This window comes from Crotalus tigris, unplaced genomic scaffold (assembly GCF_016545835.1).
Source record: "Crotalus tigris isolate CLP2741 ecotype Arizona unplaced genomic scaffold, ASM1654583v1 scf7180000017666.379230911805:20528666, whole genome shotgun sequence".
Taxonomy (NCBI): Eukaryota; Metazoa; Chordata; class Lepidosauria; order Squamata; family Viperidae; genus Crotalus; species Crotalus tigris.
Genome location: NW_024096552.1, coordinates 9,333,502 through 9,405,590, shown reverse-complemented (window position 1 = coordinate 9,405,590; position 72,089 = coordinate 9,333,502). Strand labels below are relative to the sequence as shown.

The 72,089-nt window shown below is 38.8% G+C and overlaps 2 protein-coding genes across 3 annotated transcripts in view; both read left to right on the top strand.

Annotated features, from left to right (window-relative positions):
• Positions 1 to 14,582, top strand: part of LOC120305059 (cytochrome P450 2J5-like) — a 14,982-nt gene extending 400 nt beyond the window's left edge. Inside the window, exons 2-9 of one of the 2 annotated variants that reach the window (XM_039336364.1) lie at positions 930 to 1,092; positions 2,161 to 2,310; positions 2,773 to 2,933; positions 7,552 to 7,728; positions 10,990 to 11,131; positions 11,826 to 12,013; positions 12,526 to 12,667; positions 14,173 to 14,582. In XM_039336364.1, the coding sequence (XP_039192298.1) occupies positions 930 to 1,092; positions 2,161 to 2,310; positions 2,773 to 2,933; positions 7,552 to 7,728; positions 10,990 to 11,131; positions 11,826 to 12,013; positions 12,526 to 12,667; positions 14,173 to 14,357 (1,308 nt within the window). In that variant the 3' untranslated portion in view covers positions 14,358 to 14,582. The remainder of the gene's footprint in view (positions 1 to 929; positions 1,093 to 2,160; positions 2,311 to 2,772; positions 2,934 to 7,551; positions 7,729 to 10,989; positions 11,132 to 11,825; positions 12,014 to 12,525; positions 12,668 to 14,172) is intronic. The other variant, XM_039336365.1, reaches the window with a different exon arrangement.
• A 17,798-nt stretch (positions 14,583 to 32,380) lies between these two features.
• Positions 32,381 to 65,629, top strand: LOC120305211 (galanin receptor type 1-like). Its single transcript, XM_039336669.1, has 3 exons — positions 32,381 to 33,608; positions 57,716 to 57,781; positions 62,412 to 65,629. The coding sequence occupies exons 1-3, from the start codon at positions 32,892 to 32,894 to the stop codon at positions 62,727 to 62,729; spliced, it is 1,101 nt and encodes a 366-aa protein (XP_039192603.1). The 5' UTR covers positions 32,381 to 32,891; the 3' UTR covers positions 62,730 to 65,629.
• Positions 65,630 to 72,089: the final 6,460 nt, after the last annotated feature.

Here is a 72,089-nt window from a genome sequence, read left to right as displayed (position 1 = left end):
ATTATGCCATAATATTCAAGCGGAGACCTGCTCACCAGCATTTCACAGAGCAGGATATGAAGTAATAGGGCTGAAGTTTTAGAACTTTGAACTGTAAGATTATTTTGGGATCCTAGAATAACAGATGAACATCAAGATTGTATCCTTGGAAGGAAGTACTATTAGGCTTTTACTTAAACTAATGCAATTCCAAGCAACAATTACACAGAACAGAACAAAAAGAGGGGGGAGGAGAGAACACTTTATGACTTGGGAATGTTGTTCATGACTGTCTTCCAAGAAACACAAGTACATTTTTTTACTTCAGATTTTCTATCTTTCTCTGGAACCAGAAAAATTGGCTCTGTCACACTTTCTGACTCCTTGTGAGCAAATTGTAAATGGTAGCAACAAGAGTAATGCACATTCACAGGGTACATTTGTCCTCTATTGAATATGGCCTCTTTCTCCAGATAATATTGTAAGGCTCCCTATAGTCTGAAAGGGGGTTACTAGATTCTTTTTTATTTTGGGCAACTATTGACTTAACAGTTTTCCTTCATGATACTTGCATAAGTCATCTTTCTTAAGGAAGTTGGTCATTTTTTAAAAAAAAAACTACTTTCGCAATAGTATATATGGAGATACTGCTGTTCTTGTACTCAATCTTAATTCAGGTTGTAACCCATCAGATGAAGGGAACAAACAGACTGCAGATGGTGGATTTCAAGCAGGAATGTAGGAAAAGAAATATCCCAGGAAAATAAAGAAAAGAATATAAGACGTTCTTGGCAGGAATCTTAGAAAAAATCAGTTTCTAAAGAGTTGAGAATTAGCTATAGTGAAACATGCTAAAATTTAGGTTTTAGGAAAGACTGTAGGTGTCAAATCATCTGTAAATAATCTGTTTATTTGATTGTAATGTAGCTCATCTTTGATTCACTTGGTAGCATGTAAAACGATATGGAAATGTACACTCCATGTGGCTTGGACCTTACCTTATAGTTGTCCTGTCTGGATTCAAAACTGTGAAAGAAGGAATGACAAGCTTCCAAGAAGAATTCGCTGATCGACCAAATGATCCTTTTTCTGATATTTTAGGGAAAGAAAAGGGTAAGTGCAAATAGTGAGAAACTGAACCTAAGTTATCATCAAACTCTTCCAATTTCGGGTAACATGATGCATAGAATTGTTGTAATCAACTTCATCATATTTTGGTTTTCAAGACCAAGTGCTGAAATATGTGTGTGTGTGTGTTTGTGTGTGTTTGCCAAAGACATAGCCCAACTTTTTCTAGCCCATGTCTTTCATTAACATGGCATGCTCTCAGCACTCGTGTCAGACAGAGGCACACAATTCCAATCTAGATTTTGGAAATCACTTTTCCACCTACTAAATGTCAAAGGCAACTTCTCCTCACCTCACCATCCTGCCACAAATGGGGAAGCTGAAAAAACTAATCAGCTCCTACACCCATACTTGAGGTGCTCCTGTATCTACCGCCGAGAAAACTGGCCAGTGTCACTGCTACTCACTAGCTCCTTCAGAAGAGGGGGAGGAGGATTCCTTTGAGACTGCCTCCCTCCCACCCTTGCCAAGTTCCCATGAGAATAGACTGTGCAGGACAATGCATGAAGAGGAAAACAGCATAGAAAATACACGGAAGAGGAGGGGGCAAGATGGAGGGATGGGTAATGTAGGAGATGACCAAGCTGAGCCCAAGGGAGGGGTCAAACATGTGAGTCCCTTCATGAGTCTCTTCATGCTCAGAAGAGATCTAAGTCCAGCCCACCTTGAATTCTTTCTACTCCTATCTCCCACTAATTTTCTTTGGCCATTAGAAGTTCAGATTCATGTAGAGAACTCAAGCTTACAATAAATGTTTATACCAATCTGGATCTCCTGATTTTCCTGGCACTCAACAATTATTTTAGAAGCTTTTGATTTCCATCATATAAGATATAGGTTGGCAAACACTGTCCCCATGCCACATATATCTCCCAGTGTCCATATGAATTCCAAAATGAATAAATATTTTTAAAGAAAAAAATAATATGGACAGAAACTTACAAATTGGCCGCATGTTACAAATGTTTGGTATTTCCAGCCAAGAGATGTTTGGCATAACTAAACCTAATCCTTTTTAAAGAATCATTTATCACTTTCTGCTGATGCCCTCAGGAATTCTTATTTCTAATGGCCACACCTGGAAACAGCAGCGACACATCGCCATCATTTCTCTGCGGAAGCTGGGGCTGGGGAAGAAAAGCATTGAGTATCAAATAGAAGGCGCAGCTCAGACATTGGTGGAGTTCTTTAGACAAAAAAAAGGTCTGTAACTTGGAGTAATATTATGGCTCAAGTCCCTGAGTGCAGAAATACTTTTCATTCTGATTATTTCAAATAAGAACATATTTATTTGATTTGATTTTTAAAAACTGATAAAGTTCCCAATTCTCTTCCTTCATCAGTGTCCCAAGTTTATTACACAGGGGACATAACAAGATGAACTGACTCTACTTCTACGTTAGCAGACTCTTGGAAGTTTGAAAGTACAAATCTCCCACAGTTTCTTTTTACTGCCTGATAAGTTGATGGGATCCTTTCAAAGTTTCTTTCTCTGCCTGTTATTCAGTTGTGGCCTCCTGAACATTCCCTAGGCAGTACTTCTTCCCCCACCAGTCTTCCAAGGTCATTCTCACAATCTATTACATCACCTTAAAAATCCTGTTCTTTACTATTAACAGGTTAACATGAGAATCTGAATTCACTATAAAATACCTTCATTTGCAGGACAGCCATTTGACCCATCACTTCTGGTACTAAATGCAGTTTGTAATGTCATATGTGCTTTGAGTTGTGGACATCAATTTGCTCCTGAAGATGAAAACTTCCAGAAACTAACTCAAGCCCTTAACATTTTTTTTAATTTCACTGGTGGCTTTTATCATGTGGTGAGTCATATTTTCTACTAAAGAGACAATGCCTCCCAAACAAATTATGTTTTCACTATGGAAATATAGTTCATGGAATCATAAAATGGCATGGAGGAAGCCTGGGAAATCATCTAATATGTTCTCCTCCCCATTTATATGTGTGTGTGCTCATGAATCACTCAAGACCCCTTGTGATTGCCTAGACCACGGAAGAGGTCTAGACCACGGAGGAGGCTGGGAGCCTTCTCCTGTGGCTCCCAGCCTCCTCTGCCATTTGGAGAGAGAGAGAGAGAGAGAGAGAGAGAGAGAGAGAGAGAGAGAGAGAGAGGCACTTGCGCTTCCCTTCTCTCTCTCTCTCTCTCTCTCTTTGTGTGTGTGTGTGTGTAAAAAACAGAGTGATCTCACACTGGTCTCGGACAAGCTGACAAGCTTATTGGGTGGGGCTCCTGCCTTTGCTGCGTCTCAGAAGGAAGCAGGAAGCAGCAGCTCTCTCTCTCTCTCTCTCTCTCTCTCTTTCTCTCTCTCTCTCTCTCTCTCTCTGAGTGGGGGAAGAGGGCTGGCACACCAAGGGCAGGAGAGAGCCAGCCCAATAAGAATGTGTTTTCAGCTTGTTGGAGAACAGGGTGAATCCAGCTTGCCAGGTGAGCACAAGATCAGAGAGAGGGAGAGAGAGGAGAGAGAGAGAGAGAGAGAGAGAGAGAGAGAGAGAGAGAGAGAGAGAGAGAGAGAGAGAGAGAGAGAGAAGGGAAGCGCAAGTGCCTCTCTCTCTCTCTCTCTCTTTCTCTTAGGTCTTTGGTTGTTCGGGTTTTCTCCCACGTAAAATTGGAAGTATACAAATGGGACAAAGTCCCATTTGTCATCTTCAGGCTGGTGTTTTCAGCTTCATGCTTCGAGCAGCAATGTGTGGTCTTAGCTGTTTCTTCCTTTTAACTGCCAGTCGGAGTATGAACTGATTGGGTGGGAGCTTGGCTGTGCTTTGATTGGCTGGGGGGTTGGCTGTCCTCTGATTGGCTGGGGGGGTTGGCTGTGCTCTGATTGACTGGGGGAGTGTTCTGTTTGGTTTTGCTCAGGTTAGTCTGAGTTGCAGGGGGGTTTAAGATTTTGGGCTGCCTTGCTATTTTTTGGCTTCGCGTTCGTGGTCGTGCCTCATCTTCATGGTGGGTGTCAGTTTGCTTCATGTATGGATTGGAGGGGTTTAAAGTGGCTAATGATGCAGCTGTGGTCTGGCTTCTGGTTTGTGGTCGTGCCTCATCATCGGTGTGGCTTTGGGTTTGCTTTTTGCGTGGATGTGTGGTGGTGACATCCTGTGTGGTTTTTGTGAGTGTGGGTCTGGTGTCATTTTTTGTGTTAGGGAGTCATTTGTCAATCAGGGCGGGTTTCCAAATGGCTGGTAGGCGGGAGGTATCATCTCGTTTGTTCATGCTGTGTGGGCGTTTTTCTATCTCGATAGCTTCTCTGATTATTCTGTTATTAAAATGTTCAGTTTTGGCGATAGTTCTGGTCTTTTTAAAGTCAATTGTATGTCCTGTGATTTTTAGGTGTTGGACCAGGGAAGAAGTTGGTTCCTCTTTTTTGACTGAGTTCTTATGTTCTTCAATGCATGCACTTATTCTTCTGTTGGTTTGTCCGATGTATGTGGTGGGACAAGTGGTGCATGGGATTTTGTATACTCCTTGATTTTCTATTTCAATTAGAAAATTTTAAAATCCCCGGCAACTCAGACTAACCTGAGCACAACAAAGCCCCCAAAATACAGTTCACCATGGAAACAGAAGCTAACAACCAACTTCCCTTCCTGGATGTCTTAGTCTACAAGAAATCCAATGGCTCCCTAGGACACACCATCTACCAGAAGAAAACACACACAAACCGCTATCTGCACGCTCTCTCACACCACCACCCAGCACAGATCAACTCTGTAGCCAAGACACTCATCTCCAGAACAAAACGCTTAGCTGACGAACAACACCTAAAACCCGAACTACACACTCTCACCAATGTACTAACATCCAATGGATTCCATAGAAATAAGATTACAAACCTAATCCAAAAAGAAACCCCCACCAAAATCCAAGACAAAGAACAAGAAAACGGCAAAGCCCTCCTCCCATACATAAAAGGCACCACAGACAGAATCAGTAAGATCCTTCATAAACACAACATCAAAACAGCATTCTGCACAAACAGAAAAATATCCACCATCCTTAGAAACCCCAAAGATAAATTGAATTAGAAAATCAAGGAGTATACGAAATCCCATGCACCACTTGTCCCACCATATACATCGGACAAACCAACAGAAGAATAAGTGCACGCATTGAAGAACATAAGAACTCAGTCAAAAAAGAGGAACCAACATCTTCCCTGGTCCAACACCTTAAAGCCACAGGACACGAAATTGACTTTAAAAATACCAGAACCATTGCCAAAAGTGAACATTTTAATAACAGAATAATCAGAGAAGCCATCGAGATAGAAAAACGCCCACACAGCATGAACAAGCGAGATGATACCTCCCGCCTACCAGCCATTTGGAAAACCTGCCCTTATTGACAAACGACTCCCTAACCCCAAAATCTTAAACCCCTCTGCAACTCAGACTAACCTGAGCACAACCAAACAGAACACTCCCCCAGCCAATCAGAGCACAGCCAAGCCCCTAACCATTCAGAACACACCTCCACCCAATCAGAACACAGCCAAGCTCCCATCCAATCAGTTCATACCCTCACTGGCAGTTAAAAGGAAGAAACAGCTAAACCACACATTGCTGCTCAAAGCAAGAAGCTAAAAACACCAGCCTGAAGATGACGAATGTGACTTCGTCGAAACGTTGCCAAGACACTTCCAATTTTACGCGGGAGAAAACCCGAACAACCAAAGACCTATATATATATATATATATATATATATATATATATATATATATATATATATATATATATATACACATATATATAATTACTTCCCGAAGTAATTAAATTGTCGCTTTTCTTTTCCTGAGGGAGTGGGGCAGAAATTCCCTTTCCCTCTCTCATCGAGGGGAGTGCTTTGAACAGTTTTTCAGGAAGAGATCTTCAAATCATAAAGAGAAGATCAGGTCTCACCCAGTTTCATCCACATTGCTGTAATGTTGCTTGTTGGTGCTTCCATTATCAGCAGCTTAGGACTGGCTATGTCAATGGAACCAGTCTTTCCCCCACCAGTTTGGAGGGCTTCCTCAGATAAAACGAGGGGGCTGCCACCCCCCCCATGATCAACAAGGCTCCCCTCCTTGTCCCCTCTATGGAGCGACTTTCGACTGTTTCCAGGGTGCCCCAGTGGGGCAAAATCGAACATGAAAGATGGAGCCCCATCTTCCTGTGTCTGCATCACCACAACATCAAAACTGGTAGCCAAATATGCTGCATCTTTGAATTGTTGTTAAGCAACCAGTTGTAAGTCGAGCATTACCTGTTTCAGGGAGTTGTATTGGCTTATGGTAACGTAATGATCCAACAAGAGCGATCCTTTTCATATATAATACATGCAGTACAGGGAATACTGAGCTGCCTCAGACAGGCTTAGTTCCCAGTAATAATTGTATCATCTTGAAGAGGTGGAAGGTTTGGAAGAAGAAAGGAAAGCATACTTGGATTTTACTGTGAAATAGAGAATTGTGCTTTTATTTAATTGGCCAAGAGTTTGATCCTGCTACCTGTCCAGTCATACCTGGAGCAGGAGAATCAGCTCCACTCTCAAACAAATCAGTTTATTTAGTCATTGATGATTTATATAGCCATCCATCTCACACAGGTGGCTCAGGGGTTTACAGGACTATAACAAATTAACCAGAAATAACCCCCCAAAACCGAAGGAGAAACAGTAACCACCTTCACCATCAATAATTACAGAGTTCATTTACCCACCTGATCTAAATGTCTTTGGGAACAGTCGGGATTTCAATGCTTTATGAAAAACTACCAGAGTTGGGGAGATCTGAATCTCTTTGATTAGGGATAGTCATTTTTGATCCAAAACACTATCTTGTAGTGCTAAGTCAATGATACTAGATCACAAACTAGTACACTTGGAAATCAGAGTTAGATGATGCTGGAGCGAGGAATGAGCATGAGAGTTTAGCTAAACATAACCATATTGGACCTGGTGTGTGAACCAAGGTTATTGAAATAAGAGATGATAAGAATTGGTGGGCTGGAGAACTGGAGAGAAAGCATTGGAGAATTGGATTTATGACTGCACTGGAGAATGTGATTTATGACAGTTAATTGGAGGAGGGAATTGTGTTTTGATACTATGTACTCAGGAAAGGGGAATTCAGTTTTTGGCTTTGATTATGTTAGTACTGACGCTATGCTTCTCTAATAAAAATTCTTTAAGGTAAACAATGCCTTGAAGTTCTTTGAAGAAAAGTTTCATCTGTCGGAACCATGGCACACAAGTTGTTTGTCGCAGATAAACACATTTAAAAAGGCTCCACTAAAAAAATAAAACAACTCTGTAATAGCTTTATAATAATCTACCTGCCTCTAATATTACCTGCTATTTAGAAGTTGGGATTTTTAGGAGGGGGGCTTTGGGGATCTGATACCATGTTTCAAAGTGTTTGTAATATTTTTCCTCCTCTTTCTTTTAGATATATGATTTGCTCCCATGGTTAATGAACTACCTCCCAGGCCCTCACAAGAAGGCCCTGGCTTCTGTGGATTTGATCCTTACCTTTGCAAAGCAGGAAATAGAGAAACACAAGGAATCTCACTGTCTGCACGAGCCACAGGATTTCATTGATTACTATCTTCTTCAGATGGAAAAGGTATGGTTTTATTGTAGCTCAATACATGAGAAAGGAATCATCATATTCCTTGCTATAAGTACATAGAAGGAGATATTGATTCTGTCTTCCTTCTTCCTAGATTTTTTTTCTTTTTCATTCAACTTCCATTCTGAATATAGCTCATGGTAAATTCAGGTTGCTTCTCTTGGAGATTAAATCCGGTCCGCGTCTTATTCCAAGCCAGTAGAGAAATCCAAGAAAAGGAAAGAAATTGAGGCAGGCTGCAGTTCGAAAGGAGATTTATTGGCCCAGTAACAGCAGTGACAACAGCAAACATTTCTGGGGCAGCTAGGAAATTGGGGTTATGAGTTAGCTAGGTTTTATATGTTTCTGAATGTTTTGGGATTTGTGTAAAAATGTGTTCTTTCTATGTTTTTTAGGCTGGATATAATATTTTAATTGCCATTGCAAGATTTTCTATTGTGGCATGTGGGATCATGACTCACCTTAAGGGCAAAGGGAAAATGTAAAACAAGTGTTTTGTTTTCCTGATGTCCCCAATTTGAGTCTGAGCCTGTGCCGAATCCTATGAAGAACACCAGAGATGAAGTGCAGGTATTGTTTCCGTGTATTGAAGCGCTCCAAAAAAAAGGGTCCTGACCAGAAAATGTCAAGCAACTTTGAACAATAGAATTAAGAAAGCTTTATAAATTTTCACTAAAGCAGAAGGTGGAATAAGGTAGGATGTATAAAACTAATCATGTAATAAACATTTTAGTAATGATCTAACCATCATCCTATTGGTCTCTAGCCATCCCTATTCCTAAATCTTGACTAATGAATTACCAAGGAGTTATATCATACACATTGTATTTGCTACAGGACATCCCTATTCCTAACTTCTACCTGAGCTATGCAGGATGTCTAATTCTTTGTTATTGTCCTCTAACCAGACAGCCTATCACTGATTTAATCTCGTTTCCATAGTTAATTTGAACTCCAGGTCTATTCTGCCATCTATTTGGAGATCGCTTTAGCCAAGTCCGATTTTACAATGTATACATTGTTTTATGAATAGAACTTAGTTTCCTTAAGCTTTGTCTGCAGGTTATTTTATGGGAGGAAAAACTGAGGCTCTTTCTTCCTTTGTTAAGGAGATTTTTCTGTTCTTATCCTTTAGGGCAGGGCTTTTCAACCTTTCTACCAATTGTACCACTTTTAGGATATGGCAATATTCCAGTACCACCTAGGAAGGTGTCAAAAACTTGATGACCAAAAAAATCCTGTTTAAAGTTGCAATTGCACTGAAATGACTTATGACTATTTTTCACACTTATGACCATTGCAGCATGCCCAGGGTCATGTGATTTATATTTGGATGCTTGGCAATTGCTTCATATTTCTGATGGTCACAGTGTTCCAGGGTTAGGTGATCCCCTTCTGCAATCCTTTGACAAGCAAAGTCAATGGCAGAGCTGCTGGTGGTCAAGTGCTAAGGCGGGACTTCCTTTCCTTCCTCCCTTCCCTGCCTCCCTTTTTCTCATTCCCATCTCCTTCTGAAGGAAGAATTTAAACTCCCCCCCCCATATTTTCCCTCTTTCATATATTGATCAAACAAGGAAAGGCTTCCAGAGACAGAAAAGACAAGCTGCTGAGTGAACTAGCTTAAAAAGGCACATTCCCCTTTAAGAACTAGCTACTGGCTAGAAAGGAAAATAAGGAACACAGCCGGCACTTAAGGAAGAAAAAAAAATGTAAGTACTGGCTGCCGGCTAAGGCAACCTCCCCCAATGGCTCCATTCATAAATAAAGGAATGCTACAGGCAAAATCCATTCAGGAGAAAAATACTTCAAAATCCCTTCCTTCAGTAAGGCATTTGATAAAGTAGATCACAACCTACTACTTGATAAAATAGAAAAATGTGGGTTAGATAGCATCATCACAAGATGGATCCATAGCTGGCTGACCGGCTGTACTCAGCTTGTGGTCCTCAATGGAACCGAATCTACATGGAGGGAAGTGTATAGTTGGGTGCCCCAAGGCTCTGTTCTGGGCCCAGTGCTCTTCAACATCTTCATCAACGATATGGACGAGGGGATAGATGGGGAACTCATCAAATTTGCAGACGACACCAAGCTGGCAGGAATAGCCAACACTCCAGAAGACAGGCTTAAGATACAGGAGGATCTGGACAGACTTGAACACTGAGAGCTATCTAACAAAATGAAATTCAGTGGTGAAAAAAGTAAGCTTCTACATTTAGGCAAGAAAAACCAAATGTACAGGTATAGTAAAGCGGGTACCTTGCTCAATAGCAGTAACTGTGAGAGGAACCTCAGAGTCCTAGTGGACAGTCACTTAAATACAAGCCAGCACTGTGCTGTAGCTGCCAAAAAGGCCAACACAGTGCTGGGCTGCATTAACAGAGGGATAGAATCAAGATCACATGAAGTATTAATACCACTTTACAATGCCTTGGGGAGGCCACACTTGGAATACTGCATCCAGTTTTGGTCACCATGATGTAAAAAAGATGTTGAGACTCTAGAAAGAGTACAGAGAAGAGCAACAAAGATGATTAGGCGACTGGAGGCTAAAGCATATAAGGAAAGGCTCCTGGAATTGGGTATGTCTAGTTTAATGAAGAGAAGGATGAGGGGGGACATGATAGCAGTATTCCAGTATCTCAGGGGCTGCCCCAAAGGAGAGGGAGTCAAGCTATTTTCCAAGGCGCCTGAAGGCAGGACAAGAAGCAACGGATGGAAACTAATCAAGGAGAGAAGCAACCTAGAACTAAGGACAAACTTCCTGACAATTAGAACAATTAACCAGTGGAACAATCTGCCTCCAGAAGTGGTGAATGCTCCAACACTGGAAGTTTTTAAGAAGAGACTGGCCAGCCATTTGTTTGAAATGGTATAGGGTTTCATGCCTGAGCAGGGGATTGGACTCAATGACCTCCAAGATCCCTTCCAGCTTTATTATTATTATTATTATTATTATTATTATTATTATTATTATTATTATTGTTGTTGTTGTTGTTGTTGTTGTTGTTGTTGTTGTATTTCATAAACATGGTTAAAAGCTCTAAGACTTCCAAAGAAGAGAAAAGAAAAAGGCCCACAAAGTGATTCAAAGAAAAATAGTGCCCACAATTTTTTTCCAGATGGCACATCTTTCCATTAGAATGCACGGGCAATCTTGTTTGTGAATTTTTCTGACCCAGAACGGAAGCAAAAATGACCCAAGAAAGCTGCGTAGAATTCATTGTAATTTTCATTTTCCATTTTAAACATCAGAGCAGGAATGACCCCAAGTCTACCTACAATGAAGAGAACCTGGCTCAGTGTATTTTTGATTTTTTTGCTGCTGGGACAGAGACAAGCTTTGCTACTCTGAAGTGGGCACTGCTCCTCTTGACCAATCATCCCGACATCCAAGGTGAGCGAAATCTGGGCTGTGGGAACAAAGGGCCAATCTCAGGTTCTAAAACCCAGAGAAATTATTTGAAGGTATTGAAATATTAAGGGCTATTGAATGATGAACTGAATCTATTCTTCATAATAATTTTGCTATGTGGATTCCTGAACCAAAAATTATGAACACGAGTTTAGTGGGATGAAAAGAAAGCAGAGAATCTACATAAGGAGAGCCTTCTTTGATATCCTTAATAAAATATTGAGTGAGGAACTAAAAACTAAAGATCAATACAAATCTGAAACATTTAACCCAATGTAAATGCAGAAATCTACCAAGGTTTTTAGTTTTGGTGCTTAGTTTCAGTCTAAACTGCGTACAAAAGACCCAATTAGAGTAGAGAATAAAAACTTAGGAGAGTTGTACAACAATTGGATCCATATTATTTTCCAGACAATGGTGGAACATCTTTTTAATGGAATCAGATTTCCAAATAGATTGGGATTGAATTCTGGAGACTGACTTGACTGAAGGAGAGTCAGATATTTTACATATGCATTCCTTCATGATTCTCAAAAGAAGGATGGCTATTCCACCTCTTAAAGTATCACCAAGGATTGAAACTGGAAAATGATGATGATGATGATGATGATGAAGAAGAAGAAGAAGACGAAGAAAATGAAACCCAACTTTGATTTCCATCATTTTTTTTCTCTAGAGAAAGTCCAGAAGGAGATTGAAGATGTGTTTGGCTTATCGGGGTCAATTTCCTATCAGGATCGGAAGAAGCTGCCCTACACCAATGCTGTGATTCATGAAATGCAGCGTGTAAAGTATATCTTGCTATTTGGGCTTCCCAGGCAAAGCACAAAGGATGTGAAGATGAGGGGTTACCATATCCCAAAGGTGAGAAATGTGTTCAGGCTGCATTCCAGTAGCCCAACATGGAAGGAAAAGCAAAATATGGCACTTGGATAAAAGCTTTCTATTCAGGAACTACCAATGTAGTCATGCAAAAAGGAATGGGCAAGAATAGCAAACTTTTTTGAGCATAAATTATGGGTTTAAATCCAAACACCTCTCAGAGTTTAAAGTTAGAACCTTAAATGTTTTCTATTTATCCTAGGAAGATGGTAAGAGATTAAGGCTGAACTTAAGTTCCAAATTGTATTCATGCCTGACCATGTTTCTTTGTCCATTTCTTGATGTGATAAATATGCACCCAGATCTTTGTTTTAATGGAAGGGAGGGGAGAAAGGAAGCTAAACAATTGAGAATCTACTGTTCGCAGAATCTGCTTTGGAAATGAACAAATAGGGGTCCATAAAGGCAAGCTAAAACCAAATGCTTCATTTATTGAATTATTTTGGCTGTTTCCCTTATGAAACTCCTCTGTTTAGTCATCTCTATTTTTACAGGGAAGCTTTATTATCCCAGACCTGCGCTCTGTTCTTCTTGACCCTGGACAATGGGAGACACCTGAGGAATTCAACCCAAATCACTTTTTAGATAAGGATCGGAGGTTCATGGAACGGGAAGAGTTTCTGCCCTTTGGAATAGGTACGTCCATGAGCCCAAAGTAGCTTATAACAAATAAATTTCCACCAGCACTACTCCTGAGTTTTTTTGGCAACTAACTCCCACAATTCAACTTACTCTTTATGGTGCCAGTTAGTTTCCACAGTTTGCTCACCTGCCCCAGCCTCAGTGATCTAATCATATAGTAATCTATGAGGATATCTACCTGGATATACTCTTCTGGGTATATTCCAATACGGAAGGTTGTAATCACTGGGCCTTGAAAGCCCAACTCCAACTGATGGCCCAGAAACATACATGGTCAATAAACTGAAAATAACTGAGGAAGGAGAATTAGGTCTCCCAAATTCAAGTTTCTGGCATAGCTCATTTGCCCAGAGAACCAAAATAGATTGAGTGTCATAGGCCGATAAAGCCCCAGGTGGAATGGTCAGTTTTATCCAAATCCATCTTGGGTTGTAAGATCATAGCTTCTTTGATTACCTGCAATATTTGAGGATAACTCTATAATCATACAGTTAGATGATGTTGGGAGGGGGAATGTGAATGAGAATCCAGGTAGACATAACAACACCAAAACTAGCATGAAAAACAATGTTATTGTAAACACAGCTGATAAGGAATTGGCAGGCTGGAGAACTGGAGATGAAGCCAACGCTTCAAGCTAATTGGGGAATGTGATTTATAACTTTTAATTGGAGGAAGGAATTGTGCTTTGATACTATCTGCTCAGGGAAGGGGAATTCAGTTTTTTGTTTCGCTTATGCAATGTCGATGTTATGTTACTCAAAATAAAGATTCTTTAAGGTAAACAATGTCTTGGAGTGCTTTTGAAGAGTTTCATCTGTCGGAATCATGACATCTACTAGTAAAAGAAATTTATAGTTTTGTTAAAACTGACCATCTCCGTATTTCACAAATCAGAGAGGACTTCACAGTAAATGAGACATAACATTCATTTGATGTATTCTTTCCAGATTTATAAGGTACCTTGACCACAGTATTTTGGTGTCCTTTCATCCCTGCAGAATGTGATCTGCAGAAGGTCCTCTCCAATTTCTGGAGCAGTTGATTTCCACCCCTTCAGAACTGCCTCCATATCTGTCCACAGCAATAAGAGTTATGCAAAGCTGGTTCTTCTTCAGAGACAAACAAAATATCAAAGCCCAATAGTAGCTGGGACAGATCGATGGCAATCACGGCCAAACTGACCTCCTGGACCATTCCTGAATTGACTATCTGCCCATAAATATGAAAATTTCTGAGGAAAAGAAGTCAAAGATAGTCTAATGCCACAGTGGCAATTACTCTGATGGGACCAAATTGAAAGGTGTCCCCGCTGAAGACTGTCAACAAACAGAAGAAAGGGGAAGAAAGCAGCTCTGGGAATTGAATCTGTTAGAAGATTCTAGGATTCAACATGGAAATCTGCTTTGGCTGTTCCAAATCTTTTCAGATTTCCTTGCTGGTGGGGATATATATGCAGAACAGATTATTATTCCCTTTATGCTTTGTCTCATCTTCAGGTCAGCGTGCATGTGTGGGAGAGCAGCTGGCAAGAGTTGAGATCTTCATCTTTCTGACCAGCCTGTTGAGGGCCTTCAGCTTCCGGTTGCCTGAAGGAGTGAAAGAACTCAATGAAGCCCCTGTTGTAAACGCGACAATACATCCACACCCTTACAAACTGTGTGCTATTCCCACACATTCTTAAACTTAAACACCATAAAAAAATGTAACACTAATTATAGAATAGCTTTTCAGTATGTTACTGTTTCCTATATACCAATTCACTTATGTTTTGCTTCCATTGATTCCACATGTAAATGTCTTCAACCCATTGGTGGGTCAACTGGGTCAACAAAAGCAGAAAGCTATGTATGAACAGTATGCAAAGGAAGCTTGTTACTCTTTACCTTTGTTTCCTTTTTGGTGCCAATAAAACATATTACTGTCAATTTACTCATAGTGTCCTTTTTCGTGTTTTTAAAATTTCCCCTATAGACTCCACATTAACCAGCCAAAGCAAACTTCACAGATGGTCCAAAATGATACTCTACTAGAAGGTATGATATGCTGCTGACAGGATTAATGGAAGAAGAAAGGATGTGAAATCCATCCACATCCCAGGGAAAAACATCCACAAGAGCAAGCAATGCATTTTTTTTACCTCATATTTAGGGCTGAATCTGGACTGGATCCAAATATCTCTTTCATCAAGATCTTTCTGTAGTTAACAGCCTAATCACTTTCTCTCCAACCTTCCCCAAAAGCATAGGATACGGGGTTTTGGCAGTACAAATTCTACTTGAGGATCTGTGACCATTCTAGTAAACTTTCTCCTTTCACCAGGACTACAACATTAGAGTCTGTGGAAATTAATGTCAGGTGCAAGCAAAGAGATCCACATGTATAGACTTCAAAGTAGCTCCACCTTTATTTTCTGTCAATTTTAAAGGAATCTGAGCTATGGTTTGAGCTCCGAGCATGGCAATTTGGTTGCAAATATTTCGTCACCATTCGAGGAGACATCATCAGTGGGCTTTGAATAATATTCAAGCACATTTCCTACAGGAATCTCTCCAGACTGCTTTCCTTTTCTTGGAAACAGAGACATAGGGTTCTCTGGAGGTGGATTGATCCTCAAGAAGAGATTTAAACAAAAGTCACTTTCAGATTGGGCCATGGGTTACACAGCTGTGGTGGTGACCCAATTGTTAGACAGACATTGCTAAGACTTTATTGTTATCTCCCTATAATTTGATGCTTGGATTAATCACACAATCTTTTAATTAATAAGAGCTACTGCAGAATCTATTACAACAACCCTTCCTTATTAGCAATTTGTTTTAGTTGTAAAAGGCAACACAGATCCAGAAATAGTCCTCCAACAGCATGAAGACATGCCATCATTGGAAAAGAAAACTGAGTGAGATTTTCTTTTCCATGATAATGTCCTGATGATGGACTTATAAGTGTATGCACGATACATAATCCTGGACTAGATAATATCACTTGTGAGCCACACATTTCTCTTTTCTATTCAGATAGACTTTATGGACATATAATGTACCATGATATTTTAATAATTCTGGCATAGTATCTTATTAGGGACACTGCCAAGCACCATCAAAATCAGAAGATCCAGGCAGTTCAAATGGTTATATAGATTTATTTGAAGCTTAATCCTGTACAAGAATCTGAACTACTGACAGCCAAAGCAAATTAGCAGTTGGTAAGAATCACAGGAATTCAAGGCTGGATGGACGTAGATCTCTTGTGGGCATGAAGCGACTCATGACTGATGACGCATTTGACCTTTCCCTCTTGAGGAGTCTGGTTATCTCCTACAGACATACTGGGTTATACAGCCCTTGGTTTTTGTTTGTTTGTTTGTTTTTAAAACCTTTGCTCACTAGAGAGCAGGTTCTTTCTCCTTTACTTAAATGAGGCTAAACATCTATCTGTTGAAGATGATTTAAGTTGTATTTCTGCAGTGAACAATCAGTTGAACTTGATAGCCTAAATGGTCACTTCTAATTCTGCAATTCTATAACAACGAAAGAGCCTGCTGAGGGCCTTCAGCGTCCGGTTGCTTGAAGGAGTGAAAGAACTCAATGAAGTATCTGTTGTAAACATGTCACTGCACCCACGGCCTTACAAACTGTATGCTATTCCCACACAGGCTTAAACCTAAACACCATAGAAAACATAAAACTAATAGATATTCAGTATGATCAATTTTTACTCAACATTGAAACCTATTCAACCTGTCAAACCTGACTCGACTTGAACCTTAAGCAAGAACGATTCACAACTCCATTTTATGAGAAAGATAGTCTTTACTAGAGATCAAATATAGTAAGGCAAAGTCAAATCTAAGGTTCTTGCACCAAATTCTCCAGCATAGTTCTCTCTTCCCAGAATCCACTCCATCCATTGCCCTGGATTGTCCAATCATATTCAAACTAGATGTTGTTGCAACAGCCATCATTGGTATGCAGCTACATTCCTTCATAGATCGTTGTCTATGAATTCAGGTCTCCAGCAGGTAGAGTGAACTGTGGGATCCTCCTTTCAGCTTCCCTTCCCCTATACCTCCTGGCAGACTGGCACCAAAGCAAAGGTGTAAGGTGAATGTGAGGTGGCAGTTGCTGTATTTATACAATATATCTAACCAGGTCAACAAAAGAGCAGGAGGTTATCTCTGAACAATATGCTAAGCTTTTTGTGTTTTGCTTTTGTAAAGTTTCTCCTTGATTCCAGGTTGCTTCTCTTTTTCATTAGTATCCACCCACTTTTTCTTGCCCTGCTCTCTGGTACTTTGGAACATAAGTTGATCCCCGTCTTCTTTGTGGTAAACCCTCAAATACTGGAATGCTGCTATCATGTTACCCCTAGTCCTTCTTTTCTCTAGACTGGCCATACCCAATTTCTGCAACCATTCTTCTTATGTTTTAGTCTCCAGTTTTTAACCAATTTTGTTGCTTTTACTCTTTCATTCTATCTTACATACACCTCATCAATTTCAATCAAATATTATTATACTAAAACCAAGAGAAGGTTGCTCTGTTCCAGTGAAATAGCAGATTATAAGAATAATCAATAGCCACAGTCACACATAAAAAGAACTTTTTTCTAGAGAATAAGTTGTGAAAATATAGAACACGGAAAATTCAAATTTTCTAGAGAAATACTCATTTTAATTGCCAGTGCCTGTAAATCATTTTGTTTACATCATACTCTTTTTTCCTGTGCTATGTATATATTACCACAAATTGGAAGAGTTTGATGGTTACACTATGAAGGTAGAATTCCTTCCTGTTTGCATTTATCCTTCCTTTCCCTAAATCGTCTAAGAAGGCATCTTCTGCTCGGTATGAGAATTCTTCTATGATGCTGGTCATTCCTTCTTTCACAGCTTTGAATCCACACAGCACTATCATAAGTTGTTGCCCAAACCACATGTTGTATATATTTTCATATCGTTTTACACGCTGTCAAGTGAATCAAGGATGAGAAATGTTACAACCAAATACACAGATGATTCCCATTTAATACTGTATGTCATCTACAGGTGTTCCTAAATGCTGAATTCTAAGACTTTTTCCCATATGTAAGTCCCTGCTCTTTAGAATTCTTTTTTGTAGGAAGCAGTATCGGATCCCGGGTAGAGAAGTAACCAAACTAAGTAGGAGGGAGGGGGGGAAAGTGAGGAAAAAGGAGCAGAAAGTTAGATAAGGAAGATAGGAAGGATAAAGGATAAAAAGAAATTGGGGCAAGGAGAAAACACCAGCAAACAGGAGTGCAGCAAATGAATGACTGCATGTGGCGTCGAGACAGCCGGCCACAGAGGACGAGAGAGCCAGCTCTGGACCATAGCTAAGCAGCCCGATGCTTAGGCAACGGAGAGCAGTGAACTGGTGGGTCACAACATTTATTCAACAATTGCTTAGGCCCACATCCTGTTCAAGGCAGGCTAACCCAGGGCCCAGCAAAGCAGACAGCCCGATTCCCACAGCCCTCTCCCTGCCTCCTTCCAGCCCCACAGCCCTTCCCAGGGGAGAATTACCTCAGGTGGAGGATCCATAAGTGTTCCCTCCCCAGCAAGAGCAGCATCCCCCTCCCCCGCCTCCTGCTAGCCTGGCCTGGCAGAGGACAAAAGGCGCACAGCAATCCGACCGTGAGGAATCGGAGGTGGCAAAACCTGAGGGGGCAGGGGGAGGAACGAAGCAGCAGCAGAAGCAACAGAGAGACTTCAAGAGCCAGAGCCAGAGACAGACTGTTTCATTGTTATAGAATTGCAGAATTAGAAGCAACCATTTAGGCTATCAAATTCAACTGATTGTTCACTGCAGAAATACAACAAAGCATCTTCTATAGATGGATTTTTAGCCTCATTTGAGTAAAGGAGAAAGAATCCACTCTCTACTGAATTGCTTCCATCATCAAAGATTTCTTGATAAAATTGAACCAGAATCCGCCTTCTAAAAATCCAGACCCATTATTTCACATCCTGCTCTATGAAACAGTGGCTAGCAGATCTCAGCTGAAATACTCTGGTGTGATGAAGAAAATAATTAATCAGGTATCACCACTATCGCTTGATTAATTGGATACCATGTTATGTGAGAATATTTTGAGGTTAATGCTCTTGTCCTTAATTTTGATACAAAGAAAACAATAAAAAAGCATTGTATTTATTACTGGTTAATTATAAATAGAACGAAATACCTTACTGAAATAATCCTCACGAAGCCAAAATCCATCAGCCCAGAAGACCCAACGAGAGGTAGAACCAGGAGGCAAATGTCTTTGGGACCAGAGTTGTTTTAGGAAGAGCACAAGCAGCAGAACCAGCAGCAAAATAAAAATGTCCTTATCAGCACCATGGTCTTGCGGGTTTTTTTTTTTAATGCTCCCTAGTCAGTGTGGAGGTGGTGATTTCCTTTTACCTGAAGTTTTTTTTTCTTTTTTTCCCTCTTTTTCATACTGTGTTGATTGGAAACAAATAGCAACATGTCTTTTGATACTTTGGAGTATCAAAGTATTTGTACTGCCAAAAAACCCAAATCCTAAGCTTTGGGGGAAGGTTAGAGAGAAAATGATTAGGCTGTAAATACAGATGGATCTTGATGAAAGAGATAATTGGATCCAGTCCAGGTTCAGCACTAAGTATGAGGTAAAAAATACATTGCTTGCTGTTCTGGATGTTCTGCCCTGGGATGTGGATGGATGGTACACCCTTTCTTCATCTTCTGTTAATTCTTTCACCAGCATTATGTACCTTCTAGCAGAGTATTATTTTGGACTATCTGTGAAGTTTGCTTTGGTGGGTTAACATGGAGCCTATAGGGGAAAGTTTAAAAACATGAAAAAAGACACTAAGAATAAAATGTAATATACTTTATTGGCACCAAAAAGGAAATAAAGGTAAAGTGTAACAAGCTTCCTTCACATACTGTTCATACATAGCTTTCTTGTCTTTTGTTCACCTGGATAGGTATGTTGTGTGAATCAGAAATGGAACACTAATTATAGAATAGCTATTCAGTATGTTACTGAATAGCTATTCTATAATTAGTGTTACATTTTTTATGGTGTTTAAGTTTAAGAATGTGTGGGAATAGCACACGGTTTTAAGGGTGTGGATGCATTATCACGTTTACAACAGGGGCTTCATTGAGTTGCGGGAGATTTATCATTTTTTTTAAAAGTAATCAAATCAAATCAATGTGTTTTTATTTGAAATAATCAGAATGGAAAAGATTTCTGCACTCAGGGACTTGAGCCATAATATTACTCCAAATCACAGACCTTTTTTTTGTCTAAAGATCTCCACCAATGTCTGAGCTGTGCCTTCTATTTGATGCTCAATGCTTTTCTTCCCCAGGCCCAGCTTCCGCAGAGAAGTGATGGCGATGTGTCGCTGCTGTTTCCAGGTGTGGCCATTAGAAAGAAGAATTCCTGAGGGCATCAGCAGACAGTGATAAATGATTTTTAAGAAAGGATTAGGTCTATTTATGCCAAACATCTTTCAGGTGCAAATACCAAACATTTGTGACATGCTGCCATTTTGTAAAATTCTGGCCATATTATTTTCCTTTAAAAATATGTATTCATTTTGGAATTCATATGGACACTGGGAGACATATGTGGCATGGGGGCAGTGTTTGCCAACCTATATGTTATATGATGGAGAGCAAAAGCTTCTAAAATAATTGTCAAGTGCCAGGAAAATCAGGAGTTCCAGACAGTTCAAATGGTATAAACATTTATTGTAAGCTTGAGCTCTCTGCACAAATCTGAACTCCTAATGGCCAAGGGAAATTAATGGGACATAGAAGTAGAAAGAATTCAGGTGGGCTGGACTCATGACTGATGACCTGTTTGACCCCTCCCTTGGGCTCAGCTTTGTCATCTCCTACATCACCCATCCCTCCATCTTGCCCCCCTCCTCTTCCATGTGTTCTCTATGCTGCTTTCCTCTTCCTGCATTGTCCTGCATAGTCTGTTCTCATGGGGACTTGGCAAGGTTGGATGGAGGCAGTCTCAATGAAATCCCCTTCCCCCTCTTCTGAAGGAGCTGGTGAGCCAGATGGTGGATGCTGTAACACCAAAACCTCATAAGAAGGTCCTGCACCTCCCTTTCCCAGCAAGTGAAGGCCAGATGTGGAAGGCCCATTGCAGGTGAATGTCACGACTATATCCATAGGAATGCAGAGGGGCTGTTTAACCTCTTCCTCAACAGGTTCCTTAGACAAAACCGAATGGGGGGAAAGTAGTTTGGTCAGCCTTGGTTTGTTGGGTAAGTGCTGGTGAAACTGATGAAGTAAATCAGGGGCAAGAACATACTGTGCATTTTCCCAGGAGCAATCTGCAGCAGGGTAGTTTTTCAATAAATCAAGTACAGGATGCTTTTGCCTTTTTTCCTAGAATCCAGGATTTCTTCCGCCTCATATTCTGGTTCTCCCGCTACTATGACATGGCAGTGGAGGGTGGCACTGGGATCACATTGTACTTAGGCAGTGGTGGGCTTCAGGTATGTGAACAACTGGTATGGATGCCATTTCCAGAAGTCCATTCTGGGCCTGGGCAACAAAAAAGTATCTACCGTTTCTGCCAAAGTGGTGCAAACCAGCTGAATCCCACCACTGTACCTAGGGGAGCCTCTTTGGAAAGTAATGTTCTGTGAAATATTGGATGTATCTTCATTGAAGGGGGTAATTGAAAGTGCAAAGATACAAGATTGATTTGTTGGAGAACTTTGAATGAACAAAATTTAGTGTTTAGCTTCTTGGAAGGTATTGAAGTGGCTAAGAACTTGGTGGACATCCAAACCTTGTCTCCTACTTCTATGGGTGGGCCCTCCTGCTGATGGGCATCTGATGCCTTCTTGTAAAACTGTTTTGCTTGGTTGAGTTTCACATCACACATCCAATTAGAGCTGGAAGGGACCTTGGACGTCTTCTAGACCAGCCCCTTGCTCAAACAGGAGATCCTATATAATTTCAGACAAGTGATTATCCAGTCTCTTCTGGATAATGTCTGAAGGTAGCCTGTTTCACTGGTTAATTGTCTTCACTGTACTTTTTATTCAAACTGCAGAGAGGAAGAATAAGAATAAAACCAATGTCTTGTGATTCGGAGGTTTTATTATTAATAATAATATATATTATGTATTGGTCAGAGGTAAAGGTAGACCTACAGTATGAGGTTTAATCAGATCTATGTATTAAATTGGGTTTAACTTAAAGGTAAATTAAAAGTAATCTGTTCACTGACAAAGTTTCAACTTTAATTTGTTTCAAGTCAATATCCATATTAAACTCCACATGTAACTTTTTCCACCTTGTGCGACAACTTCTTAAAAATAATTCAATTTTTTACAAGCAACCAAATTTTGTTTTACTGGGCCAATTTCATTCCACATAGAAAGTTGACATTTCCACTCGTTAAAATAAATGGGTACGCCAGTGGTAAATGTCCCAGAAGATTGATAAAATACCTTCTTGTAATTTAAGCCATACAGTGCATGGTAACATTAATAATATTAACTTACGTTGAAAAAAATCCTTTTTTAAAAAAATTGAAGGGTTTTTTTTTTCAACTACAAAGGTAAACCTTGTAGGGTAGGCAAGGCGGGTTGTATGATGTGTGTGAGTTCTGGCACCTTTTTTTTTTTACAAAAAAAGTACTGGTTGTAAGTCAAAGACTACATGCAGACATCTCCTCCTCCTCCTCCTCTGTTTCATATCAGCATATCAGCCCCTTTTCACAATCCCTCCTTCAGGAGAATGTTTTTTCATAGATGTAATAGACAAAATGCTTAGAAGAACTCTTTTCTCAGGCCAGTTTCCCACCTTGCATTTATCGGAGAACAAAAAAGATTGCTCTGTCTGCATCATCATGGATTGTGGAAAGTATTGTTATTTCTCCATTCAGTCTGAGGTTTAGGAACTCCAGTTGAAGGTATCTAGAACCCGTATCTGAAATATTTTGAGTCTTCCATTGCAAACTTGTTAAGCAAAAGTTTCTGATTTACAGTCAGAAGTTAACACATATATAGTTGGACAAATGATATATTTTTTTTTATTTTCACTTTTGACCTTTCCATATTTATTCTCCTCTATTAGTTCTAGTCTCCAACCAGACATACACCTTGTTCCATACTATATAATACTCTGTGTCTTCCTTTTCTTTTATCTCTTTTGTTAATTTGTCCATCTCAGCACAGTCCAGGATTTTTCTTATTACTTCTTCCTCTGATGGTATATGTCAGAATCCAATTATATTTCATCTTTAATTATCAAACATAGAAACTCCCAATTCTGCCTTCTCTGGATTCTGCCATAAGAGGGAGAAAAGGGGGAGAGCAAAGGGGCTTTATGGCCCTCACTTCCTTCAGCACACTTCAAAGGACTGAATGTGTGTTTATTGTGGCCTCTAAGCTTTAACATATCAAAGAAGAGTAATTGCCTTTCATGTAGTTATCTGAAGTCTCCATCCAGACGGAAGAAGAAAGGGGATGGAATTGTGATACTTGAAACTATCACTGGAAGGGGGGTTGATTGGGTGGGACTACTGGGGAACCCCTTAAAACCTTGAATGGGAGAGCTTGAACCCCAAGTCCTGTCTAGCATGCCTGCAACCATTTTCTCTTAATAAAGGATTCCTGTTGGAAGAATTATTCCAAGAGTTCTGTCTTCTTAAGATGTAAAGTGGGGTGGGTCCCTCACATTAGACAGGACTTGCAAAATTAATCCACCTGGAAGGAAGACCCTTGCCGGGGGATTTTGCAAAAATTTACCATGTCAGACAATGGAGCAAAAGAGGGGGAAAACTCCCTGGAAAGAGAGCCGCTGACCCAGTTGGAACCTTGCCAGATGTTGGGATCCGAGAGGCCAGATTCCTCAGGAGAAGAAGTGGTGGAGACACAGGACCACAAGCCTCGCTGGTCGATGGGCGTGGAAAGAAAAGTGAGTGGGGAAAGGAATCAAGAAAGGTGACCCTGAGACGGGGGACCAAGCAACCAGAATGGAAGCAGGAGATGGAGAAATCCCTGCACGCAAGTGAAGAGGGAGAAAGCTGGGCACCGTACTCAGACTGGATCCTAGAGAAAGCTATTGACCTGATGAAGAGAACTCTCAGCTCCCTAGGAGAGGAGAATACTGAACCCTACGGCTGCCCCAGTTCCTGGAGCCGCAAAGGGAGAGACACCGAGGGGAACGTGGAACCTGCAACCCCAGGGACATCTACTGATCCAGGAGCTCCCACCCCCTACCGGACCACAGATGGCAATCTGGACGGAAGGCACTACCACCCACAACAGAGGCACCGATCCATTCCAAGACGTCCACCGTTGGAAGTGAAATTCAAAGGGGAGCCAACACGCTTGGGATTTTTCCTAACCCAAGTCCTCAGCTACATGGAGGAATATGGGCAGGACATTCCCAGCGACAAAGCCCGCATCCGGATCGTGCAATCTGCCCTGGATGGACCAGCTGCGGATTGGGTAGTGAACTTGCATGACTCCAATGCCCCAGAACTCAGTAACTTCAACCGTTTCATGTCCTCTTTGAGAAGACGATTTGAAGACCCCCTGGCTGATCGCAAAGCCCGTGAAAAAATAACAACGATGAGGCAGGGCAAACGCCCAGTGGCTGAGTATACACAAGAATTCCGGGCCATTGCCAGCAAACTGAATTGGCCAGAAGACATCCTCCTTGGCCATTTCAAAGACGGACTAAACTATGATCTATATGATGCTTGCCTACCCCGAGGGGACCCACATCGACTTGAGGAATGGTACGTCTTGGCAGAGGAAAGCAGAGATCGACATATTGAAGAGGCACCGCCGAGGAAAACAATGGAGCCGCCCCCCCCGCCTGAGCTGACACACCAACCGGTGAAATCATCGGATACAGCCAAGAAGCAAATGGGATGTTTCAAGTGCGGAAGAGAAGGGCATCGAGCTGTAGAATGCCGCTCAAAGGCCCCCCAGCACAACCCAGACAGATCCCAAATCAACAAACCCGGAAAGTATTCAGCTAAGCCAAAAGAAACGGCCATGAGACTGATGGAAATTGCAGAAACCCCCACCTCTGCTCACCAAAGGGAAAGGACTCCAGCCTACACCACAGGGCCGGTGGATGCCTCAGATGACAGCTCGGAGGGCGAACCCCTGGTAAGTGGATGCATCACACCCATCTTCAAAACAGTGACTATATTAATCCCCCACATGCCCGAAGCTGTGAAGGTGAAAGCCTTAATAGACTCTGGCTGTACCCGCTGCCTCATTAGCCCAACACTAGTGGGGAATCTGGGCATCCCATCCAGGAGACTGGAACAACCAATCTCATTTGGCCAGCTAGATGGATCCATAGCAGGGGGGGTGCCAGCTACCCTAGCCACTTTGACAATACATCTCTCCCTGGGCAACCATGAAGAGGACTTAACGTTTGTGGTGACCCCAGGTATGGAATGCCCAATGATTCTAGGGATGGAATGGTTGAAAAAATGGAACCCCTGGGTAAATTGGAGGACGACAGAAATCAAATTCACGAAAGGCGGACCTGGACTTTAAAACCCCAAGGAGGCACAGAAGCAAGAATAGAAAAAGCATCCAGAGAGAGGAAAAAAGATAACAGAATACCAGAGGAATATAGGGACCTTGCTGAAGTCTTCAGTGAGGAGAGGGCGAATGAGCTTCCCCCCCACCGACCACAGACTGTACCATTGAAATTCAAGCCTGGGGCAAAAACTCCCGAAGCCCAGATATACTCCATGAGCCCAAAGGAGAAAGGAGGAAGTGATAGGGAGGAAATGGAAAAAAAAAGATTTATAAAAAAAAACATGGAGAGAGGTTTCATTGAGCCAGCCAAGCATAAAGTGGCTGCCCCGGTCCTTTTTAGAGAGAAGAAGGATGGCTCTTTACGTTTATGCGTGGATTATAGGGCCCTGAATACAATCAGTGAAAGCAACCTATACCCGCTGCCCCTCATGAAAGACATGCTGTCACACCTATCGAAAGGGGAAATTTTTTCTAAACTAGACTTAAGGGAAGCTTACTATCGAGTGAGAATCAAGGAAGGGGACGAATGGAAGACTGCATTTAACTGCCCCATGGGGTGCTATCAATTCAAAGTCGTGCCATTTGGATTACAAGGGGGCCCTGCAGTCTTTATGCAACTAATCAATGACGTTCTAAGGGAGCACCTGTTTAAGGGGGTCCTTGTTTACTTGGACGACATTCTTATCTTTACCGAAACAAAAGAAGAACACGTCAAACTTGTCAGAGCGGTTTTAAAGAAGCTGCGAGCCGCTCACCTATATGCCAAACTCTCAAAATGCGAATTCCACCAGGAAAGGATAGACTACCTAGGCTATCGCATATCACCACAGGGCATTGAAATGGACCCAGAGAAGGTCAGAGCAGTATTAGAATGGGCACCACCCCGCACAAGAAAGCAACTACAAAGTTTCCTGGGCTTTGCAAATTTTTACCGCCAATTCATCCCCTCATTTGCACAGATAGCCTTGCCCCTCACTAACTTACTAAAAACGAAGGGAACATCCTCAGTAAAACCTAGCCAGCCACTAAAATGGACAATGGAGTGCCAAGCAGCGTTTGAGAGACTAAAGAGACTTTTTTCTGCCGAACCAGTACTAAGGAACCCAGACATGGACAAACCCTTCATAATACAGGCAGATGCAAGTGATGTGGCAGTGGGGGCTGTGCTATTACAAGAAAATGATGATGCAGTATTGCAACCCTGTGCATATACATCTAAGAAACTCACGGAAACAGAACAGCGCTGGCCCGTATGGTAGAAGGAGGCTTATGGGATACGTTGGGCATTACTCACGTGGCGACAGTTCCTGGAAGGCAACAAAATCCCCTTCCAGGTATGGACTGATCACAAAAATTTAGAAGCCCTGAAAACTTCCAGGAAACTCAATCCCAAACAAGCACGCTGGTCCCAGCATTTTCACCAATTCCAATTTAAGCTCAAACATTTACCAGGAAGAAAGAACTTCCTGGCAGATGAACTATCTCGCATGCCCCAATATAACAGCGCACGAACCACAGACTCTAGACCAATAATGGCAGAGTCACAACTGGCAGCGCCAGTAACCACAAGAACCCAAGCCAAAATAAAACCACAACTGGACAGCCAAACTGGGATTGAATTCAGAAAAAGTTTGGAAACAGAGGATTGGTTCCAGAAAAACAAACATGTGTGCACAATGAGAGACGGATTGCCTTGGGTAGGGGAAAAGTTATATATACCAACAACTCAAAGACTAACTTTCATGCAACTTTGCCATGACACAAAATCAGCAGGGCATTTTGGATTTGTAAAAACTTTACACTTAATTAAATGGCAATTTTGGTGGCCATCAATAAAAAAGGACATAGAAAGTTATGTTGCCAGCTGCCCAACCTGTGCATCAGCAAAGAGGTTGCAAGGGAAATCGCCAGGGCTGGTACAACCAGTGGCAAGTCCCTCAGCCCCCTGGAGGGAAATAGCCATGGATTTTATAGTGGAATTGCCTGAAAGCAATGGGAATACTGTTATCTGGACAGTAACGGACCTATTTTCCAAACAGGTGCACTTTATCCCTTGCCAAAAAATTCCCACTGCAAAGGCCTTAGCAAAACTTTTTATCCAGCACATTTACAGATTGCACGGGGCACCCAAACGCATCATCTCTGATAGGGGAGTGCAATTTACGTCTACATTTTGGAAGGAATTTTTATCCCTCTTAGGGACCACTCAGGGACTGACATCTAGCCATCACCCTCAGACAGATGGACAAGCGGAACGCTGCCAGTCGGTACTTGAGCAATAGTTGAGATGTTTTTTAAATTTCCAACAGAGTGATTGGACGGACTTACTTCCTTTTGCAGAAGTTGCCTACAATAATGCAGTCCACTCCAGCACAGGCTACACTCCTTTTCAAATAGCCAACGGTCAAAGTTTCAACCCTATGCCAGAGTTAACCCCAAAAGAAACAACGATCCCTTCACTGAAAGAATGGATGGAAAACCTACAAAACACCTGGCCAATAGTCAGAAAATCACTAGATGAAGCTAGGCGGGCATACAAAGCACAAGCCGATAAAAAAAGGGTTGAGCCTACACCAGTCATTATAGGAGAAATGGTGTACTTATCTACAAAATACCTAAAGTCCCTACAGCCCTGTAAAAAACTTGGACCAAAATATATAGGACCTTTTCCAATTAAAAGGATCATAAATCCAGTAACAGTAGAATTAGAATTACCCAAAAACCTCAGGCAAATACACCCAAATTTTCATTGCAGCTTGCTGAAAAGAGAGCATCAGTCACCTCTACGGCCAAAAATCCCCCCCCCACCACCTCCAATCATGGTGGAGGGGGAACAACACTTCGAAATAAAAGAGATCCTTGACTCTAGGAGATATCGTGGAACAACTCAGTACCTAGTTGCCTGGAAAAACCTCCCTGCCTCACAAAATGAGTGGGTCCATAAACGTCACGTCAGAGCCCCGAAGCTATTGAAGAAGTTTCACACAGAGTATCCTAACAAGCCTAACTATATTTTTTACTTGTGTTTTCTTTCAGGTGGATCTCTCTTATTGTTAAGAGGGGCCGGATGTCAGAATCCAATTATATTTCATCTTTAATTATCAAACATAGACACTCCCAATTCTGCCTTCTCTGGATTCTGCCATAAGAGGGAGAAAAGGGGGAGAGCAAGGGGCTTTATGGCCCTCACTTCCTTCAGCACACTTCAAAGGACTGAATGTGTGTTTATTGTGGCCTCTAAGCTTTAACATATCAAAGAAGAGTAATTGCCTTTCATGTAGTTATCTGAAGTCTCCATCCAGACGGAAGAAGAAAGGGGGGATGGAATTGTGATACTTGAAACTATCACTGGAAGGGGGGTTGATTGGGTGGGACTACTGGGGAACCCCTTAAAACCAAGTCCTGTCTAGCATGCCTGCAACCATTTTCTCTTAATAAAGGATTCCTGTTGGAAGAATTATTCCAAGAGTTCTGTCTTCTTAAGATGCAAAGTGGGGTGGGTCCTTACAGACTGATTGCATAGAAAAGCCTTGGTTGGTGGATGAATGACGTGGTTCTTTGGACCTTCTTTCTTTTTCTAATATAGCTACTAAGCCTAAGAGACCCTTACTGCGGAAGAAGGAAACTGAGGCAAGTAACTTGATTCACACCTTAAAAAGCAATCTGTCAGGCTTACATTTGTCTGTAAAATCGACAATATATTGTTCAGAAGGCAAACTAGACAATTAGATGTAACATCATTAGCACAGATTAGATACAATTTCATTAGTGCAAAGGTAGGTGTTAAAGCCATTTTAAATTAAAAAGGCAACAAAAGGCCCAGAGCTTTCTTAAATTAACAAAGGATAGACAAAACCACAAATGAAGATTTTTTTTTAAAAAAAATAGGAAAATAATAAAAGCAAATACATTCTTAGATTATTATCCATAGCTGAACATTCTTCAAAGAATTGACAAGAAATCATAATTTAAAAAAAATAAAATCTACAATCAATCATTTTAAAAAGGGAAAGTCTAAAATAAATAGAAATGGGATCTATTTCTATTTTCAGATAACTAAAAAAAAAAAAAAAATAAGAATCAAACTGACCTTCCCAGCTTTTACAAATGCTTTTTGCTTTGGTTGTTATTGGCTTTTAAAAGCAATCACATTTCTGGCTCTGTGCATGTGCTGAAGAATACTTGACTGACAAACTTAATTGGATTAGAACAAAATCTGTATATACCACTCATTTTCTTTTCTAGATGGTGTGGCTGAATATCACCAGAAGATGGGAAGGCAGAATAGCTTTATTTACAATATATGTGGTGTTTGGAGGTTACTTGTGCTCCTGACCAATTGTTCTTCCAAATATTGCACTAGAAATAATCACTCTTGGTGACTTTAGGTATAGGTGCAAATTCATTAATGTGTAATTGTAGGTTGGCTTTTAATTAGTTGGACAGTCCTTGTTTTTGATGTGCTGCAATGTGTAAAGTAGGTGGCAGCAGCAGAAACTTTAAAACTTATTGGATGATTTGAGCTTGGGAAGAAACAAACAGTACCATGGATCTATGGCAGTGTTTCTCAACCTTGACAATTTTAAGGCATGTGGACTTCAACTCCCAGAATTGAAGTTCTGGGAGTTGAAGTCCACATGCCTTAAAATTGTCAAGGTTGAGAAACACTGATCTATGGGGACTGTCATATGGGGAAGATCCCCCAAGAAATTGATCATTTTTTCTATTTGACTCTATTTCCTTTTTAAAGATTTCCCCCTAAGAAGTCTTATAAAATATTGATTATTGAATTTGTATGCTGTCCAACTTCCAATGATTCTGCCTTTTACGATGAAGTTAGAAAGCTTTTCTTCATTACCAAGCAGAATAACAGAGCTGGGAGGGACCTTGGAGATCTTCTAGTCCAATCCTCTACTCAAGCAGGAGACCTTTGGCTGGCTCAGGAATTCTGGGAGTTGAAGTCCACAAGTCGTAAAAGAGCCAAGGTTGCCTACCCCTGCCCTATACCATTTCAGACAAGCGGTTGTCCAATCTCTTCTTAAAAACTTCCATTGTTGGGCATTCACAACTCCTGAAGCTGTTCCACTGATTAATTGTTCTGTCAGGAAACTTCTCCTTATTTCTAGGTTGATCCTTTCTCTGGTTAGTTTCCATCTACTGCTTCTTGTAAGGATGATGTGATCAATTACTACTTTAAAATGCTCCTGATGAATTGCCTTACAAATGAGTCTTCCCTTGAAAATGTAGACATTCTAACTATAGTACTTGGGAAGTCATAGTACTACTACTGAGGACCTGGTTTTTAAATATAATTGAAGAAAGAAAATAAAAAGATAAAGTACTTTTATCTATTTCATCAGAAGTCCAAAAGACACAGAACTTAACACATTTTTTTAAAAATATGCTAAGAACATTGGAATAGATTAGCAGTCATACAATCCCACATACAGAGGAATATTTTTACTGATAATTTCCATACATAAATTAATAGATGGATACATGCACACATAAATTTACTTAATTCACATGCCACTCACAACTGAAGAGTATACCCTAATTTTGGGGAAGAATAGATGACAAGAATAAAAATTTCAAATAAAAATACATCAAAGAAAGTCTATATTTTCTAGTTATTTATTATTTATTGTGTAGAATCTTGGGGCTGAATTCATGTTTAGACTTTCATGCTATATCCCATATTATTGTACAAATTAAATAATGCTGTTGGGCAGCAGGCAAGAATTATGAAATGAATTGTACTGACTTATTTTAGTCTTTGACATTGATACTGATATAGTCTTTGATATATCAAAGACATAGGTTTTTTTTCTAGTACTTAACAAATAGTTGCAAAATGACAGTAATGTGTAGAGTGCTAATGGATACAGATTGTCTTGTGCTGGCTATTGAGAACACAAAATGAAACTTTGGTGACATTTTTAAGAGAGAAAACAAATCCAAGGGCACTGTGTTCTGAGGGGAGAAGGACATTCACTACAAAGAACTAAATAACTTAATAAAAATAAACAAGATAAAGTTTGCTTCAGGAAAACATGGGTGCAAAAGATGAAGGTATTTTTTTAAAAAATTATGTTCACATTTCTTGTTTGTTCATTCAATAAATAACTGAATGAAGCTGCTTTAAGAGAATCTTCTAAGAATGCATTTACTTTTAATGAAAGGATTCTTAGATTTACAAGTTGATATGTCACAATACAGAGCATGGATTGAAAGGAAAATGCAGTATACAATTGATCCTATAAAAGCAGATTAATAGAATAGCAATAACAAGTATCAGAACAGCAAACTTTTATTCTACCTGTGTTGTTGTGAGATCAACCACAGAGAGAGTTTTGTTTTATTTGGTTTTGTTGTTTTGACATTGCAACCAAGCAGAAATGAAAAAGATGATACCATTATGCGGCAAAACTTTATGTGTTTTGTTTCTGTATGCTAAAATGATATATTTCAACTTGTCAGCAAAAATAAAACCCTTAGTTTTGAGCTAACAACTGACCTTTGGTCGCATTTTCTGAACTGGGGCTATTTTCTTGTCTCATTGGTGAAAAGAGAGAGTTACAAATCTGAATTTTAAAAAAACCAGGATGCTTTCATGCTTCTTAGCTTGCCTTGTTCTGTCTCGTCTCTCTCTACCCAACCTACCTTACTGGGTTACTCAGCATATGATGGGAAGGAAAGCTTACATGCAGCTCTGGGCTTCTTGAAAAGAAACACATATTGGAAATAACAAAAATCCAGACGGAGTTACATTGTCCTGAGTATAATTTACTATATGCCTGGCTAGGTTGAGGTGGCCTCGGCCAAAATGAAGAGGAAAGGAAAAGAACATCATAAAAGAAACATGATAGATCCTTTCCCATCAATCCCACCGGATTCTTGCATGGGCTGATTCCAGGCAGGGGAAAGGGCAGCGTTTCCTTCGAGAGACAGGGGGAGGGGAGAGATAGTAGAGACCCGGGTTTTACTCACTGAACGTGGGTGCAGGAAACGTGGGAAGCCGACCTGGCCCCTGATTTGACTGCCAGAGTTCACCCCTACGTCAAGCAAGCTGAGGGAGGAGCGTGATATTGGGAGAAATGAGGAGAAAAAGCAGCGAGGGCGCCAGCCAACACACGCCGGCTGCTACTGGACAGTCGCTGCCTCAGTACCCGGCTAAGCTCCGCGTTCAGCTGCTGGGGCCAGGAAGGCGGGGAAAGGGAGGCAGCCAAAACGGTCGGGCTTTGTGAACCTCAGGAGTCTGACCCGGGTGGCGTCCAAGGGCTGGCAGTGGGTCCCAGAAAAAACAGAAGTCTTTCCACGCTCAACTGTGGGAAGTTCCTCACTGCTAAGGAGCAGAAGGGCAGGGACGGACTGAAACGAAGGACAACGCGGTCGTGGGAAAGCAACAGCTTTGGGCGCGCGTGGAGCTTCTTTGACAAGCAAGAAGCAGCGCCGGCTCGTGTCTCCCCTTCCCTCCTCTGAGCTGCTAGTAGGCGCGGGGGGACCAGGAGCGGGGGCGAGGAGAGGAAAGAGGGCTCAGCCTCTGGATTCTCCCCGCTGAGTTTAGCAAGGGAGAGCGGAGAGGTTCGCCGGGGCATCTTTCCGAGAGGATTTCCGTGGGAGCCACGCGGGACCCGTCACCTTCCGAGTTTGCTTTCCCAGACGGCGCAGAGCATGGCAGCAGAAGCCCCTGCCGCTTTCAGCGACAGGAATCAGAGCTGGGGCTCGCCCCCCTGGTTGGACTTCAATGCCTCCAGGTCCTCCCTCCCTCAGTCCTCAGAGAAGGAGAAAGCCGGCTTCCTCTCTGAAATTGGCGTCGAGAATTTTATCACCTTGATTGCCTTCGGCCTCATTTTCACCCTGGGAGTGATGGGCAATTCTTTGGTCATCACGGTGCTGGCCAGGAGCAAGCCGGGCAAAACCCGCAGCACCACCAACATTTTTGTGCTCAACTTGAGCATCGCTGACTTGACTTACTTACTCTTCTGCATTCCTTTCCAGTCTACCGTGTACATGTTGCCCAACTGGTCTCTGGGCACCTTCATCTGCAAGTTCATCCACTACTTCTTCACTGTCTCCATGCTGGTCAGCATATTTACCTTGTCAGCTATGTCTGTGGACCGCTATGTGGCCATTGTGCAGTCCCGGCGCTCCTCATCCGTGCGGGTGTCCCGTAATGCGCTGTTGGGGGTAGGGATCATCTGGCTTCTCTCTATTGCCATGGCTTCCCCCGTGGCTCACCATCAGCACATTGTCCACGAAAAATTCCTCAACCAGACCTTTTGTTGGGAAGTGTGGCCCAATCTCGAGCACAAGAAAGTGTATGTCTTGTGTACCTTCATCTTTGGCTATTTGCTACCTCTGCTGCTCATCTCCTTTTGCTATGCTAAGGTAAGTGAGGCTGATAAGGACAGAGGTTCTGCCCAACAAGTGCATGAGATAGCCTCTCTCAGGATCATGGGAACTCGGTGCAGCAAAAATAGACAGTAGTTTATCCAGTGGTAATATGGAAATATGCAACTTGTATCTTACCTCTAATGGTGCTTCTTGCTATTTCTTTCCTGTGATGTACATAAAATGCTAAAAGCAAACAACAAACACTTGTGTGAATAGTTTGAGAGAGGATTGTTCAAGGTGCTGTTCAGAGTTTGAACAGCACTATTTAGTGCTTTTCAATTCCAGCACATAATCTTATGCAGGATACAAATATAACTATATATTGAACAAACATGACAAGGGTTAAAGTTCCATTTGCGGACATTCTGTTGAGCACATAAATAGTTCAGATGTATAGATGCTTAAGGAAGTTATAGATGAAGTATTTTTGAGGATATTTTGGAGCAGCTGATTTCAAGTTGTGTAGCACTCTGATCCCTCAAATGATAAATGAATTTATGTCAGATTGTCCCTTAAAAATTAAAACTAATGGATTTGTTAGAATTAGGTTTGAAAAAGAAATAAATGTAACACTTAATAATTAAATGTTAATTTTTGCATCAGAGAGGTCATTTAACTTTGTAGTATCATAGCTGCCCATCAAAGGAAGAAGCTTAGCCAGAGCACATTTTGCATTGCTTGTTTGTTTGTTTGATCGCCTCCCTTTAAGTTGGTCATGAACCTCTGTTTTTTCTGAATCACCTACTAGGAGCTGACAAAAAGTAGAAATTTCTTGAAATATATCCCAGAATTGCCATGGCTAAATGAATGAAATATTGACTGAGGCTTGAATTAACTACCGACATTACTATCAAGGGAAATTTTCTGTTATGTTGGTAAAGTATGAATTGTGACACCAAGAAAGCCAGCTGGTCTATCTTATCCTAATGCTGCATCATGACTATCATTTAAAAATCTGCTAATTGATTTTAGTGTTCAGGATAGGAGACAGTCCACTGATAAACTCATTTGTATATCTGGCTGAAAGAGAGAGAATTAACAGAAATCCTGATAACTTAAGGGACCTAATCACTGTATTCTGATTGATGATTCACTTTCTCTGAATTTTGAATCTGGTTCTGCTGAATATGGAACAATTCACATAGTTCTTTCTCTAGAAGTTAGTACTTGTTGCTGGCATGCAAATAAATTAACACCTACCTGAAATCATCACAGCTCGTAATATTGATAATTTATCTTTGAAGCGCTTGCTTCGGCAGCATATACACTAAAATTGGAATGATACAGGGAAGATAATTTATCTTTGAACAAAGTTTCTTTCAACTGCATAATGAAAAATCAGCTAATTTCAGAATAATTGTAAGAAGTTTCACTTGGGATCTCTGTAATTCCAAGTTTTCCAATGAAACAGAAAAGTTGAACACCACACACCTGTTCTGCTTTACTATCTGCATGAAACAGGAAATCTTGATAGCTGGAAAGTTTTTTAAAAAATAAAATAGGAGAAATATTCCATTTTAAACACCAGAAATATCAGAACAATCTTTTTTTGGGGGGGGGGAGGGGAGAGAAGGGAAGGGAATATGCCCATGCACATCTTTTTAATGGAGAATGAAGCAATAGGACTCTTCTGCTGATCTATCTACATTCTTATACAGCAGTAAGGAAGCAGCAAGTAACATTTAACATAGAAGTCTCAAAGCTTTTCTTATGTAGCTGCCTGCCTTGTGAGTGGATAGTAGAAAGTCTGGCTAATGGTATCATGCTGGGATCTTGCCTGGATTCTCTTCAAGATACATGTATGGGGAATGCTTGAATAGAACAAAATCCTGTTCTATATCCTGCTTCTGGAGACATATCTCTATTTAAGTAATAGCCAGTGAGGTGAAACTGTTGGTACTCAGTATGTAACAGCTGAGTGGAAATTCCATACACATACCTTTACGTATTGGGTTCTTGATATTCTCTAAGCTTGGCTGGAAAATAACCAAGCTTTGAAAACACCAAGAACTCAACGGTTCCAACGCAGAGCTACATATATTTTTTAGTATTGGATACCTTTACATGCTAGAATTAAAGGATTATCTGATTAGCAAAGCAAAAGCCCATACCTGCTGACTCAATTTGTAATCAGTACAGCCTCTTGACAGTATTTGGCTACAATTTCCAACTTTACTATATTTATAAATGCTAAGGATATCAATGATAAGAGAAAATGATTTGAATGTTAGATATTTCCCTTTAAGATCTTCTATTAAAACCAATTCCTAGCTTTCTTCTCAGCAAATGAGAAGTCTTATGAAAGATCAACACAACAGCTATCTATTTTTAGATAACACTAATACTACTTGCAATATCATTGAATATAGTGCTCCAACAATACTGCTTGTTTCCCTATTCTCCTTTTACTTACTAGCACAAGATATCCTTGAATTCCATAGTTCCAATTACGCAATTCTACAATTATGCACATGTTGTTTGGCCACAAAAGTTTTGCTTCAGTATCAATGATTTGATGTTGTTATTTGTGAAGTAATTGAAGGTGTGTGTGTGTGTGTGTGTGTGTCGGGGAAACATCCATGCTGACTTCTGTTTTCTCCATCTTAACATCTGGAATTGTTACTAATTTTTGAAAAGGTCATTAAAATAACATCATTTTTAAAAAATCTGGAAAAAGAACCAGATATAAATGCGCGTAAAAGATTTTTTTATTTTTGCTATTCCCCAGAAGCAAAAAGAACTATATACTTAGTAATTATTGGTTCTATTCCTCTCAACCCATGAAATATCTCATAAGAAATTACTTCATATATTTATGTCTTATCTTTTTATAGATAAATGTGGGATATTTTTAACTTTTATCTTCTAACTTTAAGCATAAAATGGATGCTGGTGAGGAATGGAAATGTAGTAGCAGAATTTCTCCACTTACCCTTAATTACTTCTAAAGATGATGACTTGTGATTTTGTTTGGTTGCCATATCTAAGTGTTTTCTTCCAGTCCATCACAGACAGTGTCAGTAGAAGAGAGAACTGAATGTCAGCCTCTTCTGTTGAAACTTATATCTTAATTATTGCACTTGAGTGGCCAGTAAGGTATCAAAAGATGAACAGATAGGATCAAGGTACGGGACATAACCATATTTAAATTTTATTAGTGTAATAGTAGATTTATCATGAAAAGTAATGAGAGTAGAAATTCATAGAACAACATTAAATGATTAACAAGCCATAAATGAATAAGCTTAGCTATTGAGGAAAAAAAGAAAGGAAAAAAGGAGGAGATGACCTGGAAATTGTTATTAACAGAACTTTAGTCACCAATCAACATTGTTTGAAAGTCATTCATTTCTCCCTTAAAAAAAAAAAGAAAGAAATTCAGATCTTAACATCAATACATATCATCACCTATGCTGCCAATTAGGTACAAAGCTATATTTTCAGATTTCTATAATAATTGTTTTATGCAATCCTCGGCATGAAAATTTGCAATTGTAGATTATGTTGATAAATTTTATATACTTTGGTTATAGCCAAGAAGATAAGCAGTCTTAATGCAAAGCAGTTGATCCAGAATCAAAAACCAATAATCCAACTAATCTCAGCCCTCAGTGCAACAATAGTAGGAAATGACCAAATCACATAGGTTACTATTCCAATTTCAGAATAACATTTCTAACAGCAGAGTGATTACCACCAACCCTATTAAATAACCTCTGAAGTTAGGATATATGAAAGAAACTGTATTAAGCTCATTTTGAAGTCATAGGAAACTACGTAATTTCATGTTGTGCATTGATTTTCTACTTCTCTTGATAAGCTTGTTATAAAATGAATAGCTAATATTAATTTCTTCAGTTTCCCCAGAAAGAATGGCTTAAGAAGTAAACATAATTCCTCCAGAATATCTCTCTACTATGGAGGTAGAGTAACATTTGTGTCTAAACCAAGTAAAATAAACATGTGCTTAAACTGAATACGTAGCCCAGAGCTAAATCAAACTCATTTGTCCATTTGACAAAAGTTTTAAATCCAATTTCTGCAGCACTAAGTTGACCCAAAGAAATTACATTATGAGAGGAATTGGTTATTCACTGCCTTCCCAAACCTGACGTAATCACTACTTTTAAACTGGGATTATAATATATGCTTATCTTGGGTTTTTTCATATATAGAGGCATTGAAGCTAATTCCACAGAAATTAGTTATAATTGTAGTAAAAGTGGTTTACCTGCATGAGATAGAGGTAAACAATATTTATATAGAACAGAACAGAATAGAATTTGGCCAAGTGTTATTGGACACAAGGAATTTGTCTTTAGTGCATAAACTCTCAGTGTGCATATAAGCAACAAAGTGATAAATCATAAGATGCAATCATAATTCATAAGATACAACCAACAAAGTGATATAGGAGTAGTAAAATAAAAAAATGATAATAGTAATAGAGCTATTTTTGAATATACTATTCAAAAATAAAAAAGCTAAGAAGGTAACAAAAAGATTAGAACACTCTATCATCCAACGCTCAGCTAAGCAAGGCAGGCAAATTATCAGAAAACAATACTCTAATCTCTAATTACCTCTGCCAACACTGGCAGGCCAAGCTACTGTCTAAAAATGAGGAGCAAGCTCCGTACTCACTAGCATTGATGATGTTACCTATCTGGGAAATGAAATGTCTGCAAGCAAATAACAAAACTCAGAAAGCACCAAGGACTCCACAGTTAAACATTGAGGTATATATATATTCTCTTTGAAGTGATAATGTGACTGAAAGAAGTTGTGGTAGGCTTACATGTTACTACCATCTTCCCACTAGGCCCTGTGCAGGTTATTTAACCTTGAAGGAAGTAAAACATCATTTTCTACTAATATTTAGTGATATATTAGTGGAATTATCTATCTTTTGGCTTACACAGAATCCACTGTCTCAAAATGAGATATGATATAACTGAGAGCACCTCATAATTTTAAATTCTTTTCAATCATACTAATAAATATAATACAATATATTGGGCCAGTCCATGCATTGTTACTTAATTATAGTTCATCAGAAGATACTCTGTTTAATCATGTGCAACATTTTCCAACAGGCCTATACAAATTCTAAAATGAACAAGTAGCCAATTTTATTTATTTGCTAGATTTATGTAGTGTCTTTCCTTCAGGAGCTCAAGAGATGACTTGAGTTGGTGAATACCCTGCACTCCACTGTTTTGGCCTAAAATAGTTTTAGCAACTAGGTCGTAGTTTATTTTATTTACTAGATGTTTATCCTGCCTTTATTACTTTATGGATAAATCAAGGCAGTGTGTTATGTCCTGAGCCTTGCAAACGACTCGGGGCGTTTGCAGGCAGTCCCGGGCAGGTGCAAAGCTGCCCGGGACCAGACAGGCTGTTGCCAGCGCCATGCGCATGCGCGGGTGCTGGCGCGGGAAAAGTATCGCATTGACCCGGGAAATGCCTATATAAGAATCTGGGAGGTTTTGGGAGCTGCTGAAGCCATCTACTTGTAAGCTGAACACAGAATAAAGAAAACTGAGAACTACAACTGCTTCTCGTGTCTTGCCTTTCCGCGAAGGACTCAACACTGGCGACGAGGATGGGATGCCTTACATCGCCTGGAAAGGAAGAGGTGTAAGCTTACCCAAGTGAGTCCTGAGCGGCGGAACGGCGTTGACTCGGCAGCTACTCGCCAATCCAGTGCGCATTCGGGGGTAGGCTGGCTGATAGACCCGTCTCCTGAAGATGGCAAAGGTTGGAAGGCTTTCGGAGTTCGACGTCTCACATCCAGAGCGGTGGGAGTCCTCCGTAGCCAGGGTGGAGAACTACTTCAAGGCAAACCAAGTGAGGGAAGAGAGCTTGAAGGCTGCCACCCTGCTTTGTGTTGGCGGTCAAGACGCCTTCGAAATCGCAGAAAACCTTGCAGCACCTGTTCCAGTAGAGTCTGTCAGCTACGCAGATCTGAAGAAGCTACTGAAGGAGCACTTCCAGCCCAAGATGTCCATCATCGCATGGCGCCACACCTTCGAGCAGAGGGATCAACGATCCGGAGAGTCGGCCAAAGAATACATCGCCGCATTGAGGAAGGCCGCCAAGCACTGCGAGTTCAAGGACCTCGAAGAACGACTGAGGGACCGATTTGTGTGCGGCTTAAGGCATCGAGATCTACAACAGAGGCTTTTCGCCAAAGAAGACTTGTCGTTCCAAGATGCCTTAAGAGAGGTCACCGCAGAAGAAGCAGCAGGCGGCGCCGTCAAAAACATGCGGCCGATCAGGAACAGTCCAGATGTTGCATCCGTGCACCAAGAGGACGTCCAAGGGAACTCCGAGGAGGGTCCGGAGGAGGAAGTCGACTGTCTCCACCCCACGAAGGAAGGGAATCAGAAAGGAAGCTCTGCAGCTCCCCTCAAGTGCATCGGCTGTGGAGGTCGCCACAGGAGAACCGACTGCAAGTTCCGCTCCGCTATCTGCCGGGCGTGCGGGAAACAAGGACATATTGCAGCTGTGTGTCTGGCCCGACAAAAGGTACAATCTCAGGAAGAACTGCGCCTGAAAGGTACCAGGGTCCCCAGCCAGAATAGGGTAGGTTTTTGCGCTTTGCGAAGAAGCATCTTCAGGACAGGCACACACAAGCCCATCAAGAAAAAGCTGTCACTCAAGGTGAAGCTACAAGGGGTTCCATTAACTATGGAACTAGACACAGGGTCTGCCCTTTCAATCATCTCCTTGCATACAGTTAGGAAGATTTGTTCCGGAAGTGGAACTCAGGCCAAGTTAAGGCCTTCTGACATTGTGTTAACAGATTTTCAAAATTCAAGAGTGTGTGTTAAGGGGGAAGCCACCCTTAACGTGCAATACAAGAGTTTTGAAGGTCCACTAGACTTATTAGTAGTAGGGGGTGAACGAACGAGTCTCATAGGACTCGATTGGTTTGAGGCCCTGGGGATACACGTCACAGGACTCAACAGCTTACAAGCACTCGACCTACAGGAAGTCTGCAAAGAATTTGCAGATGTTTTCAGCCCCCAGCTGGGCACATTCAAAGGACCCCCTGTGTCCTTAAAGCTAGACCCCACTGTCACTCCCATTAGAATTAAAGCAAGAAGGGTCCCTTTTGCTTTAAAGAGTAAAATTGACAGTGAGTTGGACAAACTGATCCAACAAGGAATTCTAGAACCTGTTGACTCCAGTCCATGGGAGACCCCCATTGTCACGCCTCTTAAGGCAAATGGGGACATTTGCATCTGTGCTGATTACAAATGCACTCTAAATAAGGCATTGCAGCAACATGCCTATCCTGTTCCTGTGGTCAGTCATATCCTGGCCTCCCTCAAGGGGGGGCGCATTTTTGCAAAGCTTGACCTAGCTCAGGTGTATCAACAGCTGCCTGTTGATGCTGCTGCTGCTGTAGCTCAGACCATTGTGACCCATAGGGGGGCATTCAAGGTAAAGAGGTTACAATTTGGAGTAAATGTCGCTCCTGGAATTTTCCAAAGCGTAATGGAAAACACACTACGGGGTATACCAGGGGTTTGCCCCTACTTTGATGATGTCTTAATTGCAGGAGACTCCACACACATTCTAGCTGAAAGGCTAAGGGCTGTTCTGTTAAGATTCAGGAAAACAGGCCTCAAGCTCAAAAAAGACAAATTCAAGATTGGGGTGCCTTCTACTGAATTTCTGGGGTTCAAAATTGACGCTGCTGGAATTCACCCTGCTGAATCCAAACTAACTGCTATTTTAGAAGCACCTAGGCAAAAAGTCTAAGGCCGAACTTCAGGCCTTCCTGGGCCTCCTGAATTTCTACACTTCCTTCCTTCCACATAAAGCCAGTGTGGCTGAGCCTCTTCACAGGCTACTAGACAAGCAAGCAGTGTGGCACTGGTCACAAACACATGAGGCTTGTTTTAACAAAGTCAAGGCCTTGCTCACTTCTAACAGTGTAATTGCACATTTCAACGAGTCCCTTCCTGTGTGCATCGCTTGTGATGCGTCCCCTTACGGGGTAGGAGCTGTCCTGAGCCACCTCAGGTCTGATGGAACTCAGGTTCCTGTTGCATATTACTCCAGAACATTGTCTTCTGCTGAGCGCAACTACGCTCAGATAGACATGGAGGCTCTGGCTGTTGTTGCTGGAATTAAAAAATTCCATGATTTTCTATATGGCAGGCATTTCACGGTCTTCACTGACCATAAGCCTCTGCTGGGACTGTTTACCACACGTAAGCAGACTCCCCAAATCATTTCCCCTAGAATGCTTAGGTGGTCTATTTTTTTTTGTCTGCATATGATTTTTCTTTACTCCACAAGCCTGGGAAAGAAATGGGCCATGCTGATGGCCTCAGTAGATTGCCCCTGCCAGTAGTAGAAGCTGACCCTGCGCCAGCTGTCAACATTCTATCAATCCAAGCCTTGCCCGAGCTCCCTCGTAGTGCCAGGGATGTTGCCACTGAAACAGGTACAGATCACACACTTTCACGTGTCCGTTCCTGGGTTTTGTCTGGTTGGCCTGAGCACTGCCCTAGTCCTGAGTTTCAGTGTTTCTGGTCCAAAAGGAACGAGCTGTCCCTTTCTCAGGTTGTCTGCTTTGGGGAAACAGAGTTGTCATTCCCACCTCAATGAGGACTAGGGTCTTAGAATCCCTCCACGAGGGTCATCCTGGCCTTGTTCGTATGAAGGCTCTTGCGCGCAGCCACTTGTGGTGGCCTGGTTTAGATAAAGATATTGAGGCTAAGGTGCATGCATGCCACCTGTGCCAATGATCTCACCCAGAGATGCCCCAAGCTCCCGTGCATAGATGGGAGGAAACACAGTCCCCATGGTCTAGGGTGCACATTGACTACGCTGGGCCCTTTCAGGGCCAGTTCTTCTTGGTCCTTGTTGACAGCCATTCAAAATGGCTTGAGGTTTTACCTGTCTCATCCACCACCACTGCAAAGACTATTCAGGTACTGAGGGGGATTTTTGCTGCACACGGGCTGCCAGATGTCATTGTGTCCGACAACGGCCCTCAATTCACTTCCTCCGAATTCCAAGCTTTCTTACAGGCAAACCTGATTCGTCATGCCACATCTGCGCCTTTTCACCCGTCCACCAACGGTATGGCTGAACGTATGGTGCGCATCAAAAAGGACGCCTTGAAGAGACTCACCTACGGGGACTGGCATCACAGGTTGGCTGACTTTCTCCTTTCTTATCGCACCACACCGTCCACTTCTACAGGGAGAAGCCCAGCTGAACTTCGTTGGGGGCGTCAACTTACTACTAAACTTGACCGGTTGCATCCGGACAGATTGCCTTCATCTACCTCACATCCTAGGGCACCTAGACAACTACTTGAGGGTGCCCCGGTCTGGACTTGCAATTACGGGCCTGGTCATACATGGGTCCCCGCTTCTGTTTCCAGGGTCATGGGTCCTCTATCCTATGAGGTAGCCCTGGACAACGGTCGTGTCCTGCGCAAGCACATCGACCAACTCCGCCCTAGGCGGCATCTTCCAGCTGAGACTCTTGGGTCTTTTCCAGGGGGGGAGGGGGACCCTTTGGAGCAAAGGGAAGGGCACGAGCTGCTGCCCATCTCCACTGATGGAGCCACTGACGGCCAATTTCAAGCTTCCGCAAGTGCTCCAAAAAGGAATTCATGGAGCTTACCCACACAATAGGCACTCACGCCTACTCCAGCCAGGGAGTCACTCCGGGGGCATACTCACTTTCCACACACATCACACAGCACTCCAGTCACGGAGGATACCTGGGAGCATCCCAACAAATCATTCCCCGCAAGAGAGCTGGCACACAATCCCCAGAGTTGGCCTGACCTTACCCCAAATCCTACAGGGGGTCAAACATACAGGGAGGTGGTCGAGGAACCAAGTCCCGACTACAACACCTCTAGCCCAAATCAGGAAGTAACTGAATTTTGGGAAGGTACAGAATCCCACACAAGCCCGGATACAGAACGGGACTTAAGGGATGGACAACCCTCTGACAGATCTTGGTTGGACTTAGGAGGGTCTGCAGAAACGCCCAGCAGTGGCTATCACTTCAAGGGGCCCGAGGGCCTACAGCTAGGCGGGTCAACCAGGTCACAAAGTGACAGGAGCCCTGGCCTGACGAGCCCGGTGGGTAAGCAAGCAGGCCAGGCACTGGGGCAAAGTCCTTGGAAGGCACCAAGGCATGATAAGGGGAACAGGCTCTTGTCACCCCTCAGTCAGGGAACACCTGTCAGAAACCCAGAACTGAGAAGGTCACAGAGAGCAAGGAAATCTCCTAAATACTTAGAAGATTACATAACATTGCTGGCTAAACAAAAGCCAGGTAACGATAGGAGCACTGGGAAGCAGAAACTGCATAAAATAAATGATTATATGTTGGTAGTAGTTTTAGCCCGGGGGAAAGGGGTGTTATGTCCCGAGCCTTGCAAACGGCTCGGGGCGTTTGCAGGCAGTCCCGGGCAGGTGCAAAACTGCCTGGGACCAGACAGGCTGTCGCCAGCGCCGTGCGCATGCGCGGGTGCTGGCGCGGGAAAAGTATCGCATTGACCCGGGAAATGCCTATATAAGAAGCTGGGAGGTTTTGGGAGCTGCTGAAGCCATCTACTTGTAAGCTGAACACAGAATAAAGAAAACTGAGAACTACAACTGCTTCTCGTGTCTTGCCTTTCTGCGAAGGACTCAACACAGTGAATATACATAATCCTCCTTTGTTGTCCGATTCTTCCTCACAACAACAACAATCCTGTGAGTGGATTGAACGGAGAGATAATCACTGGTCTAAACTCCCAGCCTGCTTTTGGGAGGTAAGAGGGGACTAGAACTTACAGTCTTCTAGTTTCTATGCCAGCATCAAACTAGCTCTCTGTTTCTGGTTCCAGGCTCAATGTCTTCAAGAAAAGCACATTAATAATGCCTCTTTCAAAGCAAGTGATCCTATCTCTTTTCAAAGAGAAGTTTATAACACCTTGGCCAGTGGTGGGATTCAAATATGTGAATAATCAGTTCTCTGTGTGGATGCCGTTTCTGGAAGTCCATTCTGGGCCTGGGCAACAAAAAAATTAGCTACTGGTTCTGCCAAAGTGGTGTGAACTGGCTGAATCCCACCACTGCCCTTGGCCCTAACTAATAACAATACTGGAAACATGGAGAAAGTAGAAGTACTGTTCTTTTTCCATTTTATTTACATTGTTTTCTTTTGAGTTTGTTTAACAACCCTTTCTCCAAATTTAGTTGGCATTAACAGGACATTTTTATGTAAATCTTTCTTTCTAGTAGATATCCTAGTGTTGTAGGGTATCCCAGTGAAATAGCATTTTAGTAACTTTGCAAAGAGGGTCTGTTTCTAGTGCTAACTAATAAATAAAGGTGGATGGTAAAACTGGTAATTTAGGAATCAGTCACAAATGTTGAAAACCTTTTTACATTTAGGTGAATTTCTCTCAACTGGAAAATAGCTGAATTTGCTTCAATCACCAATTCTCTCCGTTCTCTGAAACAATCTTTTTTTCTTATTTAACTGGGCAAGCAGTGATAAATTACTTTAAGCTCCTGTTAGCAGTGTTAAAAGCACTGACATCACTTATAAGAATGCTTTATTTTTAGACAGGTTAGACAATACTATTTTTTTTTTTATCTTTTTTTTTTTTTTATTAAAAGTTTTATAAATTTTACAAAAAAGAAAAAAGAATACAAAACAAGAGACAACATATACAAAAAAAATAAAACTAAACAATACATATATATATAAAAAAAACCCCCCACCCCTCCCAAACCCCCCCTCCCTTCCCCCCCCCTGAGCTTCCCAGAGCAGAATATAGGCTTAAGAAGTAAAAATAAAAATTAAATTAAGAACTTTATATTTATATATATATAAAGATTATCTATAATATATATGAAAATAAAACTTATGAAAAAACTATATAATATTTTTGTATACCCAATCTAAATTGTATAAATTTTATCCATTTATCCCAAACAGCAAAAAACTTCTCTTGCGTTTGTTGCTTTAAGAAAGCCGAAATCTTTGCCATTTCCGCCAAATGAGCTACTTTAAGAAACCATTCCTGCCATGTAGGCAAAGATTCCTTCTTCCAATATTGTCCTACTAACAGCCTGGCGGCTGTAATCAAATTTAACATCAATACAACCTCCTTTGTATCACAATCTGTAACAATACCTAACAAAAATAATTGCGGAGTAAATTTTAACCTCCTTCTAAAAATTCTCTGGATATTCCACCATACTTTGATCCAAAATGCTTTTATCTCTCTGCATGACCACCAAATATGATAATAGGAAGCCTCCTTATAACCACATCTCCAACATTTGGGTTGCACGTCAGGGTACATATAAGACATTTTTTGTGGATCAAGGTGCCATCTATAAAACATTTTATAAAAATTCTCCCTTAAGTTCTGTGCTTGTGTAAAATTGACATTTCTCACCCAAATATTTTCCCAGGTGTCCAATGAGACTGGCTCACCAAAATTCTGCGCCCATCTTATCATACAATCTTTAATTAGTTCCGTTTCTGAATCCAATTCAACTAAAACCGCATAAATTCTCTTAATGTGGGTTTGTCTTGAATCCTTCACTTGCTTAATAAGATTTTCATCTTCTCTAAGAAAACCCACCTTGCAATCCATCTTCCATCTGTCTAGTAATTGCCTATATTGGAACCAAGAATAAATAAAGTTTTCTTGTGCTAACTCTTCCCGTGATTTTAATTGCCAGTTTTGTCCATCCCATTTAAGTAACTGTCTGTAAGACACCATATCCATTGTAACCCCTCTTTTTATTGCTTCTATCGCATGCCAAGGTATAGCCCATAATGGTACTTTGAAATCACTTTTAGAATATTTTCTCCAAATCCTAAGTAAAGAAATTCTTAAGATATGAGATTTAAAAGCCCAATCCATTTTTTTATTGAATATTAAATAGGCATGCCACCCATAAAGTAAATCACATCCCTCTAGATAAAGTATCTCAGAATTTGTCAAATTTACCCAATCACTGATTAGTGTTAAAACCACCGCATCATAGTATAATTTCAAATTTGGTACCTTAAGTCCACCCCTCTCACGGAAGTCTTGCATAATTTTAAACTTAACCCTTGGCTTTTTCCCTGCCCAGATAAATTTATTAAGACCCTTCTGCCACTCATTTAAATTAATCTCATTTTTCAAAATTGGTAACATTTGAAATAGAAAAAGAAACTTGGGTAAAATATTCATTTTTATCACTGCAATTCTTCCCATGAGGGATAATTGCAACTTTTCCCAGTTCTTCAAGTCCTTCTGTACCCTGACCCACAACCTTTCATAATTATTTTTAAATAATTTTACATTAGAAACAGACAACATCACCCCCAAATATTTTACCTTATTAACAATCTCACAACCCGTCAGGTTAGTCAAAATCTGCTTCTCCTGACTAGACATATTTTTAGGTAAAATTTTGGTCTTATTTACATTAATCTTTTTTTTTTTTTATTGAAAATTTTTAACATTTTACAAAATAAATCCCCTCCCCAAACCCGCCCACCCACCCATACCCTCCCCCAACTCCCCAAACCTCCCTAACCCTCCCCTGAGCCTCCCAGAGTTGATTACAGGCTTATCCAAAATGTTTCAAAAGAAAAAAAAAAAGAGAAAAAGAACTTAAAACACATATAAAACTTAAGACACCTAAACAATCCTAAATACCTTAAGTTAAATAAATTATTTCTAGAAAATAATAATAAACACATTATAATATACTCTAAAAATCTTCTAATCTTACTTATAATATTATCCATCCTTCTACATAGTATCTTCCAAGACACAATTTTAAGCACTGCTTTCTTTAAACATCTATAACTACCCTATAAAATCTAGCATAAATCATAAGCAAATCTAAATACATTTAGTTAAACAAGTTATAGTCCCTCCAAAACACAAATTTAAACAATCAAAACTTGAAACATTAGAACAAACAAATTATAGTCAATCAAAAACACAAGTCTAAACATTACTTAAAACTTTAATCATTAAAAACCCCACCCAAACACTAAACACATTGTATTAAAACTTAAAAAAGGAAAAAAAAACAAGACACCTTTATACTCATTTAAATCTTATCAGATTCCATCCGAAGTAGACAGTTTATAACAAATTCCACCCACAAAAAACACTATAGCAAATTCCATCCACCATAAACACAATAATCAAATCTTCATCAATAACAAGTTGCAACCACAAAAAAAGTCCTTATCAATCTCAATTGTCCATTTTCATTCTCCATTCATTATCATACTGATACCATCACTATCAGCCTCAATTATCCATCTTCGCCATAAAGCTTAAAACAAATGCTTTAGGATCTGTCCTCAAAAGCTGCTCCAAATTTTCTGAGTCTCCCAACGACTCAGAAGCCAGTACATGTGGGGATTCCTTAAGCTCCTTATTCTGTTGGTCTTTTTCTTTACAATTATATGTTGCACAGATTTTCCTCTGCCCCTTCCTCTCAACTTGTTGACGCCCCTCAGGCTGAAATTTCCCCTTTTTCATCTCAAATGACCCTTCCATCCTTGAAGATTGCTCCAAAGGATTTATGGGTCTTGCTTCTCCCGCAGATTCAGCAATCACTAGGTGTGAATTTTCATTACTCTTCTTCAGTTGCTGCTTTTCTTTACAGTTTTGTGCTACACAAGTTGTCTCCTGCTCCTCAATCTGAACATATTGAGATCTCTTAAACATGGGTTGCCCAATTTTAGAGTCTTCAAACTGTAATTCTACATCCTTTTCTTCCAAAGTCTTGGACTTAATAGATGGAGATGAACATGCCCCCAATACTGAAGTGTAAAAATCTTTTGCTTGAGAAACAGTATTAAGTCTGTAACATATTCCCAGGTAATTCACCACCATTCCAATCGGAACATCCCATCTAAACGAAATTCGTCTCATTTTAAGTTCATTTGCTAAAAAGGCAAACTCCTTTCTTCTTCTTAAAATTTTAGATGGGATCTCCTTTAAAATTATAACATCTTGTGAAGCAATTTGAAATCTCTTCTTATAAAAAGCTTGTATAATTTCATTGCGTAAAGATTTCTTCCCAAAGTAAATTACCACATCTCTTGGCAAATTCTTTTGTACTGCCACCGCAGAATTAACTCTAAATAGTTTTTCAATTTCACTGAGTATTCCTTCTTTTTCTTTATTCAAAATTACAGCAAAGTCCTTTGCAACCATCTCTTTCAGATCTTCCTGCAAGGACTCTTCCAAGCCCCTAATTCTTAAGGCGTATTCCATTTGACCATATTGAAGCATAAGAATCTCATTTTCCATTTCTTTTTCCATACTTTCAATTTTCCCCTCAATTAATTCCACTTTTTCAGCTACTTCTTCCACATGGGAATTCAACTTTTCAAGAACAGAAGAAACTCCTTTTAGAGCCAAAACTATGTCTTGCCTCAAAATCTTATTATTTTCTTCCAAAATCTTTTTCATTTCTGCCCTAATTTGAATTGTAAAATTTCCCATCATTTGTTGCATATCCTTCACAGTTGTTGGCTGGGCCACAGAAGATTTAGGAACTGTGAAATTCACTGGACGCTTTGGAGCCATCTTAAAAAAAAAACTTTACTCCTTCTTAAAAATTACAAAAATTTCTTCAAAAAAAAAAAATCATAACTCCCTCAAAAAAAAATCTTTAAAATAATGAAAAAAATAAAAAAATAAAAAAGGGAGTTAGAAAAGAAGAAAAAAAAAATAACTCCAATCATTAAAATGAAAAAAAGGGGAAAAGGGAGGGAAAAAAACCAGAGTGCCTGCCCTTTAAAAGTACAAAAGACAAAACCACAAATCAAACCAAAACAAAAAGTTAAAATATACACTCCAATCGTTAAAGTGAGAAAAAAGAAAAGGGGGAGGGGAAACCAAAATGCCTGCCTTTTAAAAATACAAAAAGCAAAACAAAAAATCAGACCAAAACCAGAATGCCTGCCCTTTAAAAATACAAAAGACAAAACAACAAATCAAACCAAAACAATAATAATACTTCCAATTCATTAAAAAGAAAAAAAAAGAGAAAGTAAAAAAAAAGCCGATCGCCACTCTAGCTTCCCCCCAAAAAAAACAAAAAAAACAGCAAAAAAAAACGCTAGAAAGTCTCCCGATCGCCATTTACTTTCTCTTTCAACAAAAAAGCAAATAGTGGAAAAAAAAAAACTATAAACAAAACATTAAACCTTTGGATTTAAAATAAAATCAAAAAAGACGAAAAATAAATCAATAAAAGAAATTAGAATACACACTCCAATCGTTAAAGTGAAAAAAAGAAGGGGGGGGGAAACCAAAATGCCTACCTTTTAAAAATACAAAAAGCGAAACAAAAAATCAGACCAGAACAATAATGTTTAGAAAATTAAACAACAAAAATTAATAATACTCTAAAATCCATCCAGTCCTTAAAAAAAAGAAAGAAAAAAAAGAGAAGGTAAAAAAGCCGATCGCCATTCTAGCTTCCCGAAAAAAAAACGCTAGAAAGTCTGCCGATCGCCATTTTACTTTCCCTTTCAGCAAAAAGCAAAAAATAAAAAGAAAGACTATAACAAAAGAATAAACCTTTAAATTTAAAATACATATAAAGTCAAGGAAAGCAAAAAAATAAATCCTCTAAACAACTCTGTCCGCTTCTTAAAAAAAAACTCACTAGATCACTTTAAACGCGGAGGTGGTTGCGAGGGCTTGTTTTGTCCCAAGGACAAAAGCAGCTGGGAAGCGGAGACAGTCTGAACTCCGTGGGAGCACTCTGTCACCCCCAAAAAAGGAAAATTGGGGGTACATAAGAGGCTCTACCACTATTCAGACTACCCTCTGCCCCCCCCCTTTGCCCGGGAGGGGGATTTTGAACCGCTGAACAGCTGATGTCTGCTGTTCATAGCGGTTCATTACACTTACCCAGGAGGACGGCTACAAAGTAGCCGCCATCGCCCAACGCAGATCCACCGAGACCAAGCCATAATGATGAATCAACTGTAATAAGTTTACTACAGAATAATCAGGTTGCGACAAAGTAACAACCAAGTCATCCGCAAAAGCTCTTAACTTATATTCTTTTTTATTAACATATATTCCTTTAATTTCCTGAGACTCTCGAATTTTGATCAATAATATTTCCAATGTTAAAACAAACAACAATGGCGATAAAGGACACCCCTGTCTAGTACCTTTCTCTATTGTGAAAACCTCCGAAAGACCTCCATTAACAATAAGTTGTGCTGTTTGTTTTTGATATATTACCTTAAGGGCTTGTAATATGTTTTCACCAAAATTCATTTCTTCCATTACTCTTAGCATAAAATGCCAATTCAATTGGTCAAATGCTTTTTCAGCATCTAAAAATATGAGCCCTGCAGGAACTTGGTTGTTCTTATCTAAGTATTCTAATAGATTAATAATTTGTCTAACATTGTTTTTCATATACCTTCCTGTTATAAACCCTGATTGATCTTTATGCACAAGATGATGCACCACCCTCATAAGCCTATTTACCAAAATTTTTACAAATATCTTATAATCCACGTTTAAAAGAGATATAGGCCTATAATTTTTTGGTAAAGTAAGATCTTGATCCTCCTTTGGAATCAATGATATAAAGGCACTACGCCATGAAGGAGGAATCTCTAAACCCTGTAAGATACCATTAAAAAGATCATTTAATGGTTGGATCATCTCCTCCATTAAAGCTTTATAATAAACAGCTGTTAACCCATCCGTACCCGGTGCTTTCCCTAATTTCAATTGTTGAATTGCTGAGGCAATTTCCTCCTTAGTAATTAAGCCATTAATTTCATATTTCTGATCCTCAGTCAGTTTAGGAAAACTTGCCTCAGCTAAATATTTATTTATATCTAACAATTGTACATTAGTAGATTTATATAAGTTTTGATAATAATCCAAAAAAGATTTTTTAATTAATTCCTTCTGAGAAACTAGTTTACCCTTGTAATTTATTTTCTCTATTATTCTCTGTCTCTGTTTCTTTCTTAATTGATAAGCCAACCATCTCCCCGGCTTATTAGCATTACAAAATGTATTTTGTTTCATAAATAATAAGTTGGTTGCAGCTTGATCTGCTATCAACATATTAAATTGTGACCTTAATAACTTTACAGATTCTTTAGTACTTTCATCAGAAGGATTTAGAATCAAAGCCCTTTCTTTTAATTTAATTTCATCTTCAAGTTCTCTACGTTTCTGAATCTGATTTCGCTTATAAAAATTATTCATTTTTATCAAAACACCGCGCATAAATGCTTTACCTGCATCCCATACCATTGACATTGAAGTCCCCTTATACATATTCAAAGCAAAATAGTCCTTTAAACACTCCTTTAGTTTTTGAACATTCTTCTCTTGTCTAAACAAATTTTCATTACTCTCCAGGATCTTCTTTCCTCTTTCTCTTGAATCAACTCCATCCAAACTGGACTATGATCCGTCAGTGATCTAGGAAAAATCTTTACATTCTTTACTTTATTATACAAGTCCGTGGTAATCAAGAAAAAGTCAATTCTTGAAAAAGATTGGTGTCTATCAGAAAAAAAAGTAAAGTCTCTCTCCTCTTGGTTACGTTCCCGCCAATAATCCCTTAATTCCCAGTCTTCTTTCATATCAAAAAAGGCTTTAGGTAGCCTTGCTTGTTTAAGAAAAGGAGAGGAACCTTTCTTGTCCCTTTGTGTATCTAAGACACCATTCCAATCACCCATTAATACCACTGATCTATAATCAAGCAATATTATTTTTTGATGTAACTGCTTATAAAATTGTTCCTGTTGTTGATTTGGAGCATAAAGTCCAACTATAAGTATTTTCTTACCATAAATACCAAGTTCAATCATCACATATCTCCCCTGGGGATCTGATTCTACCAGACAAGCTGGTAGGTTTTGTTTAACATATATAACAACTCCCCCTTTCTTCCCAGGAGCAGAAGATATAAAATGAGATCCCAAACGAGCATTAACTAAATATTTCTGATCTTTAAGTAAAATATGAGTTTCCTGTAAGCAAATAACATCATTAGTATGTTGCTTCAAATAATAAAAGATTTTTTTGCGTTTCTGAGGAGAATTCAATCCATTAACATTCCAGGTCAAAAACTTTGCCATCTCCCTTGGCACGCAGCCTGGAGAAGACACCATCAAACTCTGAAAGAGCTGCGTGTGTTGCATAACTCTTGGGTCTTGCTCCTCCCACCGGCGGTGATGCACTTCCAGGAGAACTCTCTTTAGGCTCTTTTTTACGTTGCTCCTTCTCTTTACGCTTATAGGCTGCACGGGTCATCCAATACTATTCAGATATGTCCCAAAGTTGCTTTTTTCATGAAGCAAGTGGACTTTCTTTTTTTTCTTTGAAGACGTTTCACTTCTCATCCAAGAAGCTTCTTCAGCTCTGACTGGATGGTGGGGGATGGAAGGATTTATACTCCTTGCAGACAGTCCTTCCACTATCCAGTCAGAGCTGAAGAAGCTTCTTGGATGAGAAGCAAAATGTCTTCAAAGAAAATCAAGAAAGTCCACTTGCCTCATGAAAAAAGCATCTATAGGACAACTATGACCTGGATGACTGAGAATCTCCATAATTATTCTGATCTGATTATGATAAATTTACTATAGTATTAAATACCAATTAGGCAATTTATATACAATTTATTATCTTACATTTTTCCAGAGATAAAAAGGTTTTATATGTATTTCTATTTATTCTTAACTCTGAAAACAGCATTATACAATTATCCCCTATTCATTCATTGATTCATAACTTCAACAAACAATTTAAGTTCCAGAAAAAATAGTTTTGGAAAGCAGTTCTTAGTCTGAATGCTGAAATGATAGAGGAGGATTAGCTCAATAATCAAAATGAGCAGAGAACTGGATCCAAAGAGCTTTGTATATGAACAAAAAGTATAATTTGGCTATATAGAGGGAAATTTAGACTGTTTTCCTTGGAAATGTTATGGTATTGTACCACATTTTGTGCTGGAAACTGTCAGAGTGGCTGAGATCTCACTATACTCAATCCATGAACAGAAGCTACTATGCCCAGTATAATATAGATTATGGAAGTAATGAACTGGTAAGAAATTGCACAATATATAAATCACAACAAGAATAATTTTGAATAATGATCCTTTTATTTAAAAAAAAACACTTGCTGACTTTACAGATTTAAAAACCAGTAATTTAAAATAATTGTAAAATATTGTTAATGGCCTGGAGTACTTTTTAAATCTTATTACCAAGAAAAATATTTTTGCTTCCTGACAAAAATGCCAACATTTCTTTTGCCTACTCTATATATTTTTCATCCTTAACATTCCAGTAATAAAGTTTTATTACATTAAAGAGCATTGCGTTGAATCTCAAGCAGCACTTTTATAAGTGGTATAAATTTCTCTACTAAAGATAAGTTTCTTCTAATAGAAAACTGTCTTTTAATGAAATCTGTTCTGATCCACTCCTGTATATGAAAATGATCATCAAGTTTTCCTAAATTCAAAGAGTAGGAAGGAAGCAAATATTGAAATATTTTGTTAGATTGGTTTGCGATGTCCTACAATGAGACATATCTAAGTTATCTCTGGGTATTTTATTTATTTATTTTTTTAAAAAACAAAGTCAACAAAAGAATATGTTAACTCTGCTCTCAGGAAAGGATAAAAATCTAAATATGTAGTATACATATACAGGCATCTATCATACATTTATAGAAAAAAAATCTATAAGAGGGATTTTTCTCTACAACATGGAAATTTGTAAATAAAAAAATAATGGTTATGATGAAGGTGAAGTATGGAAAATATGGAAAATTAATGTGGTGATCCTACTAAATATTTGAGAATTACACCTGTGTATGATTTCTTAATTTTCTGTATTATCCATTCTTTTGTCAACTGAAAAAAAAAATCCATTTTTTTTCCAGATTCTCTAACAGTATAGTCTATTTGAATTAACTTCTATAGGATTCAGTGCACATATTCTTCAAATTACATTTCTATGCTCTTGTACATACCTATAATAATCTATAACACGCAACAGATGATCATAACATATAACTGTATTTATTTCTAACACAAGGATTTGTTTCTATTTCAAGTGAATAAAAATAATGTAGACTATTTTTGCATAGCTTTATGCACCTTTCCCTCATCGCCAATAACCTCAGTAAATTACCTTTTCCTTATTTCTAAGTAACTATAGCCAACTGACACATATTTCTGATATGGTAAGCTTATAGATGTGAGATGTAGGCTTGGGGCTGAAGAATTAAAATAAAAACTTGGGAAAGAAGGAAATATATCCCTCTGATTTTATTTTATGAAAGTATGAACACTGTATCTCCATATACAATAAAATAGTTTAAATAAATTTAATTAATGTTAATAAATTTCTGATTTTAATGGCTGCCAATTATATTTTATATATACCATCTATAATTTTGAATAGCATGTACATAATCTTATACTTATGATTAAACCAGCCTTTTCTGTATCTATTTTTATATTATAGTGACTTGTGAAAGATGCACTAATCCTAATGCTTATCACATTTTCAAATTTCTCCTTTCTTACATTTTCTAATATTAAAGCCTTTAAAAGCATTTTGAGTGGAGGCAAAATTACCTGCATATTTTATTTTTGCACCAAGTACAAAACCTGTAGACAGTGCAGCTTCTTTGAGAAGGAAAGTTAAACTTTATTCTTTTTATGCATAATACATAATAAGTTGCTCATTTGGGCATTCTGTTGTATTATGATTTAATATAATAGACTTCACTAATTTAGTACCATCAAAATTTTTGAACTACTCTTCTTATGAGCCTCAACTTGGCAGTTAGAAAGGCTGTTGAACGGAGCATGGGATGTACCACCTTGTTCTTTTAAAAATAAAATATTGTAGTTCAGACTAGTAATTGCATGTTTTCCTAGGATATTAGTTTGTTTATGGTCTCTCAGTTTTGTGTGAAAGAAGGAAATTCATGCTAAGACACTATGACAATTTTCAGAAAGACAATGTAGTCTTAATTCAGTTCCTTCTTTTCTATTCTTGTCTCCAGTGACAACCTAATGTCTCACTCTGCATAGAAATAATAGATAAATTACCTTTTAGAGAAAATTACAAGTGGGAACCCCAGGAAAAATCAGAACCCATTAAATCCATGTGGTATATTTTGGGAAAAAATAAACAATATAAATAAAAAAAGAATATAAACAAAAAAATAACAACTCTGTTAGTCTGTAAGAAATACAACAGCTATGCCATCAACTCCATGCCACAATTGTAATGTGTGAGAAATTTGTAATGCTAGTGCTGCAGTCCTACATACAACTAGGATTAAATGCTATTGAACCCAATAGGATTAATTCTTAAATCTTGAGTGAGATTGTAACATAAGAATGTTACCAAGCCATACTCACTTTCCAGTACTGATGTGTAGAATTAGTACGGATACTCACTTTAAAACTTTCCCTCTTGCCTGTCACCAAAACTAGCTGGAAGATAAAAACAGATGATGTTGATGTTGAAAGCAACACTCACATCTATTTCTCTAATCTGTTTTAGAAGTACACTTTCCCCTCTATGTTTCTCAAATGCTTCTAGCTAGGTTAGAGTGTTTTCAGTTTGCTTCAGTCTAGTTACAGTACAGTAGTTCAATGGCTACTCTGCAGATGATCACCCATCAGTCAGTTGCAAAAGGTAGTTTTAAGTACATCCCATGACGATACCTTCAAAACCATTGAACAACATTTGCCTATCGCAAGTCCTTGGGAACGGATCGATAGGTGGATAAAAATATCAAATACAGTCTAAACCAGGGATCTCCAAACTTTGCAACTTTAAGACTTGTGGACTTCAACTCCCAGAATTCCCTAGCTAGCATGGATCTAAACATCTGACTGTGCTAACAATTATACTAATAATAGTTTCTGAGCTTGTTCTCTCTTCCTTTTTTCCCTAATAAATACAGTTCCACCACAGCAACAATTTCTAGTTATCTGAAAGAAAGCCTTCAATCTCAGCTTCTCAAAATCCCAAGGACCTTATAGGCTTGTCTAGAAGCTGAGTGAAACTGTTTTATCTCAGGTAATTAGAAAATCAGTGAAACAATGGAATTGCACTTATTAGATAAAGCAAAGGAAGAACGACAAGTAATAATAATAATTTAAAAAATCATTTTCTTGATGGATTTTTAATTAACAAAATTTGCTGGCATGATATAAAAAGAGTTTTACTGACTATTCTATTCTACAAGTATAATAGAAGCAAAACAGCCTTTTGAAGAGATAAAGAGGTAAGGAAGATTTGTTTAAAAAAAACAACAACTTTGTCATGGTTGCATCTAAGTGGATTTTGATAATTTTGCATACATAAATTTAATTTAACCTTGTGTATGTGTATGTGAGTGTTATCTATACCTGTGTCAATCATTTATATATGTGTGTATGTATAAGTTTATATGTGTGCCTGCAGACATAAAAATACTGATCTCCAGAAGGATCTACCCATAGAAATAAAAGGGGGTAATATTGGAAAATACAAGTAGGTGGATATAGAAACAATGGGATGAAATGATAGCCTGAAGTATGAGGTGAACACTTATAAACTGATGCCAATTTGAATAGGATTTTCTTAAACTGGCTTAGGATCAGATCTGATAGGCACACAGAACAAGTATGTTGTGCATATATGCTCTTAATGAATGCGAAGGTGGCAACAGATGAATAGCAATCACATGTTAAGGTGTTGTCATTATATAGTATGAATGTTGTGGGATGAACCAAATGAAAACATGATTTATTTACTGATCTGATTATAATTTATACAAAAATGGTTTGGAACAAGAGTTCAATTTTTTCCCCCAATAGATTTTAGCAAACCATGCTTCAAATATTATTTTTCTATGTTTGAGGAGAATTAATATAGTTAGCAAGTTAGAGATTAAAGTTGTGGGATGTATTAGATATTTCTGCTGAGAAAAATCGATTAGTATATATTTGAAAGAAAATGCAAAATAGTGCAAATAAACTAATTATATGAAAGGTATTAATATTTTTCAGGTCCTCAATCATCTGCATAAGAAGCTGAGGAACATTTCAAAGAAGTCAGAAGCATCCAAGAAGAAGGTAAACAGCTTTTCTTATAAAACAATCTATAGTAGAGCAGCATATTTATTAAGCCAATTAGTATGTTACAAAGTAATTTGCATGTTTGAGTTCCCTTTGTCATACTATGATAAAACAAAGAAAAGAAGGTGGAAAAATGATAGCAATCAAAATTAGAGCAGAAGAGTGAGGTAACAGGTAACAGATATTAAGCTTTATTGCTTTCTGGGGAAAATTCCTGAAAAATAAATATACTGTCTTGAAATGCTATTTTTTCTGCCTTCATATATTAACCAACCCTAAATAGTCCATCAAATTAAAAACAACTTGTTAATTTACCTTGTAATTTCAATATTTTTCTCAGAAGTCCTGTCCAGTTGTGGGGAGATCACTCCATTTCAATACAGATAGTCCTTGACTTACAACATTTCATTTAGTGACTGTTTGAAGTTACAATGGTGTTGAAAAAAGTGACTTATGGCTGTTTTTCACACTTACAACCATGACAACATCCTGATGGTCATGTGATCAGAATTCAGATCCTTGGCAATTAGTTCATATTTATGACAGTTGCAGTGTCCCGGGGTTATGTGATCACCTTTTGTGACCTTCCAATAAGCAAAGTCAATAGGGAAGCCAGGTTCACTTTAACAACTGTGGTACTAACTTAATAACTGCAGTGATTCATTTAACAACTGTTGCAACTGATCATAAAATGGGGCAAATTTTACTTAACAAACATCTCACTTAGCAACAGAGCTTTTGGGCTCAATTTTGGTTGTTAAGTCAAGGACTACCTGTATGTCATCAACACTAACTTTCATAAGAAAAGTCTAATAATCTCTCCATACCTTGTTTTTAAGAGATAGCTTTCACCTCATTTGGGGAATAGAGTCTAAACAGTTTAGTTTTAACCCCATGTAAATTAATGTCTACCCCAGGGGTAGGCAAACTTGGCTCTTTTATGACTCGTGGACTTCAACTCCCAGAATTCCTGAGTGAGTTGCCTACCCCTGGTCTACCCCAACAAATCTGCTGTGTTCATTAGTCAATACAAGTTGTAGTTTAGTTTTAGTTGAAGGTTAATATAAAAAAACAATTCATTTTCTCTTTTTCATTCAAGGATTCTTCATTCAAGGATTTTATAAATGAAATATTTCAGATCATTCTTATTATATGAATGTCTTGTAAACAAATAATGTCTTTTTTAATTTTAAAAATTTCCAGTAGACGTTGACATTTTCCAAGATAAACCAGAAATATAAAAGATATATGATTTTCAGACTTCTGTCCTCAGCAGATACACCTGTGACTTTATTTAGCAGATCAGTGCCAATGATCAAACATGCAATCAAATAACATTTCCAAGAATTATATTTATTTTCTGTCTTACTTAAAAGCAGAAGTTATGTCCTTGCTTATGAGCCCTATACAGCAGTCTAAAAACAACATGATATAATAAAGGCACAACACTTTAAAAAAACCCTCCCCATAAGAAAAAAGATCTTAAATTCTTCTTAAAACATTTTTTATTTGTTTTTCCCCCTTTATGTCATAATGTTCTTTATTTGTTGAATACGTGCAGACAAAAAAACATATAAGGAACGGTTGCTGGAATTGGGAATGTCTAGTCTAATGAAGAAAAGGATGAGGGGTGACATGATAACAGTGTTCCAATATCTCAGAGGCTGCCACAAAGAAGAGGGAGTCAAGCTATTCTCCAAAGCACCGGAAGGCAGGACAAGAAGCAATGGATGGAAACTAATCAAGGAGAGAGAACAACCAAAAATAAGAAGACATTTCTTGACAGTTGAGCAATTAATCAGTGGAATAGCTTGCCATCAGAAGTTGTGGTTGCTACACCACTGGGAGTTTTTAAGAAAAGACTGGATAGCCATTTGTTTGAAATGGTATAGGCAGTGGTGGGGTTCAAATATGTGAACAACTGGTTCTCTGTGTGGATGCCGCTTCCGGAAATCCATTCTGGGCCTGGGCAACAAAAAACTAGCTACCGGTTCTGCCAAACTGGTGCGAACTGGCTGAATGCCACCACTGGGTATAGGGTTTCCTGCCTGAGCAGGGGGTTGGACTAGATGACCTTCCAACATTAACAACAACAACAATAATAGAGTTGGAAGGGACCTTGGAGGTCTTCTAGTCCAACCCCCTGCTCAGGCAGGAAACCCTATAGCATTTTAGACAAATGGCTGTCCAGTCTCCTCCTCCTCCTCCTCCTCCTCCTCCTCCTCCTCTCTTCTTCTTCTTCTTCTTCTTCTTCTTCTTCTTCTTCTTCTTCTTCTTCTTCTTCTTCTTCTTCTTCTTCTTCTTCTTCTTCTTCTTCTTCTTTTCTGTTGCTCTTGTTGTTAATAATAATAATAATAAAAACACTAAAAAGGATTTGAAGAAGTTCATCAGCACTGATCATTATGAAAGTAGCTTTGAGATAAATTCTATTTCTGCCACATTATCCAGCTTGCTTTTAGGAAAATATTCAAGATAAACATCCAGGTCGCAGGATCCTTGTTGGCCCTGGGTTCTGGCTATTGCTGTGAACAGCAGATTGATCTATAATAAAGTTGCCCTTATGTACAATTTGATAGTGGATGAAACGGCCAACCTGGCTTGTTTCAATGAAACTTGGATGGACCTCTTGGCCTTGTGCCACCTGGGTTTTGGGTTTGGCACTAGCCATGACTTCAGAAGATGGGAAGTGGTGGTGGTTCTCTGCAATTCGTTACTGGCTTTCAGAAGCTCTGCCTTACAGATAACTGAGTATGAAACTCTGGCTGAGAGTTATGGTCTAGGGCAGGGATTTCCAAACTTGGCCGCTTTAAGACTTGTGGACTTCAATTCCCAGCATGGCTGGCTGAGGAATTCTGGGAATTGAAGTCCACAAGTCTTAAAGCAGCCAAGTTTGAAGACCCCTGTTCTAGGGCATAGAGGGACTGTTACTGTTGTATCACTCTTGGGGGTGATATGTGCCTTCCTCAATCTTGGGTCCTGTATCAGAAACCTGGGGCTGGAGAGTTCTGCACAATATCTTAACTGTTCTAAGCACTGCACTCTTTTGGACAGATATCTCTGGTGCTGTTCCTGGGATCTGTTGAAGTCTCTCTCTCAGTTTAGGAGTCCCAGTCCTGAGTGCTCCTACCACCACTGGGAATACCTTGGTCTTTACTTTCCACAACCTCTCCAATTCCTTTTTCAGGCCCTGGTACTTCTCCAGCTTCTCATACACCTTTTTCCTGATGTTGCTGTCACTTGGCACCTCTACATTTACCATCACCTCTGTCTTCTAGATTATTAGATTTCTATATAGAAACCTATATATAGGTTTCTAATTGTAAGCATCTCAGAATCATTTGGGAGATGGGCAGTATATAAATTGAAACAAACAAACAAACAGACTGAGTGGATAGGGACATTAAGACTGAGTGGATAGGGACATTAATGTACTATTCAGAGATAAGTCATGCTTAATTATTTTTAGGGCTTACTCACAGACATATTGTGTACAATATAAGTCTCCTTGCTGAAGATTAACCCATGATACCAATGGTAAATTAAAACTAGAATAATACAAATGACTGAAATCTTGGATGATATCTAAAATGTTGGAGTCCTTATAAGATTGGAAGGGGGAGTTTGATACAAATAGGTTTTACAGCCTGGGTTTGATGTATAAACATAAATGGTTTTAAAATGTATTTGTTGTTTGGGAGAATCACTCTTCACAGGTTTTGCTTTTTATAAAATTTTATAAAATTACAATAAGTAAACAATAACAATAGTGTAGAATCTCCCCGGTTGCAAACCATATTAATAACAGTAAATGGCTTCTGCTGTAACATAATATGGTGTTGCAAGAGATTTTCAGCTTATTATATACAATTACTATTTTCAAAGGGCTCCTTTCTCATTATTTTAAACTGTCACCAGTTATAACATATACACCTCAGAGTTTTTAAAAAGGACAAAGGAAAGATACCTATAAATTAAATGTAAAGAAATATCTTTTGTTTCAGCTAGGTTTATAGACAGAAAGAATTATGGTTCACTATTATCAACAGATGATACAACACAGGTCGATTGATTTTTTTTATAAAAAAACCCTCCTTAATTAAAATAGTGACAATCAGAGCTTTTTAGACGACGATAAATTATATTTTTGATATTTATATTTTTTATAATGATATCAACTGTGAATTCAGATAACCTATGGAAAATTGGTTAACTGGTTATCCGCATATGCATCTGACATAAAATTTTCTGGACCAGTGATTATCATATCTCGGTCTGAAATCTCTTCATGGTTAAGATCCAGGAGTCTAAAGGGGGCTTTGAGTTTTAAATGTTTTGACAAGGTTAATATAGAAATTTCAGCACACCAATGGATAATTTACAAAGCACTCCTAAGGCTATAACTCAGAATTGAATGGCTCTTACTTCAACTTAAGTGTTTTTAGGATTTTTATCATAAAGTAATACCTTGCTCTTATTAAACCTCTCAAGTCACTGAAGGATTTGCTTAGACATATCCTTTCTATTTTCATTGCTTTTATGATGCATTAGTGATTATTTGTATAATTTAATCGTGTGACAGCCTTTTCACATTATTTATTGTTTCTCCCTCTCTCTCTCTCTCTCTTAGACTGCTCAAACTGTCCTTGTGGTTGTGGTGGTTTTTGGGATATCTTGGCTCCCACATCATGTCATCCACCTCTGGGCTGAATTTGGAGATTTCCCTCTAACTCAAGCTTCATTTTTCTTCAGAATAACAGCACATTGCCTGGCTTACAGTAATTCTTCAGTGAATCCTATTATATATGCATTCCTTTCTGAGAATTTTAGAAAGGCCTATAAGCAAGTGTTTGAATGTCAGATTGGTCACAATTCACCTCTGAATGAAGTTAAAGATAATAAGAGTAATATTGACACGCCTCCAACTACTAATTCTACACATGTTTGAAGAATGAATGTGGTTGGCTGTTCTGCTGCTGTTTCATAGGAATGGACTTGCTCTAGCTGCTTTGATTTAAAAAAATGCAATTCCCAAACTGAGCAAATATTTCAATTTTGTATGGGTCATTAGTACCCAACTAATTGAAGTTCAGTTTATTTTGCTGCTGAAAGGAGTAAGAAAATCTGATTCATAGACAAAATACTTTAATGCCCTTCTTACTGAAAGAAGTTTGAATAAGAATTATTTTTAAAAATTAAAACAATTAATTGAATAAGATTAATATATAATTCCTCTTGCTCTAATGCATTTGTGTTATGCTTAAAATATTGGGGTTTTTTTCTTATACAAGTTTATTAATGTAAATCGCTTAAGCCATTTGTAAGTTGTAAGTTGAGAACTCTTGCATAAAATTAGTTTGTATAGATGCATTTTTAGATTTTTGACGAAAGTAATTCAAAACTAATAGTATTAATTTATATTCTGCTTCCATCAATAATTTTATGCATAGCAGATAATTTGCTTATTTATTTAAACAATTCTGTAACTTGGATCCATGCTAACTATTTATCTGCCTGGTTTATGATTAGAGTTGATTTCAAACTATTTTTTTTTCTGGTACTTGATATTTACATAAACTGTACAACGCCAGAAATACAAATTATGGGCGGTGAATTTGGTTATTTACTATAATTGCAAAGAAAGTGATCAAGCAATTATGCTTCATATGCATTTTTAGAGGAGGACTAGAATAAGTAACGAGCTGCTATATAGCTGCTTTCATTCAAACCTATCAATTACTACTACTTCTAAGTGTGTTTGACAAAGGCACAGGATACATTCCTGTACATTCTGTGATGAACTGAATGAAAAGGACAATTATATTGGAGAATTCATCCTATCAAGCATTAAAAAAATATATGTTTGACTTTTAAGAAGGCTAGACTTCAAATCTGTTCTATAGATCTGACATGTTGAATGAGGGAGTAAGTACACAGTACATTGTGGCATATTACAAAATGCTATTTTTCCATTTTGATGAGTTCCTTGGCTCTGATCATTCCGAAACAAAAAGTCAAAATGCTCCAAAGTTTGTAGAATAATAATAATTATGGGTCAGATGCCTGAACCCCAGCTGTAACAAGGATAAGATCATAACAGGCAGCGTTAGAAAGAAAAGATGCAGAACTAAAAATACAGGTAATCCTCACTTAATGAATGCCTCATTCAGTGACTGTTTGAAGTTATAACAATACTTAAAAATAACTTTAAAACCAATGCCTGCATTTATGACTTTTGCAGCATCCTGCAGTAGCAGTCTTCCATTGTGGAATGGAAAGACTGAAGAGGAAGAGATTACAAGAGAGTAAGCAGCCACCCAGTGGGGAATACACATTGAAAGGAATGCTGTGGTGCTTGCAGCCCCAAGCATGTTTGGAGCTGGGAGCAGTGAACTGGCTATGCAAACATAGAGTGACTAGACCAAGGTTACCCAGCCAACTTTCATGTCTAAAATGGGACTAGAACTTAAGATCTCCCAGTTTCTAGCCTGGTGCCTTAACCACTAGACCAAACTGATTGTATATCAGATGGATATGTTTTGCAGACATATTTAGGTATTTATCTCACTGATATATCCATGTTATCTGGAAGGAAGCTTGTTAGGAAAAGCTGTTAAGCACGATGACTAGCTGTGCTAGAATGTAGGGTGAGGTAAAACATCTTTGGTATGCTAGACACTTTTTTTTTAAAGAAAAAAGTGACGTAGCAGATATTTTCTTCAATATATCCCATTCTCTTGTTTCTCTTCAGATTGATCATGTCCCATTTTGCTCAAGGATTCTGTGAAAGTGTTAGGTACTCAAGATTACTTCAGTATTATACCCAATAAACCATTAATATCCAATAAATGGGAGCAGAAGAAGACACTTTAATCTTTTGAAATCTGTGTCCTGTACTGTTTTTCTCTAATGCTTGATATTGCATCAGCTTAACATTCCATTTATGCTTGAATTTGATCATGAGAATGTCTTAACAAACACCTTCGGAGCAGGTTGTTGATGCTGTCTTATGGAAGCATTAAGAAAATGTCCTTTTTTAAGAGGGAGATCATAGTCACGTGCATAAAAGTTTTGCTAAAATAAATATATAAATAGACATGCCAATTATAAAGATATTAAGTAAGAGGAGCTCTATATCCCCCAAAGTAAAATCCTTTTCCATCTTGAATGATTCAGTGATTCAAATAATTCAGGCGGAAGAAAATGCATGTTTATGAACATTACTCTCTTTTGGATACTTACAAAACAATATTTTTCATGGCTGTGCATCTCATAACCTGAAGAAAGAAGCATCGCTAACATGTAACAAGTAAATGAGAAGAAATGAATGCTGCCAAGACTGAATTTAATTCAGAGCTGTGCAGAAAAGATCACAAAGCAATGACTTTAAACAGATTGCATTACTTGTTTAATTTCTGGTGTCTGTTTTTCCATTTAAAAAATGCATATGTATTTCTGTACCTGACTGTATAACACAAAACATAAACACTGCTTGATACTGCATGTGTGCCTTAATATTGCATTTAATTTTAATGCCTCAGGCATTTTTAGTCACTGGGTAGCCATGTACAAAGCTTTGTAAAGGCGCATCTTTCTGCATCATCTTACTGGTCTAAAATTTCTTGGCTCATGTATATATTTCTACAAAAGCAGAAGTTCTGCTCTACCATTGATATAGAATGTCTTTGTCAGGGTTGAGACTTCCTTTACATATAGATGCAAGTATACATGTAACACAACAGTACAGATAGTTCTTGACTTACGACAACAATTGAGCCCAAAATTTGGCTCAACTGTTGCTAAGTGAGACATTTTTAAGTGAGCTTTGCCCCATTTTATGATGTCTCTTATCACAATTGTTAAGAGAATCACTGCAGTTGTTAAGTTAGTAACGTGGTTGTTAAATGAATGTGGCTTCCATATTGACCTTGCTTGTTAGAAGGTTTCAAAAAGTATTCATATGACCCTGGGACATTGAAATTATCATAAGTCAGTTGTCAAGCTTCTGAATTTTGATCATGTGACCATGGGGATGCTGCAATGGTCATAAGTGTGAAAAAAGTCACTTTTTCAGTGCTGTTGTAACTTTGAACGGTCACTAAATGACCTGTTGTAAATTGAGGACTATCTCTACAGAAGTGCTTTAATACTATATACAGACTAATGTGCACCATGTACCACGGTACCCTTCTAGATTCTTTATTTTTTTCTATTTTATTTTTTTACTTCCCAGTGTATCCCACAAGTCTGGTGCTCTCTGGTAATGTGCTACTTACATGGCCCAACATTATTAGTGTCTAGGTTTAGATAAGATAAGCCTGATGATGCAATTCAAATTGAGACTCAAACAACATTCAACGTTTACATATAACAATAATAATTTCATTTGCACCAATGAAATTAGTGCTTCTACATCACACAAACATCTAGCTTTATAACTATGATGCGTGACAGTTGCCCACCCTGTACATATCTATTCCTGCAAAAGAATGATAAGTAAATGTGATGAACATTGTTTTAAGCTGAAATTCCTAATTGTTCTAACTTTTTAAAGTATGATAATAGTGCCAACTATTATTGCTATGTTGTTTGTAGAGGTTTCTGCTTCCAAGAGTAAGAAAAATAAACAGTAGCCATCAAATTGTATTGTAGTGACTTCATTGATCAAAGGGTAAATAAAATTATTGCAATAGCTAAAACCTATTCAAAAGCATCTGTCTCTGTCTATCTATCTATCTATCTATCTATCTATCTATCTATCTATCTATCTGATGTGCATCATGACATAAATTGGTGTTTGACAGATATTTACCTCAGTTTGTTATTTGATATTTATCTTGGTATTTCACAAATATATGTGCCTTTTGAAAGCCACATCTGTCTCCCTCCTGCCATTTTTGCCTTATATAATACACAAATGCATGAATCCAACTTTTTTCCAGTGTCATTTCATTGTGTGTTAAACTAATCCCCCTGTTTCAGAATATGTCTTATCATATTTAACATTTATTCATCATTCTTTGAATCTTCTCTTACCTGCTTTCAATTTTGTTTTTATCCAGCTCTATTCTTCCACAGGTGGTATTTTTTGTTTCCATTTCATAATAATGTCAGCAAACAAATACATGCAGAGAGAGGGAGAGAGAGCTGTAAGGAAGGTGAGAAGAATAAATGCCTTATTCTTCAACTGACAAATGTGTTAATAAAAGAAAAAAACAGCTCTTTTGTTGATCTGAATGAAAATCAGATCTTAGATTGGCAATTTGAATTCACAACCTGCTTCCCTTTAGCACTGAGTAGAGATTTACTTAACTTTGTTTCCCAATTAAGATGCCATCCTTACTTAGAAATACCATCATAAGTTTAATTTTTTACTGCCAATAATCAATTTTATGTATGGATATGTTAATTGTATACTGATTAATATATGTCAATAGTTCACAAATACTAGAAGAGCTGAATAGAATATTTTTATAAAATGATAAATATATTAAATCATGTTTGTAGGCCTAAGTATGTGATAAGATGCAGCACAGAGATGTTGCACATTACATTTGAAGAAGTAGTAGTAAATATTTACTGGATATGATTGAGACTCACTTCAAAGATGAGAATATTTTAGCTTCAATAAAGAATGGAAATGATGGGTATACTACCCAACTAAAATTTGACTGATGATTATAAATTCTAATTATGCAAAACCAAGAAAAGAGAGATGCTAGTTAGGAGGGGAATATTTTCTTAATTTACTCTCAGAATTTATTGGAATTATTGATGTAACCAGGCAAATCTGGAATGTGGTTCAATTTGAATAACACAGGAGGTCTCTCTCTCTCTGTCTCTCTCTGTCTCTCTCTGTCTCTGTTTCTCTCTCTGTGTGTGTATGTGTGTAAAAGAGAGAGAGAAAAGAAAGACGAAAGGAAAGGGAAGGATAGAAAGAAAAAGAGAAAGAAAGAAAGAAAGAAAGAAAGAAAGAAAAAGAAAAAGAGAAAGAAAGAAAGAAAGAAAGAAAGAAAGAAAAAGAAAGAGAAAGAAAGAAAAAGAAAGAAAAAAGAGAAGAAAGAAAGAAAGAAAGAAAGAAAGAAAGAAAGAAAGAAAGAAAGAAAGAAAGAAAGAAGAGAAAGTTTATATGTGCACAATATGAAGAGGATCCTTTTATTACAAATTTTATTAAAAGATAGTAATACTGGGAAAATATTCTGTATGTCCATTTACAATACTTCATAATTAATTCTATACCACTGTGTCCCCAAGGTATACTGTACATTTGGCAAATGAGTTGATATATTTCCTGGTCAGCTTCAGTATAGTCTACATTAGAGTGATCTTTCCATTTGCAATGTTGAACAGCCTGGGTCTCATTATAGCTTTGGTCAATTTGGGCTTTTACATAATACTATTAATCAACTTACAGAAAGTGTAAACCTGTACCATATTCATTGTTAATGAAAAAGACAATACAAGTCAGCATGAATGTATTTTTTAATAATATAACAATAAGCATAACTAAAGCACAGTTTTACCCCGAGTGTCTATGGAGATTCTCAGCCATCCAGGTCATGTTTGTCCTAAAGGTGTTTTTCAAAAAGCAGCTGGACTTTCTTTTGTTTTCTCCTTGAAGATGTTTCATTTCTCATCCAAGAAGCTTCAAGATAGGAAGTGATGGATGAGAAGTGAAACATCTTCAAGGAAAAAAAAAAAAAGCCCAGTTGCCTTTTGAAAAGCACCTTTGGGACAAAGTATGCAAGCTAGGATTTTGAATCTAGAGATTATTTTGTTGTTGTCCTTTTCCCACATGGTAAGAGATAATGTTGAGTATTGACTTGCTTAAAATGCACAAATGTTTCTGCCATTCTATAATCCCATTTGTATGGATTTCAGTAGTTTTTACATCTTCCTTTATTCTTTCCAATTGCCTCTATTAAATCTCTTCTGTAATTATTCTTCACTATTTCTATTTCAGTTATAAAATTTCTAATTAAATTCATTCTCCTGTTCTTGTTATTTTCAATTATTTGTTGACATTCTTGATTGAGATAGCTGTCCTTGTCTTTCCTTGCATAACAGTGCAAATTTGCATTTGATAGTCACAAGGCCTTGTTTCCCGAGGCTTTTATTTTCTTTCTTTTGCTACAGCTTATTCTTTTCATTTGAAGTGTGGGAATATTTTTTTCTGCTTCTATTTTCATAATGTCGCTTACCTTTATCCATGGTTCATCAAGGTTTGTTTTTTTTCTTATAAGTCTACTGAATCTATTCCTTACAGTGCCTCCATATTTGGATCGGACATCTTTCAAATCAAGGCTTCCATTACACTTTACTGTTATACATTTTTCTCTGTATATTTCACACCATGAGTTCATCCTCTGTTCAACAATTGAAACAATCACATAGCAATAAACTTTCTGTCACTTTGTTCTCTCTTGTGGTTTTATGCCATGAATAATCCATGGAAGCACCTGATCTGAAGTGCCTGTTCCATTTCACCTAATTTCACTTAAAATATCCAATTTGGTAAACTATATTTCCATATTGTCAATTTCAAATTTTCCTTGGATCATACGGTATTTCATACTCTATCTGTCCTTTTAAAACAAGTAACTCCGCTTTCATTTTTACTGTCCGTGACCAGTTCCTTACAGTCTCTGGAACTATTTGTGAAAGTGATGTTTCACCCAAATTTTTCTTAACATTTTCAACTATGTTCATACAGCTTTCTAGGTGGGTTGCCATTGCCTTTCCCCACGACTATTTTATACCATACTGGCAAGAGTGAGCCTACTAAGAACTCCCTCTCTTTCGGGTCATTGTGAGAAGTCTCCCACAAACTCACTGTGATCAGCTTTCTGGCAGAAGGTTATGAGGTTACATGAGCTTGGCAGATATTGTTAAGGATTATATTCGACTGTGACTTTTTTTTTATTTTAATTGGCAATTCTCATTTTTCATGTTCAGTTTATGTTGTTATATTGATATAACTTTCTTCAGAGTCATTTATTTGAGATGGGTGTCCACATAAATTGAATACAATAAAAATAAATTAAATATCTTAGGAAGGGTTTGTGAATAAATGGCTTTGGCTTCAAAACATTGTTGATCCCACAGGGGCAGACTTAAGAGAATTTTTTTAAAAAAGTAGATATTTTGCAAGTAGCCTGAAAATCTAATATGTATACATTATTAATTAGACCACATTTTGTAGCATATCCATTTATCTAAGGATGAATATGGTACCAATTTTTGCTTTTCTCTATCTTAAAATGCATGGCTTGTTTCTTAGGCTCACTATATAAAACAAAAAAAGAATATGCACAACTGATACTGATCAAGCCCTTTGAGACGGTTTTAAAAGATACATTGTGCTTCAGTAGTGAAGTTTAGGTCAAGAAGCAACAGTGAGAACTGGACACGGAACCACTGATTAATTCAAAATTGAGAAAGGAGTCCGGCAAGGCTGTATACTGTCGCCCTGCCTATTTAACTTATATGCAGAGCACATCATGAGAAAGGCAGGGCTAGATGAAACAAAAGTTGGAATTAAGATTGCCGGGAGAAATACCAACAACCTAAGATATGCAGATGATACCACTCTAATGGCAGAAAGTGAAGAGGAACTAAAGAGCCTCTTGATGCGGGTGAAGAAGGAGAGTGCAAAAGTTGGCTTGAAACTCAACATTAAGAAAACCAAATCATGGCATCCGGCCCTCTCAATTCCTGGCAAATAGATGGGGAAGAAATGGAGGTAGTGACAGATTTTATTTTTCTGGGCTCCAAGATCACCTCATATGGGGACTGCAGCCAAGAAATTAAAAGACGCTTGCTCCTGGGGAGGAAAGCTATGGCAAATCTAAACAGCATTCTAAAAAGCAGAGACATCACCCTGTCAACAAAAGTGCGTATAGTCCAGGCCATGGTTTTCCCAGTTGCAATGTATGGCTGTGAAAGTTGGACCATAAGAAAGGCTGAGCGCAAAAGAATTGAGGCCTTTGAACTATGGTGCTGGATAAGACTCCTGCGAGTCCCTTGGACTGCAAGGCGTTCAAACCAGTCAGTCCTAGAAGAGATCAACCCCGACTGCTCTTTAGAAGGCCAGATCCTGAAGTTGAAACTCAAATACTTTAATGAGAAGGAAGGACTCACTGGAGAAGCGCCTAATGCTTGGAAAGATTGAGGGCAATAGAAGAAGGGGACGACAGAGACTGAGGTGGTTGGATGGAGTCACTGAAGCAGTAGGTGTGAACTTAAATGGACTCCAGAAGATGGTAGAGGACAGGAAGACCTGGAGGAACATTGTCCATGGGGTCGCGATGGGTCGGACACAACTTCGCAATTAACAATAACAACAACAAGTGAAGTTTAATTGTGAGATTGGTTAAAGAAGTGCAAATGCTTAGACAGTCTGAGAGCACCTCATTATTTTCATAGTGTTATTTCTTTTATATACCGGTAAGTACGAGTGCTGAAAGTTCACAGAAGACCAATCAATGTAAATAAAAATGTTTCTATACCAAATAACATTGTCTTCATTAATGGGTAAAACAATAATAAAAACATAATTAATACAATGAGAATGTGACATATGGTTTATTTATTTAGTTATTGATCAGATTTATATGGTTGCCCATCTCACGAAAAATTATTTTGAGCAACTTACCATAGGTTTATAAAATATTTAAGATATTAAAATATTTAAAAAATAAAGCCACAAAGGCTACAATAGTACAGCAAATGTTAACAACAGTGGAGCCACCTTTGTACCTTGCTGGTTGCCGGGCCTGAAGGCATAACTAGATTTTAAGTGACTTTGGTAAAATCAACAGGGACGGAGTCAGCTTTACTCAATGTTGCATAAGGGGCACCACAGCAGAAAAGGCCTATCCTCTGAGGCCTGCCCATGTAGCTTCTCAGCAGATGATATCTGTAGCATGCTTCTTCTCCTGATCTGATAGGATGGGCAGATATAATCAGGGAAAGGTGGTCCCCCAAATAACCCAGTCCCATGTCATACACGATTTTAAAGGTAAAAAACAGTACTTTGAATTGGAACCAGAAGCAGATTGGCAACCAATGCAGCTCATGGAGCAGAGATGTAACATGCTGTTCTATAGGCACACATAACAGCCCATGCTGCTGCATTTTGCACCCAACTGAAGTTTCCAAATATTCCTAAGGGCAACCCCATATAGAGTGTATATAATACAGTACACTCTACATGGGGATTATAGAGTCTCACCAGGGAGTGGCTGGGGTATGAGTGATTGGGAGCAGAGACGTCCTAGCCTATGAATGGGTGTAACTGGCCCACAAT

Bases quoted from the DNA above. Each gene is read 5' to 3' on its own strand.
- LOC120305211 (XM_039336669.1), top strand. From the start codon at position 32,892: ATGGCAGCAGAAGCCCCTGCCGCTTTCAGCGACAGGAATCAGAGCTGG. The intron at 33,609-57,715 runs GTAAGTGAGGCT...AATATTTTTCAG, and splicing joins TCTCCTTTTGCTATGCTAAG to GTCCTCAATCATCTGCATAA. The intron at 57,782-62,411 runs GTAAACAGCTTT...TCTCTCTCTTAG, and splicing joins CAGAAGCATCCAAGAAGAAG to ACTGCTCAAACTGTCCTTGT.